The 72,089-nt window shown below is 34.3% G+C and overlaps 2 protein-coding genes and 1 non-coding gene across 5 annotated transcripts; 1 reads left to right on the top strand and 2 right to left on the bottom strand.

The window, feature by feature from the left end:
- Positions 1 to 656: 656 nt before the first annotated feature.
- On the bottom strand, positions 657 to 1,243 carry LOC136201273 (tetraspanin-3-like). The gene has a single exon (XM_065991898.1). The coding sequence runs from the start codon at positions 1,218 to 1,220 to the stop codon at positions 825 to 827; it is 396 nt and encodes a 131-aa protein (XP_065847970.1). The 5' UTR covers positions 1,221 to 1,243; the 3' UTR covers positions 657 to 824.
- A 13,427-nt stretch (positions 1,244 to 14,670) lies between these two features.
- Positions 14,671 to 28,022, top strand: LOC136235468 (uncharacterized). Of its 3 annotated transcripts, XM_066025160.1 has the most exons (12): positions 14,671 to 14,854; positions 15,203 to 15,392; positions 15,504 to 15,578; positions 16,472 to 16,578; positions 16,677 to 16,737; positions 23,040 to 23,099; positions 23,199 to 23,273; positions 23,537 to 23,686; positions 25,166 to 25,220; positions 26,174 to 26,296; positions 26,644 to 26,873; positions 27,555 to 28,022. In XM_066025160.1, exons 1-12 carry the CDS (start codon positions 14,823 to 14,825, stop codon positions 27,576 to 27,578), a joined length of 1,182 nt encoding a protein of 393 aa, XP_065881232.1. In that variant the 5' UTR covers positions 14,671 to 14,822; the 3' UTR covers positions 27,579 to 28,022. The 3 variants fall into 3 exon arrangements, with proteins under 3 accessions (XP_065881232.1, XP_065881233.1, XP_065881234.1); XM_066025161.1 differs by lacking the exon at positions 23,537 to 23,686; XM_066025162.1 differs by lacking the exon at positions 14,671 to 14,854 and having other exon boundaries at positions 15,211 to 15,392; positions 15,504 to 15,540.
- Positions 28,023 to 41,153: 13,131 nt separating this feature from the next.
- LOC136201836 (small nucleolar RNA R71) lies at positions 41,154 to 41,260 on the bottom strand. The gene has a single exon (XR_010674175.1). It is a non-coding gene; the product is annotated as a small nucleolar RNA R71 (small nucleolar RNA).
- Positions 41,261 to 72,089: the final 30,829 nt, after the last annotated feature.

Raw genomic sequence — 72,089 nt, 5'->3', positions numbered from 1 at the left:
TTCAAAATGGTCAAACTCTCGTTGATTGGTCACTAACCGATCAGATGTACTAAATTATCCAGTTACCTTCACTTGAATTATATCCCTATCCCCGTGTATTTATCCCCTCTAACAAACACCATGTGGCTGTCCTGAAAACTAAAATATGTTCGGTTAAAAATCTAAAAAAATAAACAAACGTATCAAAAGATTAATATTGACAAAAAAATATGAATATTATAATGTGTTTTTCAAAATAAGAGGACTAAACAATATATTAAGTAAAAATATGGGGACTAATAAATTATTTACCCTAATAGAAAAAAGCAAATAATATAATTAAACTTGTTGAGTTATATTCATTAATTTTTTGAATGAATTTTCTTTAAATTGGATTTTAATATTTTCTTGAAAGTGGATTTTAATTTTAGTATAATATAAAATCCAATAATTTTTAGGGAAAAGTACAAAACTAAACCTTGTGGTTTGGCCCATTTTCGAACTGCATCCCCGTGGTTTAAAAGTTTGCAAAGTGGTACCATGTACTTCATTCCGTTAGCAAACACATACCAAATTGACTAACGGTGTTAAAAGTTAAAGAGAAAAGAGTTAATTTGGTCCTTATATTTATTTATTTTTATAAATTGACCCCTTATTATCTAATTATCACAAACAAACCTTAAAATAAAAAATAAAAATCAAATATACCATCTTATCCATCTCTCTTTAATTTCTTTTATTTACTTCTTTCTCTCTCCTCTCTCTTAATTTCTCTCTCTCAAATAAAGTTACCATATATCCTTTTACAATTGAGTTTGGGGGCGAGTTAAACAGGATTTGAATTCTTAATTTTCGATTGAGCACGTGCTTTGGCAATTGTAAACGGAATAATCCTGCAGATAATAATCGGAATAAGATCTGTTGATGAGCCTCCGGCCGCCGCCTTTATCGGTGACCGCATAAGCAAATATGATAAATCCAATCAAAGCGGCGATGATGAAGAACATAACGAATAGATATAACCACAATAAGAAAGTGTTTCTATGACAGGCGCCGGCGAATCCAGCTAAAGAGACGACCATAATGGAAACTCCGATGACTATTAGTGGCCACTGTAAGAACTTCAAACAGTCAGTGTTGTTTGCTCTGCTGCTTAGCCATATTCCGCCGCCGAGGATTGGGATTGAAAGGAGGAAGGTTAAGAAGTTTAGTAGCCCTATCAAGTGATTGCTGCTTCTCATCTTCTTGTTAAGTTTTTACTTTTCTTTTTGTGAGGACAGAGAGGTACTATAAAATAAAGAGAGAGTGAGGGAGGGAGGGAGTAATAAATAAAGAGTTAAAAATGTGGTCCTGTGTCAAGTTTTGGAATTTGGCTCTAAACAGGGCTCTTACTTGAATTCAAATCCTGTTTAACTCGCCCCAAACTCAATTGTAAACGAATATGTGATAGCTTTATTTTAGAGAGAGAAATTAAGAGAGAGAGGAGAGAGAAAGAGGAAAAAAAATTAAAGAGAGATAGAGAAGATGGTATATTTGATTTTTATTTTTTATTTTGGGGTTTGTTTGTGATAATTAGATAATAAGGGGTCAATTTATAAAAATAAGTAAATATAAGGGCCAAATTAACTCTTTTTCCTTTGACTTTTAACACCGTTAGTCAATTTGGTATGTGTTTGCTAACGGAATGAAGTACATGGTACCACTTTGCAAACTTTTAAACCACGGGGATGCAGTTCGAAAATGGGCCAAACCACAAGGTTTATTTTTGTACTTTTCCCTAATTTTTATGTGATGAAATAAAATTTAAAACCTATAAAATTAAGTAGAATTATAGTCCAGAATTTGGATAAAAGACATAGGGCTAAAGAGCGAGCAAAAAAAATCTCAAAACGTAAAAGAGTCTACAAGTACAAAAACGTATAAGCATTTGCATGATCCTGAACCAAAGCTCGACCAGCTCCTCAAATAAAGATGTTAGGGTCGGCCGACTCATTCTCAGAATCCGAAAATAAAACAGAGATAAAAGAAATCAGAAAAATTGGGTGCTATCGTATAGCTTTGAACCGGCTAAGTTCACTTTATCCTAAAAACTTGGTGAAGAAGAGGATTAATACTCTTAGATGAGATAAGTCCTAATAAACATAATAGAGATAAAGTATATATATAAATGTAAAACAAATTACATGAAATATGGAATTGCCTGAAACTAGCAAAAATTACACGAAAGTAATTAAAATGAACTGAAACTAATTGAAATGAATAAACCTTTCACTTGAACGGACGCACGATGACGGGAATTTTGAGACTATTAGCAGTCTCTTTAAAACAGATTTCACTACTGTTGACGATCAGTCTCCCATGATACAACGAAAGCGTCAGTAAAATCTAACCATGTGCCTAGCTATCACCAGAAGCAAAAAGAAACTGAGTAGAATACACGAAGAACAATCTCATAGGAAGAAATTTTTTGAACGTGCAAGTCTCTCTACTGACCAGGAACAAAAACGTTATGGACAAATTAATTTGTGTAGTTAATATGTTAATTGAATGCAATTAAGCCTAGCTGTTACAACCGTTTCTAAATTTGAAACACAAAACATTTCAGAATTAAAACAAAAAAACATTGCAGGTTTTAGAGGAAAAATCGTTATAGGCCGAAATAAAAATGGGTCTACCCAAAGGCTCCCATTTCGATGCGGCATTCAAGTTGCCAATATCGCACCCCTACGCACCTAACAAGGTAGGATTTGATTTGCACCCCCTTCGTATGAGAGAGCATGACCTCTAGTAATTGGTTAAAATCTTGTAAAACCATATTCCTTATAAACTAGAGAAGTGCTTCACATTTTAGCAATGTTGAATGTTGGAAGCTCCATTTCCATTTTATGCTCTTAACAACCATTCCATTCCAAGTGGTTCACTTTGAGCTTTAATTTTCCATTCACCCCTTTTCCGTTTTGAGCTTATAATATACCATTGAAAAGATTTCATGATATAGAATCATTCATGTATTTCAAGTTTTTCTAAGCGTCATTTATCCATTGTATATTTAAGCCTCAAGTTGACAAAAAAATAACACTAAAAAGTGTAATATTACATATTTTTTCCCACAATCCCCATATGAATGGAGTTTGAAGCGAAAAGAATTCGACATGGTGATAAATAACTGCATCAGATATCAATATAGGTAGGCAACAATCCTTGAACCTTCCTTTGTGAAAGTATATTTACTTTTGGCTGACTAGTAGACTCAATGTCCTTTAACTATTCTGTTGTTTGTGTAAACGATGATATACTCCACATAGATACCAACACAATACGGATTTTTTATTCTTATGCTTATGTTCATTATGGTCATGAGCATTGCCTGGTTCTGCAAGAGTTTAAGAACACTAAGCTCCATTAGTCTCCTTTGAAGCAACCCCACTTCACTCTCACATATGTGATTTCTTTTGCTTAGACACACTAACACACAAAGAATAACTAAAAGCACAACTTAACATTTCCCATTTTATATCATAGGAATGGACTAGGTGTTGACCCCCACAATGATCTCACACAATTTATGCAATTAGGTTGTCCCATTAAACATAGATATTGGGATCTCTAATCGATAAGATTGGATTTTCCATCACATAAAGCCTTAAATATTAATGGGCTTTAGTCCTATTCCTTTCAATGCATTTTCAACTTGATCTCAGTTTAAACCTTTGGTTATCGGATTCGAAGTGTTTTATTTTGATCCTAAAAAATCAATAGAAATGACACCCAGTGAGACAAGTTGTCTAACGAAGTTATGTCGATGATGCATGTCTTTCTGTTATACATCATGTTATATGCTCTATTAATCGCTGCTAGATTTTATCAATAATGTATACATATTATGGGCACGGGTTTAAGCCATACAAGAATATCCTCTAAGAAATCGTGTAGCCACCCGACTTCTTCTCTAGTTTTATCTAAAGCAACAAACTCAAAATCCATAGTGGATCTAGTTATTATCGTTTGTCTTGAGGATTTCCAGGATACTGCTCCTCCTGTTAGAGTAAACATGTATCCGCTCATGCCTTTGGAATATTTTATATTAGATATCCAACTCACATAAGAGAAACCTTCCATCATAGAAGGTTCTCTCATATAATCCAATCTGTAATCATGAGTGCACCGTAAATACCTAAGTATTCTCATAGTGGCCTTCCAATAGGCTACCCGTGGATTACTCATGTATCTACTTAAACTGCTAATAGTAAAAGCAATATAATCTGGCCTCATACAACTCATGAGATACATTGGGTTGCTTATGATCCTTGCGTATCCCACTTGGTCAATGCTTTCACCTTTATTTTTAGACTAATGTCGGCTAATATCAATCAGAGTTTTGGCTAAACCGGAATCATCCTTACTAAATTTACCAAGTATCTTATCTACATAGTGTGACTGGGTCAAAATAAGACCTTTAGGTGAACGTTTGATTTGAATTCCCAATATCATATTTTCAAGTCTCATATCTTTCATGTCATGGTTTATAAGCATGATTTATAGCACACCTAACTAACTCATACCTGGCACCAAATCTCGGGTACGTTAGGCGAATAACCAAAACATAATGTGTCTTATCTAGGACCCATAATAAATTTGGGTCTAAAGACTCAATTATGGGTATTATATGAAAAACACACATGACACTACAACCATGTGGTGTTCTCATAGAGGATCGATCTAGTGCTTATTGTTTCATAAGCCCCTATGCCGTTAACTAGCATCTAATGTCAATGACTGGTGAAACACTATCAACAGCCAAAGCACATAGTAGTTTTTATTTTAATATCGTTCCTATGATAACAACATACCAGAGATATTTAGATTAGTATCTTATTGCTTAATGGTTTCACTAGTTTGGGTCTTGCACCTGTCAAATGCGAGCAGATCACTAATCTTGGATAGTCTATTAGGTTAATTCGCATAAGTGAACTAACAAAATAGATTATTGCCTTAGAATTAAGGGTACTATCATAATATAATGTATCGGGACTAGGGCATACACCACACTATATAACATCTTGGTACTATTAGAATGTAACGTTTTGGTACTAATTTTGAGAATTTTGATGTTGGTATTTGAGTGTTCTTTGATGCAATGCATGATGAGATGTTTGTTCTAAAGTGTTATATAATTATCATGTTTTTTTACTAAACGATTTACATGATGTGTAATTATTCTTGCTAATTTGAGTGAACATAATCGATTACAACCATTGTGTAAGAATTTAAGCCAAAGGATAGAAAATGTATAATCTGATTTGCTCTTGTTGTGAGTAGGCAAGTTGTTCATTGACATAGTCCAGGACTTGTATAAGAAGCCTTTTTAGGTAGCCTTATTGAGACTACATGATTGTTCAGAAGCATAAAATGATTAAAGCACTAAGCTTTACCCACACAACTTAAATGGAAACCCTCTTATATAAAGTAATATCCAAACTTTTTAGATAAGCCAAGCCAAGCTGAGCCTAGTCTGTTCTTTGTTTTCACCACTCAAATTATAAAACTTAACCCATCACTTATAAATATTTAAAAGTTCCATAAGAATTCCCAAGTATAGTTCATTTTTGTTTGGAAAAATTATTAGAACAATCAGAACAAATACAAGTCTGTTTCTAAAAATTCAAATTTAAACAAAAAATTCTTGATAAACTGCATGTCAAGTTGTTTTTCATTGAAAGTCAGTATTTTTTTTCTTTGTTAAAAAACAATAATAATAAATAAAATAAAATAAAATATGTCTACTGATTCTTTTCCATTTTCATAACAACAAAAAATTTCTTATTCTTGTTCTTCATTTTTGTGGAAAACATATTTGATTGTTCTTTATACCAACAATTGCTTAGCATTCAGTACTTGTGTAATTCTCCTTTCACTCATTATTATCCATTCCATGTCTGTTATTTTAAACCAGTTACAACCCTGAATAAAGACATTATGGTTATATGACTAATCAATCGAGAGTAGTGAATATTGGACCAAAATGCAAGCATATGATACTTGTTTAGAATTCTTGTGTTGAGGAGTGATTGAATCTTTACAGTGGAACACATTGAGTGATTTGAGAATTCCAATTGTAAGGCATTCTTGTTTGAAGTGTTGCTGAAATAAGTAGTAAGTATTGATTTTTTTTTTTGTATTGATCTGAGTTGAGAACAATGTTTGATACCATGTAACACTTTGTTCTTATCTTCATCCTTGTTTTTGACTGATTTTGGGGAACATCTCAAGTATTTATTAAGATTTTTCTCTTTTTTCCTACATGTTCTATTTTTCTGTCAAATTTTTTTTCTTAGTGTTGCTTGAGGATAAGCAAAATCTATTCGGGAGTATTTTGATAAGTACAGAATGTACATATATAACATGGGTAAGGTGATAATCAGTTCGGTTCGGTTACTAATGATCCGATCTTATGGGGGTAAATTACACCAAAGGTACCTGAATTATACATCAGTTCACACTTTGGTACCTGGATTACATTTTGTCACAAAAATATACTCCAAGTATGGATGACCGGACATTTAAATACGTTTCTTCGGTAAGTGACTGGTCAATGACTGTTTGACCACTTTTACACACATAATTGGGACCCATTATACCCTTAAATGAATTAAAAATAATATTTCCTTTAAATCTCTCTTCCTATCTCTCTTTCTTTCTCTCTCTTCAATTCTTTTTCTCTCTCTTTCTCATCTATTTCTTCAATAAAAAGATCGACCTTCAACACAAAATATCATCAACATACCCACTAATGCATCATATCTATAAATTGTCCCTCCTAAAATGATTATTCCAGAATAAATGGGCAATAGTTAGGAGAATTAATAAATATTAATGTTAATTTAATATTTTAATATAGAATCCTTTTTTAATCTTTATCCCTAGCGCTACTTTGTCCTGGCATATCCTTGGTCCCTACCGATCTTCTCACATGATGGTCAGAAGGCTTTTGGCCAAAGGAAACTGATAGTCGCATCCCGTTTCTCTCCTTTTAGTCGAGTAGCTCCACCAATATATACTGTGTATTTCTAATTTTGGGACTCTATTAATATACTGTGTTTTTTAATTTTGGGACTCCATTAATATACTGTGTGATCTTTCTATTATTGATGAAGAAGACGGTAAAGTAGCTCCGTTAAATGGCTATAAAAGAGGCATAGGTTGCTTTTCAGTTCTGATATTTCTTCCACCGATGTTTCATCTCCTTTTCCAAATGGAAGTTTTCGATCTTTCTAGGCATTTGACAATTCTCTATAGATAAGAGAATCTAACCGGCAAACGGACAACTGGAAGCGGAGATATAGAGAAGGGATCTACTTGTCGTCCGATTAGAGTCTATGCTCTATAGTTTATACCCTTATTTCCATTTACGGTTTAAGCTGCGGAAAAAGGGAAAGTGCAGAATTGTGTGTTTTACAGAAATTGGAAAGAGAGAGAGAGAATTGAGGAGTGAGAAACATATTTAAGGAGAGCGAAGGTGAGATAATCGTAGGAGGGAGAAAGAAGAGAGAGTGGTCAAACTGTTAAAAATAGTCAAATATATTTTAAAATTCAAACTAACTAGTTGTTGTCTGTAAAAATTATTAAATTGTCTGATCATCTATACTTGGGGTATATTTTTATGACAAAATGTAATCAAGGTACTAAAGTGTGAACTGAGGTATAATTCAGGTACCTATAGTGTAATTTACCCTTTGTTTAACCGAACTAGAATCTCCTTCAAAATTAAAATGAATCGAATAAGTTTAATAACCGGATCGAATTTTATCAATTCGATTCGGTTACTAACTGATGACCAACAAGAATTTATTATAATAAGCACTGTTAAAAAAAAAAACAAAGCCACCTAGGCTCTGTCTAAGCACTCAAAATCGTGAATCCACCGTAATTTTCTTTGATTAGTCCCTTTGGGTGTTTTTAGGAGATTTTTAGCCGCCTAGGCATCGGTTAGGAGCCGCCTAATCAACGATGAATAAAATATTTTTTTCATTATTAATTTTTTTCTTTATTATAATTTACTTTTGAACATTGTCGCATGGTTATTCGTGAATTGTGTTTATTATTTTTAAATAGTTTAGTTTAATTGTGTTCTCTACTTACTATCATGATATGGTTTAAGACCTTAAAGACATTGTTTGATAGCTTTTGGTGAATTAGGCTCTGTTCTTTATCGCTGAACTGAATTGAACTGAACTGAATTGAACTGAACTGAACTGAACTGAATTGAACTGAACTGAACTGAACTGAATACTGCTGAATACTGAACTGAATTTAACTGAATACTACTGAATACTGAACTTAACTGAATGCTACCGAACTTAACAATAATGATGATATTAGACTTTAAAATAATTTTCATGATGATATTGGACATTAATGAACTTATAATAATAATAATGGTTCTAATAAATTTAATAATATCAATAATAAATAAATATATTATTAAAGATAAAACTAAATTGAATATCAAATAAAAGCCCGGGGTGATAAAATCTTGGCTCGATAAAAGCCTATGAAATTAAATAAAAATAAGTTTAATTTAAATTAAAAATACAAATTACATATAAACACAAATTTATACATAATTTAAAGCCTATGAAATTAAATACAAATCTTCATATGAATACAAACTCTTAACTTTTTATTTTAATTAAGGGTTAAAGTGCAAAAATAACATTTTGGGTCAGAAGTAATTTTACCTGTAACGTCTAAAATGGTGGAATTTTATCCCTAACATTGATAAATTGGATAAATTTGAGAAATAATTCATAATATTGATGCAATTCCTAATTTTTAAATATAGATGCATACTTTAGTTTTATTTTTTTTATTAAACCATATATACTTTAATAAACTATAATTTCTTGACTTTTATTTAATTTATAGATAATGATAAACTATAAATAATAATAATAAATAACGATAAATTATAGATAAATAATAATAATAAATTATATATAAATAATTATAATATAATAAATAATGATAAATTACTGAATACTGAAACCGGATGCTGAAACTGGATGCTGAAACTGAATGCTGAACTGAACTGAACTGAACTGAACTGAACTGAACTGAACTGATTGTTACTGAAATTAATTAAGTGATAAAGAACATGGCCTTATACTACTTCTAAACATTGGGTAAATTACACCAATGGCCACTGAAGTTTATCCATTTTCATATTATGGTCACTGAACTTCATTTCTTCCCGGTATGGCCACTGAACTTTACACTTTTTAACAACGGTGGCTACTCAATTTTAACTAACTTTCCAAAATGACCGTTAACGACCTCAAAATAAAAATATTCAAGAATTAAAGTTGTTCAGAACGACATTCACCATGAAACCACATTTTTTATTTTCGAAAATCACATTTTTTGGAGCTTTATCTCTCTAAAAATTCACTTTCTCTCTCCTATCCAAACAACACCTAAATGATCTCAAAACGAAAATTTTCAAGAATTAAAGTTCCTTAGAATATCATTAACGCTTTGGATTTTTTATTTTTAGCTGTCAACGGTCGTTTTGAGACGTTAAGTGGCCACCGGTGTGAAAAAATGTAAAGTTCAGTGTCCATACTGGGAAGAAATTAAGTTCAGTGACCATAATGTGAAAATGGATAAAGTTCAGTCCCCATGGGTGTAATTTACCCTCTAAACATTGTATTTTATTTGTTTGAGTTGTTTCAATGATATTGTTGTTGAAATATTGATGTTTGCACATTTTTTAAAATATATGTTATAAGGGATATATTATATCAATGGTACTTGAACTATCGTCAGTTCATATTTTGGTGCTTAATTACATTTTATCCTAAAAATATACGTCAAGTAAGGGTAACTGAACATTTAAATACTAGTGACCGCGAAGTGACCGGTCAATGCTTGTTTGACCAAATATCTATATATAATATAAAACAGTAATGATGGAACTGAGGTGTCACTTCCTCCTTTTTTAGTGATAAAAAATTTAATATATTAATTTTAATTTTATTATATATATTTATCTATAAAAAGATTATTGTATCCGTACTATATCTAAGAGTTCTACAGAATTTAAATTAATCCCTAAAATCTCTCTAATTCTCTACACATCTATATATATAATATAAAATAGTAACGATAGAACTGAGGTGTAACTTCCTCCTTTTTTACTGATAAAAAATATAATATAATATATAATATATTAATTTTAATTCTATTATTATATTTATCTATAAAAAAGATTATTTTATCCATACTATATCTAAGAGTTCTACAGACTTTAAATTAATCCCTAAAATCTCTCTAATTCTCTATAAAAAGATTATTGTATCCATATAAAACAGTAACGATGGAACTGAGGTGTCACTTCCTCTTTTTTTAGTGATAAAAAATTTAATATATTAATTTTAATTTTATTATATATATTTATCTATAAAAAGATTATTGTATCCGTACTATATCTAAGAGTTCTACAGAATTTAAATTAATCCCTAAAATCTCTCTAATTCTCTACACATCTATCTATATATAATATAAAACATCAACGATGGAACTGAGGTGTCACTTTCTCCTTTTTTAGTGATAAAAAATTTAATATATGAATTTTAATTTTATTATGTATATTTATCTATAAAAAGATTATTTTATCCCATATATCTAAGAGTACTACAGAATTTAAATTAATCCCTAAAATCTCTCTAATTCTCTACACATCTATATCTATATATAATATAAAACAGTAACGATGGAACTGAGGTGTCATTTCCTCTTTTTTTAGTGATAAAAAATTTAATATATTAATTTTAATTTTATTATGTATATTTATCTATAAAAAGATTATTTTATCCCATATATCTAAGAGTACTGTAGAATTTAAATTAATCCCTAAAATCTCTCTAATTCTCTACATATCTATATATATATAATATAAAACAGTAACGATGGAACTGAGGTATCACTTCCTCCTTTTTTACTGATAAAAAATATAATATAATATATAATATATTAGTTTTTATTTTATTATTATATTTATCTATAAAAATATTATTTAAAGTAAATGTGAAAATCAAATAATAATATTTAATTTATATAACGCATTTATGTCATTAATTGTAATTATTAGATTGTATTTTTATTAATATTTATATATTAAGATGAATCCGTGCATCGCACGGGCCAAAAACTAGTTATGCTTAAAAATGGGTCCCACAACACAAATAAAATTTAATTTGATCAATGTTAATTTAAATACTCTCACTCTCTCTCTCCCCTTAATTCCATCCCTCTCTTCGATTTTTGTCAGATTATCAAATTTAAATCCGTCTTTCAGAAGTTGCAGTAGAGTATGGGTCTGTCATCATTGTTGTTTGCACTAGAGTATCCCTCTCTTTGATTTTCATCAGATTATCAACTCTAAATCTCATATCTGTCTGTTTTGATCGGTGAATTTCTCCCTCTCTCTACAATTTTCGTTCTCTCTCTTGGTAAAGCTGTGTGAAGATGGCTAAGAAAGTAAAGGACAGTGATACTCTTCATCTTTTTCTTTGTGTAATATCTACCAAAATCGGAGAGAGAAAGGAAAATCGTAGAAAGAGAGAGAAAGGACAGTGATACTCTTCATCTTCTTCTTTGTGTAATATCTACCAAAATCGTAGGGAGAGAAAGGAAAATCGTAGAAAGAGAGAGAGAAAGGACACTGATACTCTTCATCTTCTTCTTTGTGTAATATCTACCAAAATCGTAGAGAGAAAGGAAAATCGTAGAAAGAGAGAGAGAAAGGACATTAATACTCTTCATCTTCTTCTTTGTGTAATATCTACCAAAATCAGCAGAAAATCAAAGAAAGAGAGGAAAATCATAGAAAGAGAGAGAGGAAGGAAAATCGATGGAGAAGTTATCGCCTGAATCTAAGTTAGCAGCCAATTGTCTGATCTGTGATGCTAAGAAGAAACGATTTATGTGATTACAAATTGTTTATGGGTTTTTTTTTAGTTATAAAATATAGTTATAGATGAGAGGATATGAAAACATGATATACTGGATATGACTAAAGAATGAAGAACATTAGTCCCAAATTTTTATGTTTTTATCTTAATACTGTAAGAAGAGAAACTGAGAACATGAAGAAGGAGGAGAGATGACAATATTGTAATTTTTATGTTATTTGAGTGTTTATGGGTCTCAAATTTTAATTAGAACTGGTCAAATTTGCGTTGATAAGTAACTGACCTGTTAAACGTACTAAATTGTCCAGTTACCATTATTTAAGGTATATTTTTGAGATAAAATGTAGTTCAGGTACTAAAGTGTGAATTGAGGTATAATCCAAGCACCATTAATGTAATTTACTCATGTTATAAGTAGTCGTATTTTTCTATATTAAATAATTTTATATTATTATTTTTAGATAGTATAATACACATTTTATTTGAATGTATATAACGATTTGTTGATTAACAAATAAAAAATATAAAAATACAAATCTAATCAATTCCTGACTAATTTTCGATTAATCCTTGAGGATCATGTCCACCCGACTAACAGCTAGCGCTTTTAACAACCTTGATAATAAGTAAAAAAATTATATATATATATAATAATAATAGATACGAAACAAAAAATATTAATATATTAGTATTAAATATATTAAATAACTAGTAAAATAATAAAAATGTAGAACAAATACTCTATATATGCATATAAAAAAAATATTTATGTTATATTCATAAATAGTTTCAATTTTTCGGTTCTACCAATTTTTTTTTTGGAATAATCGATAACCAATTTTCAAAACCGAACCGAATGAAACTATAAATAACTGAACGCAATTATAATTTCTTTTGGTTATCAGTTAATTTTGCTCACCCCAAGACATGGGTGATATATAATGATTTAGAGTATATTTAGAAGTTGTTCAAACTTTCTTTGTTATTAAAATTAGCTTTCTTGTAGATTGTTCATTAGAGCAGTTTGTCTATGCTCAATTTGCTTGAAAATGTTCTCTAGCAACAGTTTTGGTTAGAATTTATGTAGCGATGAGAGAAAAAACGACGTTAGTTGGTCGAGTTGGTTCACCACCATGTTATGGTGGTTGTGGAGGTGGAGAAGTGATACTATATTATGATGAATCTTCAGTTAGTTAGAAGAGATAATTTGGATTATTTCTATAAACGTTAAAGAGCACAACACTGTTTTATTCTCGTTGGGTGGGAAGCATTATTTGCCGAACAAGGAGATCATAGTTTCGTGGTGCCCTCTTGAGCTGGGTTGGGTGAAGTGTAATTGTGTTGATGCTAGCAAAGGTAACTCGGGATACTCTCCGGTCGGGAGTGTGATTAGAAAAGAGAAAGGTGGTTGGATTTGTGGTTTCACTGCGAATTTGCGCATTTGCACGGATGTACTACTGAATTATAGGGCTTGTTTTTCGGCCTGGAATTGGATTAGAAGGAAGGTATGAGGAAAGTTATCTTCGAGTTGGATTCTCAGGTAGTTCTAGACTTGTGCTTCATATGATCGCTCTTTTCACAATTCGTTTTGGCTAATTGATAAATTTAAAGAATTGATTAATCAAGATTGGAAGTGAGACTACTTCACTCTCACAAAGAAGGTAAGAAAACAATTAACTAGATGACGAACTACGCAATATCTCTCTTTTTGTGTCTTTACATCACGTTTGTGTTGTACCAGGGGGAATCCAGTATGGGGGTACTGGGGGCAGTTGCCCCCACTGACATTTGTATTTTTTTAAAAATTCAGGTATTAATTTTGAAGTTTTAGAGCTTTGCCCCCCTTCATCTATGGAGATTTAAGGTTTACTTATTCTATAAATGAGGATGGATAATGATTTTAAATTTAATATTTTCTTTTTATTTTTTTAGTTTTGTTTTAGAGAAACTACGTCGTTTTGTTTACAACAACAAAAAAAAGTAAATATTTAAATGTAAAACTAAATAGGTCCTAAAACAAACCATCGATCTCTCTTACTCTCTTTAATCTCTTTAGTTCTTCTTCTTCAATTCCTCTTTCTTAAGCCTAAATTGAAATCCTTAATCCTAACTAAGATTAAGTCAAAATCGGCAGCCAATCCCTCTGTAGCCGGATCGTTGATCGTTGGTCCGGTACTCCATCTCCGATCTTTGTCTCTCTGCTTTGACATTTTTTTTGCTCATACTTGAATTTTGATTTTATATTTCTGCTACTACTTTACTTGAACTTGAACTTTGATCTCTGGTTTTCTATAATTATTATATTTTGGATAAAAATTATTTTAGTTGTATTATTTACCCACATGAGGAAGCAATCTTGAATTCGCCCCAATACCTCCCACAAACATTCGAGATATTCTTTTTACTGATTTCTGTGGTTCATGTCTTCCTCGGATTGTTTTTTTAGCTGAGTTTTTGTTCAGTTTGTTTTTTTTTTTTTATCTTTGTCATTTCTGTTTCGGTTTCTTAGCCCTTTTTGTAACAAAAAAAATTACAGCGTCTTCTAATGTAGGCCCACATAAGCCAATCAAATATGAAAGATTCCAATCCAATGGTGAAGACCCCTGCCTTGTTTTTGACGTATCTCTCATCGAAGGCATAAGCAAATTTATTATGATGTAATGAGATGTACGAGATAATTGCTCTGAACTACCGTTTCTCTCATTAAGAACCCGCAAAGGGAATCAGATGAGCAAAACGCTGGCGCCAGTTTTTTTCATCTAAACATTTCCATTACCAGAAATTTTGAAACCCTAAAGACTAAAATCGATTGTCACAGTAACGTGATTGGTATTCGATTATAGCAAGCCATTATTTAGTAATACACGGAAAATGCTAGGAGATGGAGAAGACACACCTTCCAGGTACGGATCCTGTTCCCCAATTTGGTTTTAGTATAATCATTTATCGTCTCTCTCTCTCTGTCTTGACTTCTAGTTTATTTGTGCACTGAATTGGTCGAATTTGATTTTATTTTTTATCTAGATTCCCAATCAATATAATTCACTTGCAAATTGCAATTGAACTTGCTTTTAGTTGTAATTTGACTAGGGGAACTTTCACTTTTATGTTTGAATTCATGCTTTGCATAGCTGCGTTCTTTCTATTTTATTTCAGCACTGGCGTGTAGTGCATGTTGAATCTTTCTTTAAATGAAGAGTAGCTCTGGGTTGTGTTTATCCTTTTTAATGCGAACATTTTAAGGCTGGCAGGTATGAATTGTTGAGTATGGTAAAAAAGCACTCGACTTTGCTCGGCAAAACTACCGTCAGTGAACAAGATGGTTCCGATGTTGAAATGGATGGCCAGTTTTGGCATGATGTGATGGATTTGTACTTCATTCGTGGTAAAGAGTCAAGAGGACGGCACGATGATGATCTCGTATTTTTTGTCAGGAAGATGGTGCTGCATTGTTTCAAAATATAAATTATATTATATTACATTACCTTATATTAATTGGTTTTTGTTGTTCCATTGATATTGGATTTCACTGGTTTTGTAATGGTATTGTAGGGCACGGAAGGATATGGCTTTAATGATAATGTGCAAGGTATCTCTCCTTACTTTGTACGCAGGTGGGCACCTAAGGTAAAACTAGCAAGGTATCAAGCTTTAGCTTGAAAAAAATGTTCCCAAGTTGGGTTTTTTCAAACGTTTCCTTGGCTTCATTTTGGAATTTTTACTTGTCCACGTTTCTCCTATGCTAGAGATAGTGAGACATGTTAAAGCCTATAATGTCATTTGGATCAATATGTTAAATAACAGTTTCTTGGAATTAGAATGTCTTTGCATAAAGGATATATTGAAGTCGTAAGTACCTGGATTCCATTATCTTTCTTTGACCAATATTGAGCATCAGGATAATATACCCGTTTTCCATGAAAATTAGTGAATTCAGAATATTGTTTTTTTTCCTAATAGTAGGTGTACACAAACAAATATGCTTGATATAGAATAATTGCATTTTTTTTGTTCATATGGAGTTCATGGCATGGCTCAGCTTACAGTAAGGTAAGGTAAAGTAAATTAAAGTGCAAACTAGGTTTCGAGTATATATGCGTGTATATATATATTATCTCCTTAAATATATCGTTGGTTGCACATCTGCTATAAAATTTTGTTTTTGCTGGTTAGCAAAAATGCTGCTTTTGTCATTCATTAGAGAAACAAAATTCATCTTCAAAATTGGATGTGCCAACTGACTGGAAAATTGATAAACTTGTACTCTGTCTGTCTACACAGATTTAGAGAACAGGACCCACAATTTCTCATATTTACGAAGTTCACTTATTCATGAAGATGAAACGAAAATAAAAAAGATAATTGATTTAGGATATACATCTTTATTTTAAATCAATATGAGTTTAGGCATAGTTGCTGTTGCTTCCATTTCTGTTTACAAATGTAGAAAGAAACTATAATCTCTCTAGTTAGGAAAATCGATTACTGTATTGCTCATGTGTCTCTGCTTTGTCAACCAGTTGGATAACTTGATCAGTGAGAATCCACAAGAGGTAGATTGGAGACGGTCATTTTACTTGAATTTGATTGCACACACTTCATTCTCAGTAACAGTTGCTATTTGCAGGTACTCTTCTCTTTTTATATGTCATGTATTTGATCTTTAAATTTCATTTGATTCTTCCTTTCCAGTTTCCACTTGAATATATTTGCACCAATTTTCAGTCATCAGGTTCTTCGCAATCATCATGCCGGACGAGATACACCATTGTCTGCCATATACAAGGTACTGGTAGTTTTTGTTTAGGATGATATTCTAATTGAGAAATATCATATGAACTAAATTTGTTCTCTAGGGTTATCTGCAATTTTTGCTAGGTTGTTGAGATGAACTCATTTTTTTGGGAAATAAGAATGTCAAATTTGAATGTCCATAAGCAGGAAGAACTGTATTTAGCATCACCATAATTGTATAAGAATTCGCTGAGAACTGGCACTTTTGCTGATAAATCCATTTGATTGAGTTTTGGGATGTTGGTTTTTTTTTTCTTTTTTTCTTTTTCTTTTTCTAGAGTTCGAGAAAACAATGCAGATTATGTCAAGGAAGAGGACTTATATGTTCAAGAACTTTTCATCCGTTTCCTTACATTTCCTTACATCAATGAAAGAGGCATCTATATTCTTCCACGTGCTTACTGTGGTCGTGCAAAAGAACATGTTCATTCCATTTTGGATGTCATTGTTGAAGATAACTGTGGAACTTAGTAATGTATTAATGAACACAGGTATTTATACAAGAGTGAGCCAAACCCTAACCCTAACCCTAGAGTGTATAGTTACAAATATAACCCTAATATATATAAACCTATCACCCTCCCTCAAGTTGAACATGGGTATTACACATCCTCAACTTGGAACATAATAAACGAAATCTATCTTTAGAACGGTTTGGTGAGCACATCAGCAAGTTAATCAAGAGTTGGAATGTATTGAACTTGTAATAATCGCTTGGACACACGATCTCGAACAAAGAAAATGTCGACCTCTATATGTTTACTGCAGTGATGAAAGATCGGATTTACCGTAAGATAAGTATCTGAAATATTGTCACACAACAAGTGAGGAGGCCGAGACATAGGAAATCCAAGTTCCTGGAGGACGATGTGAAGCCAGCCAATTTCAGACGCGCCAGTAGCGAGAGCTTTGTATTCAGCTTCAGTGGAGGAGCGTGCAACAGATTGCTGTTTCTTTGATGTCCAAGAGACAAGAGAACGACCCAAGTACAAAGCATAACCAGTGGTGGATTTGTGATCATCAAAACTCCCCGCCCAATCTACATCAGTGAAACTATGAAGAAATAACTATGACTTGCGATGAAAAAACATACCATGATCCCTAGAAAATTGTAAGTACCTGAGAATGAGAATACGTTTAACAGGCTGCCAATGAATAGTAGTAGGAGCATGCATGAACTGAGCAAGTTCGTTAACAGCAAAGGAAATGTTTGGCCTATTGAAGGATAAGTATTGGAGGCTACTCAATAAACCTCGGTATAGAGTAGGATCTAAGAATGGTTCGCCCAGACCAGTCTGAAATTTCTTTTTGGTGCATATTGGAGTAGAAATGCCTTTAGAGTCGGTTATCTTAGCCTTATGAAAAAGTTCAGTAATGTACTTAGCTTGATTCAACAATAAACCATTGGAGGACCAGTGAGCTTCAACACCTGAAAATTATTTCAATTTGCCAAGGTCACGGAGAGCAAAATGTTGCTTTAACTGATTATAAGAGTTTGTAGCGCTGTGTTATCAGAACCAATAAGAACAATGTCATCCACATAAATCAAACAAAATATAGTAACATTGACCAAAGAAGTGTCTGGTTTGGAGCCATGAAAACCAAGTGATTGTAATGCATCGGTTAGACATTTGTGCCATATACGCGGAGCCTGCTTGAGACCATATAATGATTTCTGGAGTTGGCAGACATGGTTAGGATATTTGAAATCAACAAAGCTATGAGGTTGTTCCATGTAAACTGTCTCCTCCAAATTACCATTAAGAAAGGCAGTAGAAACATCAAGCTGAAAAACGGCCCAATCAAGAGAGACAGCTCGAGCAAGAAGAAGACGCACGGTAGCAGGTTTTATCACAAGACAATTGTAACCCTTTGTTACAAGACTCGTCTTGTAGCGTTCAATAGATCCATTAGGGTGATGCTTAATTTTGAAAACCCAACGGCACCCAATGATGTTAGAACTGGAAGATCTGGGAACAAGAGTCCAAGTGTTATTGTTGAGTAAGGCCAAATATTCATCAAATATGGCCTTGCACCATTCAGGTGATTTGGAGGCTGCTGAATAGGTAGTAGGAGTGGGAGGTAAGGTAGTGCTCAATGCACGGGGTTTCGTGGACAAAAGCAGCCAGTTTTGGACCTAGTGAGCATTTCATGGGAATTGGTTGTAGGAGCAGGTAAGGAACAACCGATATCTTGGGGAATAGAGAGTGGAGGATCAGAATTAAATGGGGCGGGCTGATCAGCAAGGTGAGAAGTGGTTTGGTCCGCGGGACTCGTGGAGGGAGAGAGGTGCAAAATGGGACAACAGATAGGGGATGATGGTGGGGCTGCGGATACAGCAGGCAGTAACGGGGCAGAAGGCAGAGCCGCTGTATCAGCAGATGGTAATGAGGCAGGCGACGGCAGTGAAGCTGCAGCCGGTTGTAATGGAGCAGATGATGAAGTTGCAGCTGAGGATGTGAGAGATTGATCAGGACGGGGCATATATATTGGTAATTGCACAAAGAACCTCACAATTTGGGCATTGTCTTCCGAACACACCTCACCGGGTAACCTCTAACCCGGAAACATATGCTCATCAAACAAAACATGACATGACAAGAAGATTTTGGATGTTAATGGATCAAAACATTTATAACCGTTGTGGAGTTTGCTGTAACCAAGAAAGAGTCATGATTTTGAGGGAGTATCAAATTTTGATTTTGCATAAGGACGCATCCAAGGAAAGCCGAGAGAACCAAATACACGAAAAGACGAGTAATCGGTACTATCATCAAATAACAGTTGAAATGGATTAGCAAATTGTAAATTAACCATCGGTGTGCGATTGATGAGGTAGGTGGCAGTGTCGAAGGCATATGTCCAAAATTTTGGTGGGAGGTGAGCACGATTTAAAAGAGCTAGACCGTGCTCAACTATGTGTCTGTGTTTGCGTTCAGCAGTGCCATTTTGTTTTGGTGTATAAGGACATGAGATTCTATGACTAATACCATTTAGATGAAGATAACCAGTTATGTTCATGAATTCCCCACTCCATCAGATTGAAAGCATTTAATGGAACGACCAAAATATTTCTCAACAAATGACTCTGAACTGAATAAAAATATCATGAACATCAAACTTGCGTTGGAGAAAAAAATCCAATTGTATTTGTTATAGTGATCAACAAAGACAACATAATAACGATAACCATCCATAGAAGTAATGGATGCAGGACCCCACACATCAGAACATATTAAATCAAGTGGAGCACTAGATGATTGATCAGATAAAGCAAATGGTAATTTGTGACTTTTACTGAGACAACAAGTAGAACATAAGGAATGTGTATTATTAGAAGCAGAAATTTTATTGGAAGCAATCAAATGTTTAACAATGGAAAAAGACATGTACTATGCGATCATGCTAAAGAGATAAACTAGCTAACTGAGCGGAGCAAATATTTGAAGTAGATAAGTAGAGGGAATATAACCCGTTGTTACTCCGGCCTCAAAGCCGAATCTTTCCTGTTTCCAAATCCTTGAAAAATTCAACAGAAACAAAGTTAAGAGTTGGTTAGAGCATAAACGGATAATAAGTTATGAGCTGACTGAGGAACATAAAGGATATTACGTAATTGAAGACGAGAAGAATCAAGAGACATGACAGAATTACCAACACGAGCAATAGGGAGTTTAGAACCATTACCAATTTGCACTTCATCAGGACCCATATATTCAGAATGAAAATTGAGGTTGCCGAGATCAGAGGTGAGGTGGTGTGTGGCGCCGGAATCTAAAACCCAAGGTTGATTGGCTGCTGGACTTGTAGCAATATGAAATTGTGGAGAAAAATTGGTCTCACGATTGAATCGAGGTGAGGAACAGTTGCGAGCAATATGTCCAAGTCCTCTGCAATTATGACATGTAAGATGTTCCTGTGCTGTTGTCCAGTTGATGAACCAGATGACTGAGATGAACCCAAAGGGTGGCTGCCAAGCAAAACAGAATGTTGTCCAGTCGGGAAGAAATCCTGCCTATAGCTAGAATTAATTCGCCCACCTCGGTTGGTGCGGCCACAACCTCGACCACCACGGGAATATTGCTGTTGAAAAGAAGGTTGAATAGATTCATGGCTTAATACACAAATAACCCCTTGAACTTGTCCAAATGTTGCAACTGTCCCCCTCAACTTTCAATTGTAACAACTTACCCCTTAAACTTATCCAATTGTAAAACATAACCCCAAATTGGGATTTTTTTTACCCCGTATTTGAAGCAACCGTAAAAAAGTTTTTCCGGATTCCTATCACGCCAAAGATCTGATTATCATACTCCACGAGCGTTGCAGATTTTGTATTTCACGTGTTTCTTCAATTGCAGTCCATGTCAGCAATTTGGGGTTGTGTTTTACAATTGGACAAGTTTAAGGGGTAAGTTGTTACAATTGGACAAGTTTGAGGGGTAAGTTGTTACAATTGAAAGTTGGAGGGGGCAATTGCAACATTTGGACAAGTTCAAGGGGTTATTTGTGTATTAGGCCTAGATTCATTAGCTATGTCACGAGCAATCTGACGTTCCTTAGAAAGTAATAGGCCATAAAGATCATCAAATGTGATAAATTCCATTTTAGCTTCAATTGCAGGAACGAAAGGACGATACGAATTCCCAAGTCCCAGCACGAAGATTACGTATGTGAGATCTGGAGCCAGTAGAATAAGTTATAATCAATTTGGTCCATGCTTCACCGTAAGTTGACTGTGGAGGTTTGGTGTATGAATAAGGCGGTATGAAAGTAGGAGGTGGTTGTGTATGCGGTAGAGTTGACATGGTGGAGGTTGTCGAGAAAGGACTGACAAAGGTGTATGGTGTCGTAATGGACGAAAAAGAAGGCAGGCAGACGGACGTCATGAGCAGCAATCGGTAGACTGAAGATAATCGGCAGAACCAGGCCGGCGGAATACAGAAGACAGGCACAGACAGACGGCTGCGGAATCAGTAGGAGCAGCAGCGGTGGAATTAGGGTAGTGGAGGTGGCGTCCGGTTTTAGGGTTTATTTTTAATTTAATTTAATTTTTTTATTTTTATAGAGGCTCTGATACAGAGGGCGAGCTTTGGCGCAACGGTAAACGTTGTTGCCGTGTGACCAAGAGGTCACGGGTTCGAGTCTTAGGAGCGGCCTCTTGCCAAATAAATTGGTTGGGGAAGGCTTGCTCCCAGTACACCCTTGTGGTGGGACCCTTTCCCGGACCCTCGCTTAGCGGGGACGCGTAGTACACCGGGCCGCCCTAAGAATAGAGGCTCTGATACCATGAAGATATATGTGGAACTTAGTAATGTATTAATAAACACAAGTATTTATATAAGAGTGAACCAAACCCTAACCCTAACCTGAAGTGTATAATTACAAATATAACCCTAATATATATAAACCTGTCAATTGTACACAAACCATGCTCTTTATTCTGTGATTTGTTGCAGATTTGCATACAATGAGAAGTTAGACAAAGAAAGCTGAAAATCTATTAAGTTTAGGGATGTTGGTAGAAAAGGTTTGAGCATGTTTGGAACCTTGTCTACTATTTTATCTAGTCCAGACTATGTACAAACACAGATAAATCTTCTTTTTTTTTAGAGGTATGAATTAAAAGATCTTGGTACAACAGTGTCAGCAATAACTTTGACATATCTGAGTCCTGAGATACGGAAGACGTTTTTCTTTTTAATTTGGGATAAGGTACCAAAATGGCCTCAAGGTTTTTTGGGAAGTGTCAATTTAACCCCAACATACAAAATAGCACCATTTTAGCCTCAAATTTTGTGAAATGGAACCAATTTAAACCTGGTTAATGGAACTTGACGCCTCAATGTTAGTGAAATGGTACCAATTTAGCCCCAAGTTCCGTTACCTAGGGCTAAATTGGTATCATTTCACAAACTTGAGGCTAAAATGGTGCTATTTTGTACGTTGGGGTTAAATTTGCACTTTCCTGGAAATCTATAGGCCATTTTGGTAACTTATCTCTTTTAATTCAAATGTATTCTTTTTTTCATGGAACTGTTTGAGTGTGTACATGTTTTCCTCTTATAATGTGTTCTGTGACAATTAGAACCACCAGGTGGGTTACGTATATGTATTGTTTCCATGATCTATAGTATTCTTATAATTTAAATCATGAAGCTAAGTCAGCTACACCTAGAATCAGGGGAAGACAGATTGACTCCGGGCTAGTTTGATCAAGCTGGTAATTTGTAATTATTTTGATATATCTGTCTAAGCATGGTAGAATTAATATGACTTTTCGTCTTTTTGCAGGTTGTAAAGACTGTTTATGCATCGCCTAGTCGTGTAGATTTTCACTTGGACTCAAAAAAGGCAAGCTTGTACACTATAAAAAGAAAAAAAATGCTGTCATTTTTTTTGGGTTTTCTTATCTTCAATTTTTACCTGGCACTGTTGCTAATATATATCTAGGAAGCAGAGACAACTCCTGCCTATCCGGATATATGTTTTGCAGTTGATGATTTCGACACCACTTTTGATGCAGTGGTATGTTCTAATATTTTTATTGTGCGCCTCTTAATTCTTAATTCTTTGTTTTGCTCGATTGCTTTCTTTTAAGTGATTAAGTTGATTGTTTTGTGTTTTTCCAATTTGTAGTTTGATATTATCTGTGTTAAACTCCAGTGTCATACAAACTTTGATTTCTTTTTAATTCTAGATTTTCGTTCTAGGTAATACCAATCAACTGACTATTAAGTTTTTGTATCATTTGTGTTTCTGATATGAACAACTTTTCACCGCTCAATCAGGTCTTGACAGAAACAGACCATTGTTATTGTGTACTTCTTAATGCACAAGGTGGGGCGTCATTTCCGAGCGAAAAAGAGCCCCCATATAGCAGTTCTAGTAGTTCTGCGATGAAAGTTGATACAAACTCTGGGAGGACAGAGAATTCTAAGGTTTGAGCCGATTTTTAGAACACATGTACCAACTGCTTTTCTAGTTTATCATTTTCCATAACCTCAAACGATCAAGCTACCTCTTGTTTACAAAAGCTGTAATGTTATTCATCAAAACTCTGTGGTACTTCGATGTGTTTCCTAGTATGGCTTCTCATGCATGGTGTATCACTGATTACCTCAGCATTGTTTTTCCCCTCCTAATATGTGAACTTTCATCTGGTTGCAAGCTCGTTTATTTGTTTCTTTTTTCCATCAACTATATATTTAAACCAGCAACTGATAAGATAAAAGCACAAAGTCAAACAGAAATATCAAGCAACAGACAGAATAGCATGGAAATGAGGACACTGTTATTGAATGATTAGTGGAAACAAGGTTTGAAGTAAGGCTCGTTCCTTCCCAGGAAGAAACCTTCCCTCTCTCAAGAGTAGAGCCCTGTAATGGTGCAGCAGAGAAATCAAAACAGCCTACCTCTCCCCTTACAACTTATCCCATATATCAGTAACTAACTAGCCCTTGACAGCTCACCCCTAAGCCCCTAGCTATAACTAACTTTCTCCATCCATTTCTACTTTGCCCTGCTGTCTCATCTTCTTCTTTTGATTACACACACATTACCTTATGATCCAATTCCCTCACTAGAAGCCCATTCTCTATCATCAACAGTTTTTGCTAAGGAATATTGAGATTTGTTTTGTTATTCAAGTCTTTATCTTGAAGTTTCTTCAGATTAGAAGAATAAATTGATTGATGAGGGGTAGTAACTGATGAGTTTCATATTAGCAAGTTTGTGATGAGATGATGGAAAGGAACAGCAAATAGCATTATGTATGATTCTTAGATGATTGAAAGGAACAGAGACTAACATATTATGTATGATCCTTAGTTTTCAGCTAGCAGGACAAAACTTCTGCAGTACATTTTGTTAATTAGTGGCGGCTAATTATTGTTACGCCTTGAGTTCCAGAATTGATCATGAAACCCTACAACCACTTAAATCCTAACTACTAGGAATCAGCCATCACTGTGCCCATTGAATACAAAAGTAAAGTATAGGGAACTTGGTGCATTCATCTCACTTGCGTAAGGATGAGCAAGAAAACAAGGGTTGTAAAACAACAACAACCATAACAGCAGCAGCAGCAGCAACAACAACAACAACAACAACAATAATAATAATAATAATAATAATTTGCTATAGTTTCTCTTGAAGGTTGGTGCAGTTCATTAGGCATTCATTAAAATACAATAACAGGTTTTAAAAGCTTCCTTCTTAATTCTTCCTATTGTATGACAGGAGTATGCTGTAGGTAGCATCTCATGCTCAACTTGATACTTTAAGTTTCGTATTTAATATGGTAAAATGCTATTTCATGGACATAGAATGCTGTGGTACTAGGAAAATCATCTTGTACCTGCATTAACATGTTTTGTTCCCCATTACATGCCTGCATTAACTAGTTCCTTTTATTGCAGCTCACGCTGTTCTCTGGGTTCGTAAGCTATCAAATGGTTCGAGAAGCATATGATGGTATACCTTTGAACCCATAACAGTTCTCATTTCTGTCAGTCTATTCTGGAAAAATATCAGCTGGGACTTTTCCCTTTTCAGTTTCACATGTTGCTTGTGTGGAATATGCTAGAAATTTTTAAAACCATTGCTTTAATTGAAGTTGTATTCAAATTGTTTTGAAAACAAATAATATCTTTTTTTAACCTTTACACCATTGATTGATGCATAATAGTGAAGTTAATTTTCTTGAAGCTTAGTTCTTTTTGAAGATGCAAAGCATTACTTTGAAGGTGGCCTGATAATAAGCTTAAATGTTAAGCATTTCACTATTAGCTTACTCATTGTCCATTTGTGATCATAGTTGTTACTGTTTCATGCAAGGGTTTAGAATTAGATCATGATCTGTTAATCAATAGAGTGCACATCCAGTCAAACTACTGAAAAACAAAACATCAAGTCATTACTGTGACTGTGACTGACTCTTCCTTCAAGTCCCTAAGCATGTTCATATTTTAGTATATCTTTTTTCAAACTAGCATATTTGTCGATAGTTTAGTGACTTCTACTATTATCAAAACTTACTGGAGTAACTTTGGGGAAATTCCAACTGTACATATTTATAGGTTCATGGATCAGCCTGGACACTCTGAAACACTGGTCTTGAGCAAGTGCTGTTTAGCTTAGACATGAACCATATCTTATGCCTGGCCCTTCACAGCCCAACCCAATAAAATTGACATATATATATATATATATATATATATAAAAGATTCCAAGCCTGGCCTACCTTGGACAGATGTTGTCCTGATCTTCAGTTATTCATTGTGTAGTTAAATGGTCTTTTAAATTGTCCTTCCAAGAATGAAGTTGGTAAATGCTGCAGTGAATTTTCTTCTTCTCATTTTTGTTACTATTTTCATAGCTTGGAGAATGTCCATCATTTGCATATGTGATCTCTCCCTTTCCTGCAGCTGGGAAATCTCGATTTGGAAGTCTCCTTTCACTTGGTCACTCCCCTGGTAAAACAGATAAACTGTATATGAAGGGTCCAGGAGGAAGAGGGGAAGTTGAAGTTGCTGTTTCTGGTGTGGCAGGTAGGCATGAATGGAACAGTAATTTTATCTATCAGCAACTACCAAAGTTGATTCATTCATTAAATTACTTCAATCAGTAAGTTATCAAAGCTGCTGGCAACATTGAGCTGTCAGTTTAGAAGGCTGATAGCGATCTGGTCTTTCAGATCTATGTTAATGTGAGGAGACCCAGAGTGATCCATTGCCATTTGTGGTCTCCTCCACCCTTTTCTGGATTGGTTCTGGACTCCCAATTATTCCGTGAAGAGCATTTCACATGCATAATACATCAGCAAACTACATCATTGAACTGAGTATGTGCATATCTGTTTTATATGCTCATATTGAATCTGGTTTTACTGTGTCAGATCAAAGCCAGCAGGATTTTGGCCCCTTTTCACCAGTTTCATCAAAGAAAGGATTTGGAATAGGCACTATTGTTAGAAAAGCTGCATCTGTTGCATCTGTAGCAGCAAAGCACGCCTATGCAGCTGCTGCTGCTTCCTCAAATTCGGATGACGAAATGTTACCTCTCAAATGCTGTCTGATGTCTATATCATTGCCCTGGGACCACATTGCTTATGATCTTCTGTATAAGGTAAGTTCATTTCTGCAATATTAATGAACAGACAAAAGTTTCTGTTATGGCATTATATGTATTGCTTTTTGTTATCAAGTCAGGTTGCAAGGCTCAGGTAGTGCTTTCCAATTATTCTACAGCGGTTCTGCCACCCTGCATTCTATTTATTATTTTTCTTTCTTCGTGCTTGACAAGTGTGTGATATAGATAGATATTATGCCCTTTCACATGTATATATAATGGTTTCCAGGGCATCACCTTTTTGCTGGATTTGCTAATTGAGGATGACATAAAATTGATGTTGATTATATTTTCTTTTATGGAAGGGCTTTTGATTGGAGGATTAAAAGTCAAATTTTCCTGAACTTATTAGTAAAGTCCAGTTTAGCTGAAGATTAACTTCATGATCATTCTTACAACATAGAATTTATAGTTTTAATTAACTCTACTATGACGACTAATTTAGCCTAAATTCAACTATGCAGAGGATTAGAAAAGCTTGCTTTAAAGTCACTGCAAATATAGTTGTTATATCTTCAGTATTCTAATTTAGAATAACAGAAAAAATTTCTGTGAAGTTAACTTTGGGTTAGATTCAGAATAACAAGTTCGTGGAGTCCGTCTGCCTTTCGTTGTACCTACATGGACACATGGATTCTAATTACGTTGTTTGATTTGTTTTTCAACTGCCAAATCCAGGGAAGTGCTCCAGTGAAGTTGTAAACATGTTGGTTTTATGAGCCAAAATTACAAAAAGGGGTACGGACTGCAAGATGCAACTGAGGAAGAAAAGAATCAGCAGAAGTGAATTTGAGAGGGAAGTTGGCATCTTTCTTTCTTTCTTTCTTTCTTTCTCTCTGCATCTTTTGGCTTTAGAGTTGAGTCTTACAGATGTCTGTTGGAAATATATTGTATATTGTTGATGACAAAATGAGTGCACATAGGTAACAGTGGATTGGTGGTAGGCTCATGTTTCCTTAATTTTGGCTCTAGAAAGTCGTTTTTATACCAATTTAACTTATCAAGATTGAGTGCGTTATCTGCTTAGCTCATTGTTTAATAATTAGTAGATCTTTGTAGAACCCTTTGGAGTAAAGCCAGTGTCTACCACAGTAGTTTATGATTGTTGTGCTTAATATTACAATTAAATTGGGTTCTCTTTTCCCCTCCCCTGCTTTACAATTAGCTTATTGCTTTTACCATTTTTAGGGGTTCCCTTTAACTTTTTGTGGGATTGGAAGCTGAAAATGCTTGTTGCTATCAATGTTTCTTGTATGGGAAGAAGGGAAGGGAAAGGAAGGAATAGCAGAAAATGCTGTACGTGAATAGTTTGGAAATGAAAACGCATGGATGAATTTATAAATTCTTAAACTTTTAGGGTGTGTTTATGATTTTTTTTTTTTTTTTTTTTTTTTTTTTTTGAGGAAAGTACAAAAATAAACAATGTGGTTTGGCCAATTTGAAAAGGCAGTAATAGTAGTTTAAAAGTTTTCAAATAGGGGGTTGTGCGTTGTGAAATTTGCAACCAAAGGATTTGAGAGTCAATTTTTTAGTCAAATAATACATGCGGTTTATTTGAAGTTAAAGACTTCGTATTTTTAGTAATTTGCAAAGTCGGTTTTTTTAATTGCTCTAAATCGTTTTTTTTTTGTAAATAGTCATGACAACAATTTTTGAAGGAATCACTGAGTTTGTAAACTATACAAAGTACAAAAGTATATTTTTTACGTGCACGTGTAAAATTGGTTCCGAGTGTACCAATTCTATATTCGCTACTGAACGCAAGAATGATACAATAATGAAATACATTATTAAACACTATATAATGATATAATGACCACAATTCTCCATTACATATATGATTAGTCATCCATCACGGGTTTGGTGTAAGGGGATAAAAAAAAAAAAGGGCGGTCCGGTCGCATTACGCGTCCCCGCTGAGCGAGGGTCCGGGGAGGGGTCCCACCACAAGGGTGTATTGGGGGGCAAGCCTTCCCTTGCCAATTTAATTGGCAAGAGGCCGCTCTTAAGACTCGAACCCGTGACCTCTGGTCACACGACAACAACGTTTTTACCGTTGCGCCAAGGCTCGCCCTCTAATTTTTGGTGCAAGGGGATAATTGATAAAATTATGAGAGCATGTAATCATGCACAATATGAATGCGGAGGATGAAAGAGGCTTATATACTACTCCCTCCGGTCCATATTATTTGTCAGTGAGAGAAAAAATTTCTTGTTCCATATTATTTGTCAGTTTAGGTTTTCTATATGAATTTTTCCTATTTTACCCCTAATAATGGTTTAAGCACTAATTACTCCAACATAACTCATTCAGCTTTTTGGGTAGTATTTCAAGAACAATATCTTTAATTTTAGACATAGAAAAACGTAGGAATATGAAGGGTTAAAGTTATCAATTTCTATATAGGCATTTCGTGATTTTTTCTTGTGTCCATAATGATTTTTTTGGCTGGACTAGTTCTTATATAGGCACCAATATTTCATAATTTTAGAATAAAAATTTTGGTGGGAATGAAAATTTTGGTGGGAAACTTTGGCGGAAGAATGAACATTTTGTTGAAAATTTGAAAAATAAAAATGAATCTTCATGAATTTTTTTTGGAGTGATTGTATTTTGGCATACTTACTAAACAAGTAAACATACGTGTGAAAATGCTCTCCATAATTTGAGAATTCAGTTTTTAAATGACTCCTCTAAAAATGTGCAAACAAATGGCAGCATTTAATCATTTTTCATTGTTAAAGATAAAAATAGTCCAAGGGTCTCTCTTTATGGCAGGATATGGTTTCAATTTCAGATGCTTAATTAGTAAGGGTATTCTAGTCCATTTTACATAAATTTAATGCAAACTAATCATTTTCTTAATATGTGTGTTTTTGTCAAATGTGACAAATAATATGGACCGGAGGGAGTAATAATTTTGATTATAGTGATGATGAAGTAAGCTTCAATATAACCATAGTTGAAATTTTTGAAACTTGACATCATACATATGACATGCATATTCGAATTGTACGAATTCGTAATAAATCAATGAATAAAAATTTAGTTGAAGAGATCCGGAACCGCTATGAAAAAGATTAAAATGATGATTAATATGGTAAATTTTATTATAATGTTTTATATAATTTGTTTTTATAAATAAAAAATCGTGTTTCCTTTAATTTTCATAATTATTTTTTATAATAATTTTTTAATTTAGTTTTTTTAATTAAGCCAATAAATTATTAGATAATAAATTAAAAAATTAATTTCTTAAAATAATATTTGGTATTAAAATATTAACGAGTTTCATGATTAATTATTAAATAATTAAATAATTATATAAATAAAATGTTTAAAAATGAATTGAAAAATAAAAATAAAATTTACAAAGATGATATCATGTAAGTTGCTGAGATCCTGTTCTTTGTCACTTAATTTCAGTATTAGTAATTTCAGTTCAGTTTAGTAATCAGTTCATTCAGTAATTTTATCATTACTTATTATAATTATAATTATTTATAATAATAATAATAATAATAATTTATTATTATTACTTTTTTATTTTAGTTATTGATATTTTTAAAGGATTATATTATTATTTTAGTTTCAGTGGAATTTAATTTAGTTCGATTTAGTATCATTCAATTCAATTTACTTAATTTGAGTAAAGTCAAAATAACAGAACCTAAGATCATCTCACAGTATCAATTTACGTTTCATCTTATTTTGATAAATTCCCATGAAAAAAGACTTTAAAGGTTTGTGTTCCTATTGGTCAATTTAGGTGGAGCCCAAGTTACTTGTAGACTTTGATATTTTCTTGATAAAAAATGGATTTGCTTTGGTTGCCTTTCCGAAGATAAAATTGAATTGTGATGGACATTGTGTACCTTTCTAATAGTAGTAGTATCAGTGAAAATCAGAGTGCATTTTTAAAGCAGCGGAACATTGCAGATAATATCCTTATTGCTCATGAAGTTATGCACTATCTTAAAAACAAGAGACACGGTTCTTGGGAAGCTGCTATCAAGCTTGATATGAGCAAAGCCTATGATAGGCTCGAGTGGAGTTTTCTTAAACACATTCTAAGTAAATTTGGCTTTCATGAATTATGGATTGCTTGGATTATGGAATGTGTTTCAACTGTATCCTACTCCTTCAAAATCAATGGTGAAGTGGTTGGCTCGGTGTCTCCTAGTCGGGGTCTTAGACAGGGGGATCCCTTATCTCCATACTTATTTATTTTATGCTCTAAATGTCTAACTCAACTTCTTCTTCGGGCTGAATCTGAGGGTAAATTCACTGCTGCTAAGATTTGCAGACGTGCCCTCTCTATCTCACATTTGTTGTTTGCAGATGATGCCATTCTTTTCTGCAAAGCTACTGATAATGACATTAGGAGTATTAAAAATGCTCTTATTGCTTTTTGCGCAGGAAGTGGACAAAAGATCAATTTGGATAAATCATCTATTTTTTTTTAGCAGGAACACTCCTTCTAGTGAGCGTCACCGGTTAGCTGCTCTTTTTGGAGTTCCAAACTTGGGCGGACAAGACAAGTACCTGGGCCTTCCTGCTGTCTTCTCTCGCTCTAAGGTTCAGGTGTTTAGGGAACTCAAAGAGCGTGTGTCGAAACGACTAGCGGGCTGGAAAGGGAAGTTATTAAGCCTTGCGGGGAAAGAAGTTCTTGTCAAGGCCGTTGCAACTGCCATTCCTATCTTCTCTATGTCTTGCTTCAAACTGCCAGATTCTGTCTGTAAAGAAATTAACAAGATCATCACCAAATTCTGGTGGGGTGAGGATATGGATAAACGGAAAATCCATTGGTTTTCATGGAAGGATATGTGCAAAAATAAATTAGAAGGTGGTCTTGGCTTCAGAGACTTGAGAGCTTTTAATCTGTCCCTGCTTGCAAAGCAAGGTTGGCGAATCATTAAACATCCCAATTCTCTTTTGTCTTCTCTGCTCAGGGCCAAATATTTTCCTTTCAATGATTTTCTTGATGCTCAGCCGGGCTCTAATCCATCTTGGGGCTGGAGAAGCATACTTCATGGAATTCCAGTTCTGAAACTGGGTCTCAGATGGCAGGTTGGTAATGGTCATTCTATTTACTGTTTTCAGGATCCTTGGGTACCTTCTACCCCTGCCTTCAAAGTGAGAGCAAAAAGTGATGAGTCTCCTCCTCTCCTTCGAGTTCATGAGCTTATTAATGCTCAATCTGGCTGTTGGGATGAGTCCCTTGTGCGAAATTGGTGCCATCCTGATGATGTTAATGGTGTTTTGGGAATCCCTATTAGCCTCACCAATGCTGCTGGTTACCTTCTCTGGGATTTCTCAAAATCAGGTGAGTTTTTGGTTAAGTCGGGCTATCGTGCAGCTCAAATCTTCCTTCGAAGCGCCTCCAACAATTCTGGTTTTTCTACTGCTTCTCTTTCTGACTCACAATGGAAAAGGGTTTGGACTATTGATGTTCCAAATAAAGTTAAGATTTTCTTATGGCGTCTTATCTCTAATCGTTTACCTACTGTGGACAATCTTATCTCAAGAAGTATTGGTATGTCAAATGTTTGCTGTTTCTGCTCTTCAACTGAGGATGCAACCCATCTCTTCTTTAAATGTCCAATGGCTAAATCAGTTTGACTCATCTCTCCCTTAATGCTCAGGTCTGATGCTCTTCCCGGTAATTCATGCAATTTGCTTTGGATTAATCTCCTTCTTGGTTTGGATTCTTTTCCTCTTGTTGAGAATTCTACTTCCTTGGCATGTTTTATTTTGTGGGAAATTTGGAAAGCTAGAAATGACTTGGTTTTTAATCAAAAGCTTTGGAACACGACATAAATTGTTGAGAAGGCGCTCTTTTTGTGCTCGGAATGGGGGAATTATGCTTCTGCTTCCAAAGTAGTAGTATCACCCCCTTCGGGCCAAACTCGTCCTCAACAATTTCTTTCTTGGTCCAAACCTCGTTCTGGATGGGTTAAGATTAATGTTGATGGGAGTTTTGCTAGTCACACTTCTACTGGTGGTGGTGGGATTATTGCTAGAGATCATAATGGCTCGGTTCTTGGTTGTCGTTGTAAACGCTACTTTCCCTCACAGTCTAGTCTTGTCTCTGAAGCTCTGGCAATGAGAGATGGTGTTCTTTTTGGAATTGAAAAAGGGATCCCGTTTGCTGTTTTTGAAGGTGATTCCTTGGTTGTGATTAATGCTATCAACAATTCTGCATCAAACAACAATGCGGATATTAGAGTGATTATTGATGACATTTTGCTTCTTTCAAAATGCTTTCATTCTATTTCTTTTTCCTTTGCTGGAAGAGATTGTAATTGGGCAGCTCATAGTTTAGCTACAAAAGCCCTCGTTTCTGATGTTTTATGTTCTGATGATTTGGCTGCTACTACTTGGTTCCTAAGTAGTAGTATGTTTTCTGTGTAATTGTTTTTACTTGGGTTTTATATATGATGATCTTTGTTGAAAAAAAAAGAATGCGTCTTAAAATTGACACTTGTATTTAAGCTAATTACGAGTCCACCATAATACTAAATATCAAAGTTGCTCCTACCTTCAATTTTTTTTTAAGAAGAAAGGAAAATTCTCATCCCATCCGGATGTGATTCGAACCCATGATTATGTAAGCTAAACACATAATTAAACCCTTGATTTTTTTTTTTAGTTTTAAAGATCAAGTTGTTTATCATTTATTTTTTCAGATTAAACTCCCGAACTTTAGTTTCACATATTAAGCTTCTCACTAGCAGTTCCGTTAAGTAAACCGTTAGTGAATGACTAAATGTACGTGAAAATTATAAATTAAGGGTTTAATCAATAAAAATTATAAAGAGGAGTTTAATCAATAAAAGTTATAAAAATCTGAGGCTTAATATGATTTTTTTTCTATCATAATAATAAAAAAATGAACATGAATTAAATATACTTAATTTATTATAAGTTAGCTAATATAATGTGCTTATATAGGGTGTTAGTTAGTATAACCTATTTTATCGATATATATATATATATATGATAACATCCGCAATGTTATCTTTAGGACTTTGCTGGGAATATTCCCTGGAAAAAGGACTAAAAGGAGGAAAAGCCGCGAGAGATTCGCCAGCTCAGGATATCCGACGCCCGCCTGGCATAAGGGCGAATGAATGATACCCATAACAGTGATACACCCTTGGTTATCTTGGGTCCACCATATAGGAAGGTACGCCATTACCCGATCCGCCAAACATGACACTGAACCGTTAAACAACGGAACCACCATCATTAATAAGCATTAATGATTCCTTAAAGACAGTAACAGCCTGAGAGTAAAGTGATCAGAGTTAAATTGCATTAAAGCAGCATTACACTTCAATAAAGGGGAGCCATTACAGTTATTACTTAATTTTATATAAATACCCCTGTCTTAAGGTGTCAAAAGGTACACATTATTCTAGCTTTCCTTTGTGATTACAGATTATCCTCATTTAGGAAATTACTGACTTAAGCATCAGAGTGCCCCCAGTCGAGCACAACGGCATCCCACAGGGACATTATTCGGTGTAAAGAAATCGACGTGATATCAATATATTTTTTTGATGAGGTGCAAAAATACCTTTAATGTTTATAGCTAGGAACAATTTTGTCTTTATCATTTAAAATGGTGAAATTTCCTCTCTCTATATATATATATATATGAAGCGGGCTTCTCCTCTAAGAATCTAAGCCGAGACTGATGGAGGTCTCACACGGCGTGTAACATTAGCCATATGCCGTGTGAGTCCAGTACGGAATGAAGGAGGGCATATAAATTGATCCGCATGGCGTGTTAGAGGACCACACGGCATGTGGATGGCTTTTTGAAGCTCCTGAAACGACTTGTGACTTTCCTCACACGATGTGCGATCTATTTGGAGAGGCCATCGAAGATGACCTTTGCGGCCGTGCGAGCTGCCTGAGTTTTTCAGCCACACGACGTGTCAGAAAGACCACACACCGTGTGGGATTGCTTCCTTGCCAAGGAGAAAAATCTGCCATAATCCTGCTTTATTCTATTTATTGTTTTGCTACTCTATAATTAATGTTTTGCCATCAAAGCTTATTTACTTCTTTGCCATTTATCCTTTCTACCCTAGTTTACCTTTATTTAGTTAGTTATGAGTTGTAACCCTAGTGAGGGATTTCTTGTCTTTTGCCTTTGTTTTAGGGAAGACATTTAAACCCTAAACTTTGTAAGGATGATCCTCTTTTCATCAATCAAATACAAATTCTCTTTAAGAGCAAGGTTTTATACCACTATTTGGGATTAACTCCTTCTAGTTTAGTTAGTAAAGAAATTTTTTCGTTGATTTAAGATCAAAATCAACACTATCGTCTTTTATCTGTATTAGTTGGTATCAGAGTCAATCGTTTTCCTAACCCGAGACTTATTTTGTCAATGGTTCAACCTAGTCTACCTTAAGAAACCATGGAAGTGGTGGATAAAAAGTTAGAAGATTTCAAGAGTAAGATGTTAAAGATGCTATGAGAGCAAATCTGATTATCTGAGAGTAGAAGGCATTTGAAAGAACAAATGAAGAAGATGAGAGCCATAATGGAAAACTTCAAGCTAGAAGTGCAGGATATGATTCAACAACCCGCTAAAGGTCCTAACTGGAGGCAAGAGTATATTCCTATAATTCAACCCCAAAGGCAACCCACACCACCACTTTACCACCACCAAGGCGGAATATAGCACCACAACAACCACATCAAGTTGGCCCTAAAGCTTAGGAGATAAGGAGACCGAACTATGTTATTGTTCATACTGAAGATAGTGATAATGATGATTTTGATGATGTTGGGCATGTTAAACGTGGAAAGAATGTTGAAAATGTTGGTAATGTTGGTATAGTTGGTAATAGACATGTGGATATTGATGGGGGGAACCCGTATTTGATGATGAACATGTATGAGAGGATATGTTAGGACTTTCGATCGAGATGATTCCTTCAAGCTTAAAATTAACTTGCCTTTATTCGAGGGTGAGTTAGATATAGAGGGTTTCCTAGATTGGTTGTCTGAGGTGGAGAGGTTCTTTGAATATGTCGGTATGCCGGATGAGCGGAAAGTCCGATTAGTAGCATATTTATTAAATAAAGGAGCTTCGGTTTGGTGGGATCAAGTGAGGGAAGAAATAAGAAGAGGGGAATGGAGCCGATTAGATCCTGGCTTCAGATGAAGTTGATGTTGAAGGACTAGTTTCTACCGTTGAACTATGAGCAATATATTTACAATTCATATCGTGGGTGTTCACAAGGAACTAGGAGCATCCACCAATATACCTTGGAATTCTTGTGACTTTCCGCAAGGGCAAACTTGTCGAAAACTGAAAGTCAAAAGACTTCAAGGTATCTTGAAGGGTTGAGATATAACATCCAAGATAGGATTAGCATGCAAATGGTGATCTGAGTGCAAGATGCTTGGAACTTGGTATTAAAGGTGGAGTCCCTATCGAGCGTAAGGAGTCAAGAGCACTCTAGGAGGATGGGTGGGGACTTCGAAACCTCCACTCGGGAACACTTAGAGTAAATAGATAATGGGAATAAAAATGCAAGTACTAGTGGGACTAAAAGGCTTAATACTAAGAGGATTCCCGTTGGGGATGGAAAGCAAGGTAGGGGAGTACGATATCCACCTAGGAACAACAACCCATATGCCAAACAGACACTTTTCAAGTGTTTTCGATGTAACGAGTCGGGTCATAGGTCCAATGAATTCCCAAAGTAAAGGATTGCCAACATGATAGTACATAGAGGTGAAGAGGAAGATGATGATGGGGTGTATTATGAACCCATTGAGAGTTGTTCCTCCGAGGATGAACGAGTCGTTCATGTGGTGAAGAGAGTGCTAATGTCGAGTGAGCAAGAGCATAACCTGAGACACGAATTGTTTAGAACTTGATGTTTAATCCTTGGGATGAAATGTGAAGTAATCATTGATAGGGGAATTCAAGAGAACATCCTTAGTAGAGCCGTCTTAAGCAAGTTCGGCTTGATACCCGAACCACACCTGCACCTGTATCGAGTTGGTTGGATTAAAGATGGGGAGAAACTTAATGTCACTGACTAGTGTAACGTTCCTATCTCCCTTGGAGCTTACTGATAGGGGTCAAAAAACCCTATCTTTACGTATGGTTTTTAGGACGGTTTAGTTGAATTTTCCTTCAATAAGCGAGCAATTCTCGTATTTTTATGCATGTATGCGTATTAGTTAGGTTTTGTATATGTTTTATTTACTTTTGTAGTTTGAGGTTGTTTTCTGATTGTTTTTGGGCAAATACTGCCAAAATAGCACGTATGATAACTTTCAATTATTTATTATGGCTAAATGATCCACCAATAGTCGCACCAAATGGAGTTTTTACTCAAATCTAGTGATCGGTGGGTCAATTTAGCCTTTAAACTAACGTCGTTTGGAGTTTCAGTGTGTGTGCAAGTCAAAACATGAACAATTTCGGGAAAAAATCGCGTCTCGGGGTCCCCCGGCAGTCGCTCGGTGCGTTTGGGCGTTTGTTGCTCATCGAACTGGCCATTATAGGCCAACTCGGTGAGCTGGCACTGCCAGTGCGATGAGCTGACCCTCAGGGGCCAGCTCGGCGAGCTGGCTGCGCCTTGGGAATCAGTCTTTTGACTGATTCCCGGCCCCACGACTCCACGTTTTGCCCCCGACTTCTCCACCTGTAACAGGAAACAAATCCAATTAGGTTTAGGCTTCGAACTACAACTATAAATAGAACTTTGTAACATTTGTAAATTATCTTTTATCCTTTGTGAAAACCCTAGCCTCCACCCTTGAAAAATCCTCTCTCTCTCCTTCCATCCACCATTAAAGAAGCTTCAAGCTCCGCTTCCCTCGAGGATTATTTAAGGATCCAACCTTCAAGTCCTAAGAAGACGACTGCACTGGTCGACAGGTTCCCTGAAAGGGATTTCTTCTCTTTTACATTCTGTTTATCTCTGATCCAGTCTAGGAATCTTAGGCTAATTGTATCGTCGTGACAAACAATTTCTCCATCTTTAATGTTAATTCAATTTTCTGTTTTGTTCAATTGATTGTTCTATCTTTTAATCTTTGTCTTACGCTTTGCTTAATTGGTTTAACTCATTCATAAATCTAAACAAACACTTGGCACACATTGCAAGCTGAATCTGACCTAGTCAGAGCCTATAGGATTGACAACCCTATAGAAGATTAAGCCCAAATTTTTGAGCTTTAGAGCTAGTATCGACCTTACAAGGGAATCGCGTGCTTGGAACCACAGAAGGAAAAGTAGGGTCAATCGCCTTAGGCAAAAACGACTAAGATTAGGTTATCAATTGATTAGAAAATTAGGTTGAATTATATATTATCGTATCATCATGCTTTCTCAGGGTAGTTGCATTGGTAAAAGATCACTGAGGACTAGAATAACTTAATTAGGAGTAGATTAATCTAAAAACAAACTCAATCTCAAACCCCCCAAAGCCTAGATAACACTAGAAACCGAGTAGCTCGATACTTACAGGAGTAAATCCTGTGGATTCGATACCTGGACTTGTCCAGATGATTACTTGATAACGACAGGGTACACTTATCCCTTAGTGAGTCTCAATCGAGCGCTGCTCTGAGGCGCATCACTTACCAAGATAAGGGTATGTGTGATATGGTTGAGATGGACATGTACCATTTGCTCATAGGGAGGCTTTGGCAATTCGATCTAAGTGCCATGTATGCAGGAAGAATTAACACTCACACCATATTCAAGGATGGAGTCAAGTATGTTCTTACACCTTTGAGGAGTTCTTTTAGTAGGGGGAACAAAGCCACATTGATTGTTTGTCCAACCAAGAACCGGTACCAAAAGGGAGTGTAATGACTTGTCAAGCCCTCGACTCGGTGGTAAAGAGTAGTTCATTTCAAAATGAAGCTAGTTTTGGTAGAGTGAACAAGACATGCCACACTCCATTGACTCTGGGGGATGGATTAGCTAGTTCTCTATTAATGTGTCCTAGACCGGACATTGACCCTAATGTTAAGCCCAAAATATACCTAAAATATCATTAACATTTACATCATTTTTATTACGAATTTGTGTTATTTATATCTGTTTAGATTACTTTTACTTTCGAATATCTTTCTTTCTTGCAAGGTACTTGAATATTTGGTAAAATCCAAATAGGAACGAAAAAGGATCTAAAACAGAAGAAAAACCCTACAAAAGGAGTCAAAGACGACGTAAATCGAAAGCGCCAAGTCGAGGACACGAACGAAAGCATGAAGTAAGAAAACCTGCCGGGCCGCGACAGTGGATCCCAGACCCGCGGCCGCGACACGCGTGGTATAACCTTTTCTCCCCTTCGTCCGTCGCTCAGCTCAGTGCCACGTCATTCACGGCCGCGGATTACTATCCTCGGTAAGTGCAGAAATTCACCAAGAGCATTTAACACATGCTGAAAATCTAAGAAACGCGTTCGTTCAAGTGGATAAAGACGTCCTTTCACAACGGACACGACTCTTAACCAACGGATACATCACTTCAAACACAACCCTTCAACATCTATAAATAAAGAGTTGATGTTGAGAAAAAGTGTAATGAAATGCTATAATATAGATATAGAAATCAGAGCGTAGAACTTATGTCGAAGTTCTAAGTAAAAACATTTCGAGAGTTAGAAATTAGATTCTGTACAAAACAAGATGAGGTACACATATTGTTTATAGTTTAATTACAACTCAGTAGCGTTTAGACATTGTTCCAGTTTTAGTTTGCATCATGGTAGTGGCCGACCGAATCCCTATTACGAAGTTACAACGAGAAGATTGAGTAAAGTGTTCGCCCCCGAGCCTGACAACCTCCTAGGAAACCCAAGGAAGCGGAACCGATCAAGCCCTTCACTTGCACGCCCTCGAAGAACTCGATGCTCCTTATTCTCTGTAAACTTGTATCAATTTATATTTCATCTAATAAAGTCCGTTCTATTCGACAAATCGTTATGCAGCACTTATGGTAACCAATCCAATATAAGTGAGGCTGGTGTTTTCATTAATATGCACTTGAATTCAAAATCATTACAAGGAAACTTTGTTGAACACTTAGGCAAATTATCATCTCGAAAGAGTTTTAATTTGAGTAAGGGCAACTATCCCGAAAGAGTTTTGTCGCGTTCAAAGCCAATTAATTAGAGGTTCCGTCATTTATTTCATCATCATAATCGATACAAAGTTTAAGTTGTTTTCTTTGCTTAATGCAAATGAACAAATTCATTCATTTTTCTAATAAGTTCTAAATGTTCCTGTTTTGTAAAATTCATCCTTAAAATCAGATGATCTTTCTAACAATCGATTTATTCTAAATACATAATCTTATTCCAGCATTTTCAAATACTCAAAGTTCACAAATTCAATCAAATAAATTTCCTAAATTCAATTAATCCAATTTTCACTTTTCATTTACATTTAATAATAAATCCAACAAGTTCGAAATTAATAATTCAAAAATAAGTTTTTTCGTTAAAAAACGTATCCCTGTGGGATCGATATTTTTATTACTACAAGCGAAACCGTGCACTTGCGGAAATCGCTCAACAAGTTTTTGGCGCCGTTGCCGGGGATACGCCAAAATTTTTGACAAATTTTTATTTTTTGTATTTTATTTTCGAATATAGGTTTATACATTATTTTTATACAATTTTTATATTTTATTTATTTTTCAGTTTATATAACACATTTTGTTTTCAATTTTGTTTTGAAGGTAGTTTGGCTCGTGTAACAATTTCAAGTTCATGCGCAGTTCGCGAAATTCGGGCACGCCACCAGATCCTTTTGATCCAGAAATTGAAAGAACACTTAAGAAAAACAACAAAAATAAAGACAAAACACCCTTAAAAACCAAAGTACTCCAGCCAGAAATCATGGCCGATCCACCGACACTTATGGATTATGCTAGGCTAGGAATGGCCGGTGTAACTAATAGTGTAGTTAGACCCCGTATAAACGCAAATCAATTTGAAATTGAGCCTGCTTTGCTTAATATGTTGCAAAACAACGTAACGTTTTACGGATTGCCTAACGAAAACCCTAATGCACATTTGACAAATTTCTTAGAAATTTGTGACACTTTTAAAATTACCGATGTAACAGCCGAAGCAATCAAACTTCGCCTCTTTCCTTTCACTTTGAAGGATAAGGCAAAAATTTGGTTAACTTCTATGCCTGCTGCAACATTTGAAACTTGGGACCAATTAGCCCAAGCATTTTTACAAAAATATTTTCCCTTAGCAAAAACCGCAAGAGTCATCAAAGAGTTGACATCTTTTACACAAAATGATAATGAAACTCTTTATGAAGCTTGGGAACGTTTTAAAGAACTTCAACGTTTATGCCCACACCACCAATTGCCAGATGCACTTTTAATGCAGACATTCTATAATGGATTAAATCCTACGACTAGAGGTTCATTAGATGCTATGTCTGGAGGGTTATTTATGAAGAAGACGTCCGCCCAAGCAAGAGAACTTTTGGAGGAAATGGCAATCAACAGCAGTATGTGGCCCGCAGAGCGTGGACATATACCAACGGCGAAAACATCATCCTCATGTACATCATCGGTTAAAGGTATAATGAATCTTGATCCTGTAGCAATGTTACAAGCCTAATTTTCTGCCTTATCGCACAAAATTGATAAATTTATGGCACCATGCGATCCTAATGATCCGATCCAGAGAGACATTGACTACGAAGGTATGAATGAGATAGAACAGGTAAATTTTGTCCAAGGACAAAACCAAACTACTAATCCTTATTCTAATACTTATAATCCTGGATGGAGAAATCATCCTAACTTTAACTAGAAAGATGGTAATAATAATAATAATGCAAATGCTAATCATATCGTATAAATAATTATCAAAATCAATCAAGAGATACGATTAGCACTTTATCTTCAAAAATCGACAAATTTATAGATGCTATGAATGGAAAGGTAAGTAATCAAGACGATGGTTTTAAACGGATCGAAAATAAATTCGATCAGCTTATCAAAAACCAATCATCTAGCATCCATAATTTGGAGGTTCAAATTGGACAACTTGCTAAATCAATTCCATCCCGCAAAGAGGGAAGTCTTCCCAGCCAAACGGAAGAAAATCCGAAAGAGCATGTTAAGGCTATCACTCTTCGTTCGGGGAAAAACTACTTAGGTCCGAAAATGCCCGGAAATTCAACTTTACCTGGAAATGATTTACCAAAATCCAAAGAAGATACGTTAAAACAAAAAGATACGCCAGGTGACTCTAATCCAAAACCTTTTGTACCAAAGCCACCTTTTCCACACAGGGTCCGAAATAAGCACCATGATAAACAACTTTTATCATTTTTAGACAAACTTAAAAATTTGCATATAAATTTAACATTCATGGATGCAATTACGCAAATTCCTAATTATGGAAAATTCTTGAAAGATTTAATTTCAAAAAAGATTAGTTGGGAAGGAATTTCATCCATTTCACTTTCTGAAGATTGTAGTTCGATAGTATCAAGCAAATTACCTACTAAACTCAAAGATCCCGGATGCTTTACCATTCCGTGTACTTTGGAAAATATGGAATTCCCAAGTTGTCTTTGCGATTTAGGAGCTAGTATAAACTTGATGCCATTGTCTATTTTTGAGAAATTAGGATTAGAAGAAGACATCAAACATACCAATATGGTTTTGCAATTAGCGGATCAATCCACTAAAAGACCATATGGTATAATTGAAGACGTTTTAGTAAAAGTTGACAAATTTATTTTTCCTACTGATTTTGTTATCTTAGATTTTGCTTATGATGCTAATTGTCCGCTAATATTTGGTAGACCATTCATGAACACGGGACGTGCTCTAGTTGATGTGTCGGAAGGAAAAGTAGTTTTACGAATAGGTGACGATAAGATCGAGTTCGATATGAATCAAGCGATGAAATATCCTATGGAGGATTTCGCTTGTATGAAGCTTGATTTAATTGAAGAATGTGTTAATGACATTGTTCAAAGAGAAGAAATAATAGAACCTGTAATGGGCGAAGAATTAGAAGATAAGGACCCAGAGCCTTTGATTCGAGAAGATGGACCAGTTCCGCCTTCAGTAATAGTTCCACCTAAATTAGAACTTAAAGAACTACCAAACCATCTGAGATACACTTTCCTAGGCGGAAGTGACACTCTACCTATAATCATCTCTAACAAATTAACAGAAAATCAAGAAGAAAAATTGAAAGAAGTTGTTAGAAATAGAATAGGAAGTATGGGATGGCAGATTTCAGATTTAAAAGGAATTAATCCTAGTATTGTAATGCATAGGATTCACTTAGAAGAAGATAAGCCACCTAAAGCGGATAGACAAAGACGTTTAAATCCGAACATGAAAGAAGTAGTCAAAAATGAGATTACTAAACTTTTAGACAATGGAATCATTTATCCTATTTCGGATAGTGAATGGGTTAGTCCAATCCATTGTGTACCCAAAAAGGGAGGTATAACTGTAGTAAGGAATGATGAAGGTGAATTAATACCTACGCGAACCACCACCGGTTGGAGGGTTTGTATAGATTATAGGAACCTAAATAAGGCAACTAGGAAAGATCATTTTCCTTTACCTTTCATCGATCAAATGATCGAAAGGATAGCCGGTCATGCATTTTATTGTTTTCTTGATGGTTATTCCGGATTCTTTCAAATATATATTTACCCGGATGACCAAGATAAAACAACCTTCACATGTCCTTATGGAACATTTGCATATAGAAGAATGCCTTTTGGTTTATGTAATGCACCAGCAAATTTTCAACGTTGCATGACTGCAATTTTTAATGATTTCATCGAAGATATCATGGAAGTATTTATGGATGATTTTTCAGTTTATGGAGATTCTTTTGATGCATGTTTAAAAAACTTAGATAGAGTTCTTTCTAGATGCGAAGAAACGAATTTGGTATTAAATTGGGAAAAATGTCATTTCATGGTCGACGAAGGAATTGTTTTAGGTCATAAAATATCTGAAAAAGGATTAGAAGTGGATAGAGCAAAGACTTCAATAATAGAAAAATTACCCCCACCAACAACTGTCAAGGGAGTAAGATCATTTCTAGGACATGCAGGTTTTTACAGACGATTTATAAAAAACTTTTCTGTGATTTCCAAACCACTTACTAATTTACTTATGAAGGATTCAACCTTCGACTTTAATGAAGATTGTATTAAAGCTTTTGAAACATTGAAAACAGCCTTAGTCAGTGCGCCCATAATTGCTAAACCCGATTGGGATTTGCCTTTTGAAATCATGTGTGATGCAAGTGACCTAGCAGTAGGATGTGTTTTAGGTCAAAGAAAGGATAAAAAATTACATGTTATTTATTATGCAAGTCATACATTGTCCGGTGCACAATTAAATTACACAACAACAGAAAAAGAGATGTTAGCCGTAGTATTTGCATGTGATAAGTTTAGGTCATACTTGTTAGGATCTAAAGTTATTGTTTATACAGATCACGCAGCTTTACATTATCTGTTTGCTAAGAAAGATGCAAAACCGCGTCTGATTAGATGGGTTTTGTTGTTACAAGAATTTGATATAGAAATTAGAGATAAAAATGGAGTAGAAAACCTTGTCGCCGATCATCTATCGAGACTAGAAGATGAAAACGGTCCTACAGGTGAAACTGTCGGTATACGAGATGATTTCCCCGATGAACATCTCTATCAAGTAGAAAGTATCATGTCACCATGGTATGCAGATTTTGCTAATTATCTTGCAACCGATATCGTTCCGGAAGGATTATCTCCCCAACAGAGGAAGACATTTTTCTTCGATATTAAACAATATTTTTGGGAAGATCCCTTTCTATTCAAATCATGTGGTGACGGGATAATTAGGAGATGTATTGGAGAAAATGAATATGAATCTATAATAACAGAATGTCATTCCAGCTTGTATGGAGGACATAATGGAGTTAATAAAACGGTAGCTAAAATATTAGAATGTGGTTTCTTTTGGCCTACAATGTTTAAGGACGTTGGTTCATTTATTACTCGTTGTGATAAATGCCAAAGAACGGGAAATTTAGGAAGGAAAGATGAGATGCCCCTCACAAACGTGTTGGAAGTTGAAATCTTCGACATGTGGGGAATTGATTTCATGGGACCTTTTCCGCCTTCCAATGGTAAAACTTACATATTAGTAGCCGTTGATTATGTTTCGAAGTGGGTTGAAGCAATTGCAACCCCTACGAATGATTCTAAAGTAGTTATTACTTTTCTTGACGATATATTTTGTAGATTCGGTTGTCCTAGATACGTTGTTAGTGATGGCGGTACCCATTTCATAAATCGAAATTTCGATATGCTTATGAAAAAATATGGAGTACGCCACCGCGTGTCAACACCATACCATCCTCAGTCGAATGGTCAAGCGGAGATCTCAAATAGAGAACTCAAATGGATTCTAGAGAAAACTGTTTCGTCATCAAGAAAAGATTGGTCACAAAAACTCAATCATGCGCTATGTGTTGGAAATAGGGCTAAGGTATAGCAGCGGAAATATAAAAATTTTAGCCTACTTCCTTTTAACCATAGGATCCGTTAATCGTTATTTCATATAAAGAGGGATAAGAAGATATACCTTTCGATGATCAATCTACCGTTGCAAACGAAGTGCCCACAACTTCAAAGGAGATGTAAATTGTTTACCAATCTGCCCCTATTCGAAATAGCCCTTCCAGACCTCCGAACGACGATCCCTTCGGTGGAAACGTGGAAGAATGTGTCTAGAAGCTACTGTCCAAATATCGCGACGATCCGACGGTTCAATCTCCGGAAATCCTCGAAATAGTGAACTGACCTGATGTAGGCGAAGAAAAACGAATTTCTCCCTTTTGATTGTTTTTCTTCTTTCGTGAACACGGTGAGGTTAAATTAGAATCAACCCTTATGAGATGTAACCAAAATAGATTACCTCTAATTAACCAACACAAGATCAAGGAGAAAGAGGGATGAATTAGATTAATCAATCGATGGAATGCCGAATGAATTCTTGTCCACGAACTTAGGGATGGAATTCACTTTCTCTCTCTAGCTAGTAGATTTCGAAAATCACAAGGGGTGGGGCTAGAGTGTGTGTCGAAATTCACTAGGTAAGGGGTATATATATTATCTTGTCTCTAAACCCTAGTTAGATAGGATTAGGTTACTTAATAGCAATCCAATTCGGAATATGATTTCTAATTATTATCTTACTATATATCTAATATAATTAGGATAATAATAAGTAACCTAGTTAGATAATAATAGGAGGACATTAATCCAATTAATAACCCCTAACTTGATTATCTCTTAATTAATTTAATTTCACAATCCTAATCCAATTAGGAAGAGTGGAATAAATTAATTCCCTTCCTTTAATACATATAATTTCGACCCCCCTTATCCATGGGCCTTACTGGGCTCAACTGGGCTTCCATCTATTAATCAGATCCATCTCTCTTTTGTTTCCAAGTCTTATGTGTGATCCATTAGGTCCTTACTACTTCTGGCCGTATGCAACTATTAAATTAATTTCTCCAAGAATTATATTTAATCCTTGCATAACGGAATGATGAACAGAGCATGTTATCGGCATGTCCGTAATCATTCCCCCAGAGTCCGTTAAGAAGACAGGTTGATTCTGCCGTTAACCCTTCCGTATTAGTTACAGTATAATTCGATCCTTTATCAACTACATCCTTGAACTGAATCTTATGACTATGGATGATGTCAAGTCATATATAGCGAGACGTTCGTTTTACTTGTACATGCCGAGTCAACTCAAATAGATAGGTTAAGTGAAATCTGTATTTCTACTCTTAAGCTATCACCTTGTAAGGATTTAGAGTCGAGTCTTCCACAAGCGATCCTTGGACGTATCTCCCATTCGTCGGGAGTGATAAATGCTCAATCCAATGTATAACTACCCTGACATTACCTCCTGTGACACCCAACCTTTGCAGTTCACACCCCAGAGTCATCTCTGTTAAGGATCGTGGGACCACGCGATCAAAGTCTCACATTCAGTAATTCAGGATGACCAATTAACATTCCTTTGAGTCTGAGGATTATTTATACCTATTAATACCAATGAGATGAACAGGTGACAAGGACGAATCTACCCATCCTGTTATCTCAAATCGGATCCCCAATCCTAATGAACGACGTTTCATCGGATCTATGTAACTGTCCAGATATCTATATATGTGAAGCTTGTGAGATCAGCTTTCTGTCGGACAGAAGACATTGTTACATACAAGTCTCAACAGTGATATGTCAATCCTAAACATCTCACTTGACTTGGGGTGGTTTTAAGTTTATTAGTTTATTATAAAGTCTTGTCTCACTTCATGCTTGTATGAACACTTTATAATCACTTTAAACAAACTTACGGATTTCCTTTTATTAGACTTTATTTAGTGCTGTAAAAGGGTTTGCCTTTATATAGTTATCAAACATATATCTTATTAAAACAAATGATATAAAGAACAATTCATTTACAATAAGTTTGCATCCTACAACTATTGTCTTTAGGACACTAAACCCCAACACTATGGGCATACCGTACTGCATTTAAGTCACCAATAGGAATGACTCCATATCGTTTAGTATATGGAAAAGCATGTCATTTACCAGTTGAATTAGAACATAAAGCCTATTGGGCTATTAGAAAACTTAATTTTGATTTACAACAAGCAGGAAAGAAACGTTTGCTCAATTTGAATGAGTTAGATGAGTTACGTCATTTATCATATGAGAATGCAAGGATTTATAAAGAAAAAGTGAAAAAATGGCACGATGCCAAGATCAAAGTTAAACACTTTAATGTTGGAGATAAGGTGCTGTTATTTAATTCACGGCTTCGTATATTTCCAGAAAAACTTAAGTCCAGATGGGCCGGACCGTATTTAGTCGTCAAAACATTCGACTATGGTTCTTTGGAACTTGAGGAAACTAACGGCAATCGTTTTAAAGTTAATGGTAATCGATGTAAAATCTATTACGAAAATATCTCCGAAATAGGAACTAATTTTGTAACAAGATTTCCTGACATATAAATCATTTTATTTTTCTAATAGTTAGTTTTTATTTATTTTTATTTTTTTATTTTTATTTTTATTTATTTTTTTATATTTTATTTTGTTTTAGATTATATCATTTTATTAGAATTTCAGATATAGAAAAATATATTCGAGTCATGATTTTAATTAATTTTTTGGAATTTCATGAGAATTAGAAAATTCAGTGATTCTCAGTTGAGAATTTGAAATTCTCAGTTGAGAATTCACATATATAGAATTCTTAAGGAGGTAAGAAATTTCTGAACTTATAGAGAATTTAAAATTCTCAGTTGAGAATTTGGGTATAACTAGCAGCCAGGAAAATTTCTGGACTTGTAGAGGATTTCATATTCTCAGTTGAGAATTCTGATTAAAAATTGAAAGGAAAATTTCTGAACTTACCGAGGATGAGGATTCTCGGTAGAGGATCAGAAATTTGGTTTTTGACAACTGAATTCCGCAGGGAAATCAGCGTGTCGCGACCGCGGGTCAGCATCCTCGGTCGCGACACGAGGAAATTATGCCCAAATTAACCATTTTTCCAGCAGATGCAACTCTTCAGAAACGAAAAATTGAGTTTTTTCATTTTTAAGAGGTTTGTTTCATGCCTTTTCATTTCAAAAACAACACCTCTTTTTATCCTAGGATTTTATAAATAGGTTCTAGAGGTTCAGTTTTCTGTCACTTTCTTTTCATCTTTATCAGAACTATCTCTGATTTTCTTACCATTTCTAGACACTAAGTTCAGATTTTTTTTTTCCAAACATCATGGCTTCCTCAAGCACTTCATCTAAGAAAGTTATTGCTTCACGCAATAAACGTGTTGATATATCAGAGCGTTATGGATGTAACTTTCCCATCTTCAATCATGAAGAGGGAAGGCGCTTCTTGAGGCTCCGATACACATTCTTTGTCGGAATGCTATACATGGATGACTTTCTTAACGATCAGTTGGGAATTAAAGATGATATGAGTCGCTACATGGAGCGATTAGGATGGACCAGATTTGTTGATATGAAGTTTCCTATAATTGGAGACTAGATATTAGAGTTCTTCTGTACAGTGCGTTTTGTTAACAAACGTCGGGTGCGTCTCAGTTTTCGTCGGGATGGCAAAACTTTCACTTTTGGATATCCTGAATTGCATGCTTGGTTTGGTTTTCCCTTGAAGGATACTACCAAACGTCATCATGGAAGAGATATGACGTCCACTGATATTTGGCGAATGCTCACCGGTATCTGGCCTTTCCACCCAAAACTTGCCTATAATAAGTCTTTCTATTCCAACTCTATACTATATTTGCATAAGTTTCTGAGTCACAGCCTGTTCGGTCGCACGTTCAGTAGTGTCATCCAAGAATCTGATCTTTATGTCTTTGGCGATATATTTCAAGGCAACGTGGTTGATTCTTCAAAAATTCTGATGGAGGGTCTTGTTGCCGCATCCAGATCAAAGGCTAAGAAGGTTGGGTTCGGGAATATTATATGTGGAATAATACTAGGGACCAATGGCAGTATTTCTGTTCCTTGGAGTGATGCTGAATCTTTCCCGATGCTAGACTATGAATTTTTAGAATTTGAAGGTCTAGTGAAGCGAGTTTTTCGATCAGGACCAAATTTTCTTTCTGCACCAGAACGTCAAGCCTTCGTGCAGTTGAAAATAGAACGATATAGGGCTAAGAAAATCCCGATTGAAGGGGACGAATTTTTAGCATAGCTTGTGTCTTGTTTGTTTGTAAATATATGTTAATAAATAAAAATTTCCCTTTTGCATTATACTTTGTTTTTTATTGTATGGTTACATTTTAATTTCATAAATCTAGACCAATGAATCGATTAAATGCAAACTTAATCCATTCATTAACTAATTAATTGAATAATAATTAAATTTCAAGTTCCTAAAATAAGATTCATTTAACTTAAATTAATAAATGCACATAAATGCTTCAATTAATTTTAGTTACAAACCTTTCATATTCATAATTTTAACATTTATTACTTAATGCATTTTTCATTTTAATTTTCCATTAATAAGGATAAACCTTTGGTTTTCCTTATCATTTAATGTTTTACATTAATGTTTTTAAGTACAGATCACATTTTAAAGGAGTACAGGTTCCAAACTATCAAGAAATTACATGAATTGAAGTTATTATGCAGAATTGGGTGACCACCGTGTGATCCGCGGCCGAGAATTGATAGATTCTCGGTAACTTCAGCAAATTTACTCCAAATTCAGACAAAAAATTTTGCTGCCCAACGCGATTCGCGGCCGCGAATTCTGGATTCTCGGTAACTTCAGAAATTTCTTCAAAAATTTCAAAGACAACATTGGTTTAAAAACGCGATCCGCGACCGCGGATACACATCCACGACCGCGACACGCGTATTTAAGGCACTCCAAGTCCGATTTTGGCCTATATTTTCCGCCTCTTCACATTTCAACCTATACCTATTCCTTTTCCTATTCTCCCTCTACCTAATTACTTTTCCTATTTCAACTCTACCTATTCCAATTCCTATTCCTACTCTAACTATTTAACTTCCTACTCAAACCCTATATATACCTATTACTTACACAAACCTTACATCACCTCCAATTTTAACCAATCCCCTACTCTTACCTCTTCCCAATACCTTACTTTTACTCTTCCCAATTTCATCATTACCCTTTTCAATCACCTACACCTTTCAACTTCAAGTCTCCACAACACCTCTACTTCATCTTCAACCTCAAGCTTTTCTCTCTTTTCTTTCAAACTAAACCCTAAACACCATAACCATGCCTAGAGCAAAGCGTGTTGGACACAAGCCGGCTGTCACTGAGGCTAATCGCCTTAGGATTAGTTGCGGGGCTTATTTCGACATTCATTCTGAAGAAGAAGTTGGACGTTTCAAGCACTTTTCAAACGCCAATCGTAAGTTCGTGGATATGCAGTTTCTTGACTTTGATTCGGTAAGAAAGTTGAACTTCACTACACAAATTACTGCTTTTATTGAAACTTTGGGATGGGAAACTTTTGCTTCTATGCGTTTTCCACAAATTCAAGAGTATGTGGTTGAATTTTTGGTTACTTTGACGATGAACAAAAAGAGGACTGAAATTTCTTTTCGGAATAATGGAGTCACCTATACCGTTGATTATGAGGCTATGGGTAACATGTTTGGTTTCCCTACTAGTGTTTTTTATGATAAGCCTCGGGATTTTGATAATAACTCTTTTTGGCAAACTCTGTCTGACCAAACTTCTTTTGACTCCAAAAACACTTCGAGCAAGTTGATTAAGGACAATTGTGTGTTCTTCTTTCACAAGTATTTGAGTTTTTCACTTTTTGATCGTGTTGAGAGTTCGAAGATTCAAGTCCGGGATTTGTTTGTTTGGGATTGTTTGTTCAAAGGTTTACGGGTTGATAGCATTGGAATGCTTTTTGACAATTTATATCGTGCTTCGAGGGCTCACACCACTCAAGTCCCTCTAGGTAATTTAATCACCGCTATTGTTTTGGGGGCACGGGATGAATTGGCTACTTTTGATATGTCCACCTACCATGGATATGTTCCGGTTTTGGACATTGCGGCACTTGAGCGGGCTCATTTATTGGTTTCTGCGGCTCCTCCTGTTTTTATTTCGTATGCTACCCGTATTGCACATCTTCGTGGCACTATGGGTGGAGGTGCTTCTAGTTCTCATAATGTAGGTACCGACGAAGAAGGAGCGGAGGAAGGTGGAGAAGCTGCACCACAAGCCCAAGCAACCCAAGACAATGATCCGGTGGATTTAAGGCGGATTTTGAACCAAATCAATGCAAATAATCGACAAATGAATTTGAGAATTGATGATTTGGTGGAGAACAATATGGTGATGAATGACAACCTCAATACTTTGAGGCGTGCGCATCGTTCAACTCGGCATCGGATGCTTTCATTTTTCCGCCGCCGAAATGTGGAAACTTCACCAACACCTCCGGATTCCCCGCCACATGCTTAGGTTTTATCTTTTATTTTTATCTTATCTTATTTCAATTTCAGTTTCGTACATTTTTATTTTTATGTTTCGTACAATTTCAGTTTTAATTAATTTTCTGATGAATGTTTTTGCTATATCTTTCGTTTATTTCCGTTTGTTTTATCTTTAGTGTTTTATCTCCATTTTTGCACCCATGAGGACATGGTACAATTTAAGTGTGGGAGGAGATATATACATATATCATTTTATGCAAACGAATGAATGAATGAATGTATGCATCGCTTGTTTTTCAAAATACAAATGCAACGTATATTGCAACACTTTTAAATATATTGCAACAAATGAAAAAACTTAACATTTTTTTTTATGAAATATCATTTTTACATTTATAAATATCATAAGTTAAAATTTTTTTTTTGATTATTTTTAGGTTATCATTATCGATAGAAATAAATATTTCTATACGGGTAATATTTTTCAAAATATTTTTCACAAATCTTCGACACGATTTTAAGTAAAATTGTCTCGAGTGAATGTATTTAAGTAAAAAACAATTTCTTAATTTTCAATCTCTATTTCATATCATGAAATTCATGATACAATAAATCTTATTTTAAATTTTTATTAGGTTTATAGGCATTAAATTAAACTAACAATTTTTAGCTCGGTTTTGATTTTGTCTTACATTAACATCAATTGAAGTTTTTAAGGAAACTATAGCCATAATACATGTTGAATTTTAAGTCAATATAGGATGAATGTGCTAATTTTCTTTTTCCCAAGTTATAATCAATAAATCGTATTCTTAACTTTTGGCCACGATTGAGACCAACCTTATCACAGTCGAGGTATGAAAGGAACGTTTAAATAAGAAAAATTAAGCGTGTTTAAAGTTTAAAGTAACGATTGCGTCCACCCATGGCATGGTCGGTACCTCTTAAGCGAACACAAAACAATTGCATATAAAGTTACGATCGAGACCACCCTTATCACGGGCGTAACTAAGCAAATAAATTAAACTTAATACTCAAATATAATAATTCAAGTTTGGGAAAGGAAATTTGGTGCTTTGAAATGCCTTGAGATGAAAAACTCAATAACATGCGTGCTTACATCGTCCCGAATACTTCAATTTAAAAATTGAAATACAAGACGAATGATATATCGTATTTATACTAAGTTAGTTTGATATTTTGCGTATAAATTTGCCATGTGAAGTTAGTCTTTTCGGCTTAACTAATTTAAAAGGTAAACACAAAGATATATGTTTTATTTTTATAAAGAGATTAGTTAAGGAATAAATTCAGTGAAATTTTGCTCGGGACTAGCAAAAGATTAAGTGTGGAGATTTGTTAAGCCCAAAATATACCTAAAATATCATTAACATTTACATCATTTTTATTACGAATTTGTGTTATTTATATCTGTTTAGATTACTTTTACTTTCGAATATCTTTCTTTCTTGCAAGGTACTTGAATATTTGGTAAAATCCAAATAGGAACGAAAAAGGATCTAAAACAGAAGAAAAACCCTACAAAAGGAGTCAAAGACGACGTAAATCGAAAGCGCCAAGTCGAGGACACGAACGAAAGCAAGAAGTAAGAAAACCTGCCGGGCCGCGACAGTGGATCCCAGACCCGTGGCCGCGACACGCGTGGTATAACCTTTTCTCCCTTTCGTCCGTCGCTCAGCTCAGTGCTACGTCATTCACGGCCGCGGATTACTATCCTCGGTAAGTGCAGAAATTCACCAAGAGCATTTAACACATGCTGAAAATCCAAGAAACGCGTTCGTTCAAGTGGATAAAGACGTCCTTTCACAACGGACACGACTCTTAACCAACGGATACATCACTTCAAACACAACCCTTCAACATCTATAAATAAAGAGTTGATGTTGAGAAAAAGTGTAATGAAATGCTATAATATAGATATAGAAATCAGAGCGTAGAACTTATGTCGAAGTTCTAAGTAAAAACATTTCGAGAGTTAGAAATTAGATTCTGTACAAAACAAGATGAGGTACACATATTGTTTATAGTTTAATTACAACTCAGTAGCATTTAGACATTGTTCCAGTTTTAGTTTGCATCATGGTAGTGGCCGACCGAATCCCTATTACGAAGTTACAACGAGAAGATTGAGTAAAGTGTTCGCCCCCGAGCCTGACAACCTCCTAGGAAACCCAAGGAAGCGGAACCGATCAAGCCCTTCACTTGCACGCCCTCGAAGAACTCGATGCTCCTTATTCTCTGTAAACTTGTATCAATTTATATTTCATCTAATAAAGTCCGTTCTATTCGACAAATCGTTATGCAGCACTTATGGTAACCAATCCAATATAAGTGAGGCTGGTGTTTTCATTAATATGCACTTGAATTCAAAATCATTACAAGGAAACTTTGTTGAACACTTAGGCAAATTATCATCTCGAAAGAGTTTTAATTTGAGTAAGGGCAACTATCCCGAAAGGGTTTTGTCGCGTTCAAAGCCAATTAATTAGAGGTTCCGTCATTTATTTCATCATCATAATCGATACAAAGTTTAAGTTGTTTTCTTTGCTTAATGCAAATGAACAAATTCATTCATTTTTCTAATAAGTTCTAAATGTTCCTGTTTTGTAAAATTCATCCTTAAAATCAGATGATCTTTCTAACAATCGATTTATTCTAAATACATAATCTTATTCCAGCATTTTCAAATACTCAAAGTTCACAAATTCAATCAAATAAATTTCCTAAATTCAATTAATCCAATTTTCACTTTTCATTTACATTTAATAATAAATCCAACAAGTTCGAAATTAATAATTCAAAAATAAGTTTTTTCGTTAAAAAACGTATCCCTGTGGGATCGATATTTTTATTACTACAAGCGAAACCGTGCACTTGCGGAAATCGCTCAACACCTAACATGAGAAAGAAATTGTTGACTCAAGTCCTTTATTGGGTAATTTCCAAACTCATTGTTATATATTTTGTTAACTCACTTAAATTGAGAGCTATGACTGCCTTTTTGGGAAGACATCCATTCTATATTCCTATCATAAAGTATCACCTCATGAGGAGGAGCTTGAGGTTTGGTAAGTGTACCAAGAAAGACAATGATACACGGAGCAAAGATGGGGATCATCAGGAAGCCCGGGATCAGTTGACCCCAAACCATGGTGGAATTATGAGGGATTTTGAAGCAATATGCACCCTCTATAAGCTTATGGTATAACAGTTGGGCAATGATGGAGAACATAAGTGGAGAATTGAGCATGAAGTTCCCGTAACACGAGTCCACGAGATAGCGTATTCGGCGATCGCCTTGGGCCTTGACAAGTTGTTGATGGTCAAAAGTGGTTCCATCAAGCTTAAGGTTGGCAATGGAGTTTTTAGACGTGCGAAGTGGACAACACATATAGGGAAGCGCATTATATCTTACCCTATGCTAGACTTGGGGTCTAAATCTTTTCAAGAAGGGGAGAATGATGCGGGCATCTCCTCCTAGAGTCCAAGCCAAGGTTGATGGAGGTCTCACATGGCGTGTAAAATCAGCCACAGACCGTGTAAGTCGGGTACTGAATGAAGGGTGGCATGGAGATTGTACCATACAGCGTGTCAAATGTGGTGTATGGATGGCTTGACGAAGCTCCTAGAACTTTTATGCAAATTCACATGGCATGTGGCTTTCCTCACACATCGTGCGACCTGTTTGGAGAGAGATGACCCATACGGCTATGCAAGCTGCCGAGCTTTTCAGCCACACAACGTGTCAGATAGACCACACACCATGTGGGATTGCTTCCTTGCCAAGGAGATAAATCTTCCATAATCCTGCTTCATTCTATTTACTATTTTTTCACTCTGTAATTACTGTTTTACCATCAAAGCTTATTTACTGCTTTTCCATTTATCCTTTCTACCTCACTTTACCCCTATTTAGTTAGTTATGAGTTGTAACTTTAGTGAGAGCTTTCTTGTCTTTTGCCTTTGTTTTAGGGGGATACATTTAAACCCCAAACTTTGTAAGGATGATCATCTTTTCATCAATCAAATACAAATTCTCTTTGAGAGTAAGGTCTTATACATCTATTTTGGATTAACTCTTTCTAGTTTAGTTAGTAAAAAAAATTATTTCGTTGATTTAAGATCAAAATCAAAACTGTCGTCTTTTATTTTGGATCAATATATAGCATAATCATACACTCTAAGTCTCTTCACAAAATCACCCCATGTTTCTTTAGATATAAAGTCATAAATTTCAGAGGGCATTCTTTCTTTAGGGAAAATTTTCTTGTACATGTGATCCAAACGCTGACCAATTTTGGTTTGAAATCCCTGAATCCTTTATCACAAGGGGATAAGACTTTTTCTTTCTTGAAAACATCTTCTTCAATTTGAAATTCTCTCTTAAGAATATAAGATAACATAATAATCGACTTCACTAACTAATACTTTCAACAATATCATAATTAATCAAGAAAATAGAACTTTTTTTTATTAGACTTACCCAAACAGCTTTCCATAATGTATCCTTCGTTACCTATGGAACGCCATCCCAATCTTCAATCAATGTTGGGATTTTTGCCCGACTTATTTCGCCAAGATGAACCTTAAATTCCTTTAACCATACACTAATTGGGCAGTTCAATTGCTCTTACAACTCCAGACTTCGATTTATCCATTTTCATGGCTTATTTTTCTTTTTCTTTTTTCTAGTGGATCATTTTGTGGCTGGTCAGAGTTTAGCTCACCATGCATATGTGATCCATCTCGGTCATACATAACATCTTCCTCCATAATTATAAGACTTCAATTTAAATGAAAGCACAATTAGTTAAATTAGAAGATTTTGTATACTTAATGAAAGAAAATAATTACTTACACATATGATACTTGATTATTAAGAAACTGTTGACAAAAAAAAAAATTAGTTATATTACTTTTTTGGTTAATTACAAATAACTACCATGTGGTTTGGCCGATTTGCGATGTGGTACCTGTGGTTTTTTTTTTTTTTGCAAACACCTCCCTGTGGTTGTCGCCGTTATACAAATCAAGGAGACGGCAGAAAATCTGTTAAATCACAGGGGCAATTTTGGAAAGAAAAATTTTGACTTTTTTTCTTAATTTTTAAGTTGACTTCATCTTCTTCTTCTCGTTCTTCGTTCTCGTTCTTCTTTCTTCTTCTTCTTCCTCCATTTCATCTTCGTCTTCTTCCATTTTATGTTCTTGTTCTTCCATTTTCTCCTCTTCTTCCTTTCTTTTCTTCCTTATTTCTTCTCTTCATCTTCCCCTTTTTTTCTTTTTTTAATTCTGGAAATTCCAGCTTTCTGGAAATTCCAGAATTAAAAAAAATTAGAAAAAAATAGGAAGAAGAAGAGAAGAGAGGAGGAAGAAGAAGAAGAAGAAAAGATTCTAGGTGAAGAAGAAGAAAACGCAATCAACGATGAAGGAGAGAGGAGGAGAGAGAAAAAAAATTAAAAAAACGAATTTCCTAAATTGCCCTTGTGCCACGTCATCTTTTTAACAGATTTTCTGCCGTCTCCTTGATTTGTATAACAGCGACAACCACAGGGAGATGTTTGCAAAAAAAAAATATCACAGGTACCACATCGCAAATCGGCCAAAGCACATGGTAGTTATTTGTAATTAACCCTACTTTTTTTCTCTGTTGTAACATAAAATCATTTATCAAGATATTATCGTGTAAAATTTATGTCGACTTCAATAACAACTACTGTGGGATATCAAATGAGGAAGATGGAGTCATTAAATTGCTCATCACATTCTTTTTTGTTAACCACATCATCAATTACAATCAACAGGATCAACCATGTAAACAGGTCAAGAGACCACGTTTATCCATTTTGACACTACAATTATTATTAACCCACCTATATTATAAGAGATCAATCTTGAAATCAACATAGTCTAGATTCGATAATCCTTCTGTTAGATATTAGTCTTTAATATTGGTGTTGTGGAAATTCCACATGGAAAGAATAAGAAGGAAATCTGTATTTTATTTTGTCTAAGAGACATCTGTATTGTCTAGAGACATCTGTATGTCTAGAGACATCTGTATGTCTAGAGACATCTGAATGTCTGGAGACATCTGTATTTTGACAACCAATTTTTTGGCTATAAATATCTTCAATCCTTCATACCTTTTCACTTACTGTTTTAATTATTCAAATACGTTCATAGGGAAATTAGTGAAATTGCTATCATTAATTTTATGTTAGGGAAATCCTAGAGGAAACTTAGTCAGAAACCCAATAGCAATTGATAGTGGGGGCTAATATTTCCTTAAGGACAGTGATTAATCACGTCCCTATTTTATGTTTGTGATCCCATATTCCTAACAATCTTAAGGAAATATTATGGAGAACGTGCTGAAGAATGTTGGTGATGCTGGTAAACTTGATCGGTTTGATGGGACGAATTTCACTCGTTGGAAGGAGACTATGAAATTTTTTCTGATCACTCTGAAATTTTTTTACATTCTGGACATTGATTTGCAATCTATTCCAGAACCGAGTGACAAAGATACTGATGGAATTGTGGTTGAACGTAAGAAGCGAGAAGAAGACGAGGCGCTATGTAGAGGATATATTCTGAACCATCTCTCTGATCGTCTTTATGATTTGTACATTCCTGTACAAAAGGCAAAGGATATATGGATATCACTGGAGACAAAGTATAATTCAGAAAAGCAAGGGGCAGATAAGTTTATCACTATGAAATTTTTTGAATTTACTATGAATGATTCTGCATCTGTACTTGACCAAGTCCATGAATTTCTTATCTTGGCTTCTAAATTTAAGGATCTTACTATAGACATTCCAGAGAAATTACTTGTGGGGGCAATCATAGCCAAATTACCTCCAAGTTGGAATAACTATAGAAAGAAACTGTTGCACACTTCTGAGGATTTTAATTTGGAACAAATTCATAAGCATTTACGAATTGAAGAGGAAACTCGAATTCGTGATAAGAAACATGATGTTGCTTCTAGTTCTAAAGTTAATTATGTCAGTAATAATCAGAAGGGGGGCAAAAAGAGGAAAGGAAATTATTAGAATAATCCCAACAACAACAAAAAGTTTAAGAAGAATTTGTCTGATGTTGTTTGTTATAATTGTGGTGAAAAAGGACACATCAAAAGATTCTGTAAGAACCCCAAGAAGAAGGATAGCAAAAATCAGAATAAGAAGGAGAGTGAGGACAAAGCAAATGTTGTTGAACATGTTGACAATAATGAAATTATTGCCATGGTTTCTGAGTTGCAAATTGGTATGATCCAAGAATTGCATATGGCATCTCTTACCATAAGCAATGATTGATGGTATGATTCTGGTGCAACTACTCATGTTTGCAACAACAAAGGACTCTTCAAGACTTATATTGATTCTTCTCCAGACCATGAAGTTTTGTTGGGTGATCATCACTCTTCCAAGGTTCAAGGAACCGGGACTGTTGAAATTCAGTTTACTTCTGGAAAGAAAGTTATTCTCACAAATGTTCTTCATGTTCCTCAAATTAGGAAGAATTTAGTTTCTGGTTTTATGTTATGTAAAAAGGGGTTAAAGGCTGTAATAGAATCTGATAAAATAATTTTGTCTAAGGCTGGAGCATTTGTTGGGAAAGGTTATGTCTGTGATGGAATGTTCAAATTGTCTATTAATAAAGATGAGAATTCTGCTTATTTTCTTGTGCATGCAATTGAATGTACTTCTTTTCATTTGTGGCATAATCGTTTAGCACATACCAATTATAGAACCATGAAATATATGTCTAAAAATGGAATGATATCTTATGGTAATGATCATGAAGATAAATGTGAGGTATGTGTTCAAGCAAAAATGAAAAGGAAACCATTTCCTAAAATTGAAAGAAGTACAGAAATGTTAGAACTTATTCATTCTGATATTTGTGAATTTAATGGAAATTTAACTAGAGGAGGTAATAGGTATTTCATAACTTTCATTGATGATAGTTCTCGTTTTACCTATGTTTATTTGTTAAAAACAAAAGACCAAACATTTGAAATGTTTAAATGTTATAAAGCCATGGTAGAGACACAAAAGAATAAGAAAATTAAAATTCTACGCAGTGATAGAGGTGGGGAGTATTTTCCTACAGAATTTTCTTCTTTTTGTGAATCTAGTGGAATTATACATCAGGTTAGTGCTCCTTATAGACCTCAACAAAATGGAGTTGCTGAAAGAAAAAATGGTGTTTTAGGGGATATGCTAAATGCAATGCTTGTTAATGCAAATTTGCCACTTAATTTATGGGGAGAAGCTTTGCTAACCGCATGTCATATACACAACAGAGTACCTTCTAAGAAATTTAAGGTTTCACCTTATGAAATTTGGAAAGGAAGGAAACCTAATATAAGTTACTTTAAGGTGTGGGGTTGTGTTGCATATTACAAGGTCCCAGATCCTAAGAAAACTAAATTAGGACCAAGGGCTTTGAAAAGTGTTTTTGTGGGCTATTCTGAAAATTCAAAAGCATATAGGTTTTTGGATTTGGATTCTAATGTTATAGTGGAATCACGAGATGCTGAATTCTTTGAAAATAAATTTCGTGGCGATTCCACAGGAACAGAAACCTCTATAGCACCACAAATTTCTTTAAACTCAAATGGGAAAAGAGTTGTGCCTGATTCTTCTAATGAACCAAGAAGAAGTGAAAGAACTAGAAAAGAGAAGAATTTAGGTCCAGATTTTATTAATTCTCAAGCTATTCTCTTTCTGGTGGAAGGAAATAGAAATGGGGTTACTAATAAAATCCCAATTATACTTACTGTAGAAGATGATCCCAAAACTTTTCAAGAAGCAATGACTTCTAGAAATTCAGCTTTTTGGAAAGAGGCAATCAATGATGAAATGGATTCATTGATATCAAACAATACTTGGTATATTACGGACTTGCCTCCAGGGTCCAAAACTGTTGGATGCAAATGGGTATTCAGGATTAAGTATAATACAGATGGATCTATAAATTCTTTCAAAGCTAGATTGGTTGCACAAGGCTTTACTCAAAAAGAAGGGGTAGATTATTTTGACACTTATGCACCTGTGGCTAGAATTTCATCCATTAGAGTACTTATGGCTTTAGCTTCTATTTTTGGTCTATGTGTACATCAAATGGATGTGAAGACGACTTTTCTAAATGGGGATTTAGAAGAAGAAGTGTACATGAAACAACCTGAGTGTTTTGTTCTCCCTGGAAATGAAAATAAAGTTTGCAAATTGGTTAAATCCTTGTATGGATTAAAACAAGCGCCTAAACAATGGCACGAAAAATTTGATTCTGTTATTTTATCAAATGGTTTTACTTATAACTCAGCAGATAGGTGCATTTACTCTAAGTTTACAAAAGATTATGGTGTCATCATATGTTTATATGTTAATGACATGTTAATCTTTGGAACCAATATGAAAGGAATTGATGAGACAAAGAACTATTTGAGTTCATATTTTAAAATGAAAGATTTAAATGAAGTTGATACTATCTTAGGTATCAAGGCTATAAAACATAGTGGGGGTTTTGCGTTGAGTCAATCTCATTATATTGAAAAAGTGCTTAATAAATTTGAGCACTTAAAGTTTAAAGAGGCTAATTCCCCTTATGATTCATCTTGTAAACTTAGTAAAAATGAGGGAAGAGGTGTTGCTCAACTTGAGTATGCTAGTGCAATAGGAAGTATGATGTATGCATCACATAGTACTAGACCAGATATTGCATTTGCTGTCTATAAACTTTCTAGATTTACGAGTAATCCGAGTCGTGAACATTGGAAAGCGATTGGTAGGGTTTTAGGTTACTTAAAAAGAATCAAAAACTTTGGATTATATTATAATAAATTTCCAGCAGTTCTTGAGGGTTATTCAGATGCTAGTTGGATAAATACTATCGGTGATAGTAAGTCCACAAGTGGTTGGATTTTTATGCTTGGTGGAGGAGCTGTTTCTTGGGCTTCAAAGAAACAAACTTGTATTACTCATTCCACAATGGAGGCTGAATTTTTGGCCTTAGCAGCAGCAGGAAAAGAAGCTGAATGGCTGAGGAATATGTTATTAGATATTAAGTTGTGGCCACAACCGATGTCAGCCATTTCTTTGAACTGCGATAGTGAAGCTACTTTGTCTAAAGCTTATAACAAGATATATAATGGAAAGTATAGACATATTAGCTTAAGACATTCATATGTACGACAGTTAATATCAGACGGGATTATAACTGTTGTATATGTTAAGTCTTGTAATAATTTGGCAGATCCTTTCACAAAAGGACTTCCAAGGGACATAGTATATAAAATGTCCAAAGAGATTGGTTTAAGACCTATATGATTACATCAGCAACAACAGAAACCCAACCTACGTATAGTATTATCACTACGTAAAGGTTCAATGTGGTAAAAACAAGTTGTTGATAACTGATTGATATACTAACTATAATAATAAATTATATAGTATATGATTATTAGGGTGAGTCTTAGACTCTTAATGAAGCTTCATATGTTGTATTTGAACTTCACCTATATGGACAAAAGGAGTGGTGCCGCTCCTAATGAAAGTGTGGTCTACTTTTATAATTGTCCATGAAGTCTAGGATGAGCGCATGGCCATAATAGTGCTACCATTTCTATGAACGTACGTTTATATAGAAGTTATGTGTGTGATACTTCCGGTATAACAAAAGGGATTATGGCTCAAAAGCGGCAAGCCGCCATTAATTTCGTTTTTCCTTGAAGTGTTACACTAAGTGGAGGTCCAAATCGCAAGATACCGACATTTATGCATAACTCTAATGAGATTTATTTAAACACCAATACATAAAGCCTAAGTGGGGGATTGTTAGATATTAGTCTTTAATATTGGTGTTGTGGAAATTCCACATGGAAAGAATAAGAAGGAAATCTGTATTTTATTTTGTCTAAGAGACATCTGTATTGTCTAGAGACATCTGTATGTCTAGAGACATCTGAATGTCTGGAGACATCTGTATTTTGACAACCAGTTTTTTGGCTATAAATATCTTCAATCCTTCATACCTTTTCACTTACTGTTTTAATTATTCAAATACGTTCATAGGGAAATTAGTGAAATTGCTATCATTAATTTTATGTTAGGGAAATCCTAGAGGAAACTTAGTCAGAAACCTAATAGCAATTGATAGTGGGGGCTAATATTTCCTTAAGGACAGTGATTAATCACGTCCCTATTTTATGTTTGTGATCCCATATTCCTAACACCTTCAATGACTCCATAGTAGGACTTTCTCTTTTCAAGTAATGTTTTATCATTTGAACTAGCATATTTTGATGATAGAGCTACCATTATAACATCACTATTTTGCATTGTCGATCATCTTGCCACTTTATGTAAAAAGAATTCCATTGATGTTGTATCCTTCATATGAGCTGACTTAACTTTTACAACTATATGCCAACCATCTCAACGTGTCAAATACATCATTAAGCATGTTGAATAGTTGAGATATCACTTGTTCCTTCAACCACCTTACGAATAAGAGATTATACATATCTATTAACTCAATATCCTCTTTGAAGGACACTTACTTCTAAGAAATGTCATATACTCATCCAAGTATCAACTTGTGTAAGATTTTGCAACACAAAATGGCCCCCTTTTCATTTCTCATCATTTTAGCACTAGTTGATATCATTTTCTTACTAATAGTATCCTTAACTTGAAGCATACCATACATCATGTCGAGATTTTGACAATCCAATTTCTCGTGCACATGCTAAACATCAAACACACCATGACTCAATGTGTCGAATAAATTTTGCCAGTACCAAGTAGGTGATTCCAATCACTCACCAAATTTTACCAATCTCCAACGAATTTTCGATTGTGATTGAGCTTCTCTTATGTGTGTGGGGGTTGTCTTTTCAACTCTCTCTTATCTCTCTCTTGTCTTAACTACTTGTTTCACTTTAGAATTGTTTAGGTATTTGTAAATATAACACAAGGCCCAAACTATATATATGTTAGAAATTTTATATGTTTATTCATGGTCTAGAAACAAAAGCTAATATGAGTGTTTGATTTTTCCCCTATCGACAATTTGATCAATATATAAAATACGAAATCATTGTTTTTTTCAAGTTTATATTGTGGATAAGGGTTAAAAAAAACAGTTCAACTGAAAACTTAAACGGATAGTTAAAGTTAAAAAAAATAGTTTAATACCTCATTTGTCTCTTCAATTTGTCCAAAAAGGTTGATTGACTCCTTGAACTTTCAAAGTATCCCGATAGCCCATCAACTTGCATAAAATGTTCAGTTAAAATGTAATCAATTGATCACTCGGCTGCAAAAAAAAAGTAAGTTAAATACGGAAGTTGTATTGCACGAGGCTTAGAAGTAAAACGACCAAAATCAGGGTATAAGATTCTAATATTAGAGAAGACAAGTTGTATAGTTGAGCAAGCAATAATTTCCTTTTTTAATCTATTTTTGAATTATGTAATAACATTCGAAGACTCGTGCAATACAACTTCCGCATTTAACTTACTTTTTTTGCGACTGAATGATCAATTGATTATATTTTATGTAAGTTCAGGGAAAGTTAAAGATGATAAATGAATGTGTAGTGTAACCCCTAACCCCTATAATTTCCTTAGGCAAAAGTGATAAAGATATAGGTGGTGCAAAATTCAAATGATGGTTGAAATTCAATATTTGGTGCTACATATTGTGAGAACAAAAGAACAAGTGTGGGAAAGTTACTTTGGTGAGCATATGGAGAGCAGAAAGTAGCACATGAATGAAAAAAAGAAAGTAGCTACTTGGGAATTGAAACAACAGTATATAGCAGAATTATAAGACAAGAAAAGATGCTTAGCTTAGCTTAGATTCTCTTTTAACACCTGAACTTAATTGCCTAATTAATGAGAGAACGTGTGACTGCATGTTCTACTCCACTATATATACTTAATTAAATCAACTTCCAACTACCAACAAAACTACTTGAGAATATTCCTCATTAATCATAGTATTTTATTCACGTAATTCGATTAATAGATTAGATTAGATTGTGCCTGCCATGTTATTCAGTAAACCTTTTCCTCATTATTTCTTCATTTTAGCAGACCAATCTCTCTGCATTCACGCTTTTCTTCTGCCCATTCAAAGGAAACTTGTTTGTTTTTTAAAATTTATTTTAAATAGGATCAAAAACATATGAAGGAAATGATTTAGGATTTTTTTTTATGTGGTTTCTCCAACAATTCATTTGATTCAAAAATTTAAATTGATAGCTATGTTATTATATCTTTCTTTACACTCGAATATCCCTTAGTTTAAGAAAAAGTTCTACTTAATGATCCTAACTAATGGAAAAGGAAAACATACAAATTCATTAGAAAATGATTGGTGCCAATCAAAAGAGAAATGAATATCAATTCATAGGAGATGATTGGTATTAAGAAATAAACATTTATAAGTGACATTATTTGATTTGACATATATATTTCATCGAGAGTGAAGTAAAATTTCTCATACAATTGTTATAGTTTTATTAGTAAGGTCTAGTGAACCAGGACTATACTATAATATCACTAATCTAAGATGTTTTGATATCATGTCAATAAATAATTCGATTTAAAAATCTAGGTTAATAGATAAAGTTACTAGGTTAATAGATAAAGTTACTACTAATGTCAGTCAATATGTGTCGTCGTCTAGTAACCTCCTAACCTCCTGAATGACTTGAAAGCGAGGAACAACAAGTCAAAAGGGCTAGAGTCCGGCTAACCTGCTTCGATACTTATGTTGGCAAAGGTTGAAAAAGGCTTAAGACAATGTGAATATTGGTGACTGTGAGCACGCAGATTCAAAGCCAGATCGACTACTCCAAGAGCGCTCATCCATAAACCAATTACTGGTACAAATAACATAAAGAAATGTAACCAACGTTTAATGGAAAAAGCAATCCCAAAGATTTGAGACTAAAAATGGTTAGCAGTGACCTTTGAATAAGTTTCTTCAACTTGAGTTGGATAAAAAGCACGGAATGTATTGGCACCATCACCATCTTCAAATAAAGTATTTTCCATAGTAGCACCATGAATATCTCTTTACGGTACTTACCTTTTATTTATATATATATATATATATATATATATATATATATATATATATATATATATATATATATATATAGTAGTTTCAATGGTGGTTGTTGTAATCTTAAAAAATGTATGTTCTAATGACTCGTAAGAAAGTGTCATCATCTAATTACTTCTAAGACCCTCAAACTATTATGATGTCGGGAAACTGTTTCAATGGTGGATATTCTTTAACTTGAATGGTACCGTCTTTATGAATTATTCAAATCATAAAGAGAGTATCAATCCATGTGCTAAAAACGCTCTCTTTCCATAGTATCACTTACTATTCAAAAATTGTAGTGATAAATTTGGCACATAATTGATGAATTATGAAGGAATGGGGCTAAGAGTAAGTAAGAGCAAGACACATGTTAGATTTCGCACGTTCCTTAATTTAGGAGCACAATTGGATCACTTTTTGGAGTGAAATACTTTTTGAAGTGAACCACAACTTTAATTACCATAAAAGATAGTAAGTAATACCAAGATTATTGCCTTTCAGAAGAAAAAAAATACCAAGATTATTGCAATTGTGGTCCGGTCGAAATAGGGCCTGGTTGGGCTAAACCATCATCATTAGATTAGATGTGTTGAAAGTTGAAACCATAGTTTCCTCTATTGATTTTTATTATATTTCGGAAAAACACCTTCTGTACTTATCTCACTTACTACATCTATGCTTGGTGTTTTGAGTTAAATACTAGCTCATGCATTAGAATTAGGGCTGGTGCTGGCCTTAGGCAATAGAGGCAGCAGTTTAGGCCCCTCAAAAAACAAGCATCCATATAATAATTTTTTTTTAATATATCATTAATATTTTATAGAATAATTATAAAAAAAATAAAAGGATATTAAATATAAATTTTAATTAGTGATTTTACGTTAAAAAGGTTAGAACAATTTTTAGATAATAATATTTTTATATTTATATGAATATATTTTTTTCTTTTTTTACAAATTCTAAAGTTATAAGGTATTTTTTCATTATTTTTTTTTATGGAAATGCTTATTTTATTCTATTAGATGAAAAAGTACTACTCCGACAAGAAAACAGCAAGTTATAAAACATCACATAAATGTAGACTAAGTGGGTGTTTGTTTCAGCTTTTCGGAAGAGTGTTTAGCGTTTCATTCCAAACCGCAGAAAATATAGCGTTTGGTTAGGTTTATATAACCGCAGCGTTTAGCATTTTCTCTGGAAACTACATCGTTTTGGAGCGTTTCACGAAAAGCTCCTATTTGGAGCTTTTCATAAACAGCTGTTTGTAGTTAGTTGTTATTGACAGAATTATCCTTCTTATTTCCACAAAATATGTTTGTTCTTTAACATTATTTATATTTCTACAACATAATTACCAGAAAAACAAGGTTTTGTTGCGTTCAATAAATTTTTTATTTTTTTATATAGATTATTTTTATTAATGTGTGTAACACATTTTTTATTTTATAATAGAATAAGATGCAAAAATACTCTCAACATTTATAGCTAGGAACAATTTTACCCTTAATGTCTAAAATGGTGCAATTATATTTATACCCCTAATTTTGGCAGCCAAAAGCAATTTTACCCATAACATTGACAAGTTGGGTCAATTTGAGAAATAATCTATCAAACTGTCTTCTTGGTCATGAATATTGTCATCTACACTTCACATGTGCACGATTTTATCATTGTTAGTAACAGATCACAAACATATGATTAGACGTGAATTTTTTTTTAAGAAAATAATTTTTTTTTGTCTTTTGTACGAGTTGGACAAAAAAGTTTCCAATATTTCATCGATTTAATAAATATTAATTTTCAATTTTATTATTAAATCACACAAAATATGAAATCTCTTTTTTAGAACCATTGGTATGTGCAATTGGTGTATAATAAGAAATAAAATATCTATGTTTTCTAATAATTTTTGAAATCGACTCAACTTGCCAATGTTAAGGGTAAAATTGCTCTTAGCTGCCAACGTTATAGGTAAAATTGCATAATTTTAGACATTAAGAGTAAAATTATTCCTAGTTGTAAACGTTATGAACATTTTTTCACATTTTTCCTTTTATAATTTCATCGTTGATTAATTTAAAATATGTCCATTTTATACATTTTAAATCCGAACAGCAACAGTTCAATATAATTTTACCAAACACTAGTAATTAAACAACTAACAACAACCGCAACAGCTATTAGCTAACAGCTGAACCAAACAGGCCCTAAAGCTAATACAAAATTCACAAATGAATAAAAAGATCATAAATAACAAACAAAAAATTATAAAAAATATATTTTTTTTATCAAATTAAAAATTATATAAGTATATGAAGTTTTAAAATTTATATCTCGTCTAGAGCCTCAAACGATTATGAGCCGGCCCTGACTAGAATATTATCATATCCGACAGAAACATATTTAGGATTGACTGATAATGAGTGTTTGTGATGATATTTGTAAAATCATGATAGTCTATCATGATTTATAAGTGTTAAATTTATATTATTTTAAATATTCTTTTACATATGCGTGGTGAAACTCTTAGCCTAGTGGTTGAGAGCTTACATATGACTAAGGAGGTCATGGGTTTGAATCACATCCGGATAGGATGGGGATTTTTCTTTCTTCTTTAAATGTAAGCGTATTGTGCGTAAATTTTTTTTTAAAAGAATATTCTTTTACATATGCAGTTTCCATGAAATTTTTAATATTTTACACGAGTAAGCCTCCTAACTCACTTCTAATTCTGTCTCTATTAACATATAAGACCTTTGAGTAATATTAGATTAAGAAAATACCGAATTTTACAATGTTAGATTCATGAGTGGATCTAACAATTTTGTAGTGTATATAATTTATCCAATAATAACCTCCTGCATTATTATACTTAAATTTGTTCACACAATTTTTCCTTACATAATAAAAATATAGACTGACAATTCAGCACTTTATACATATATAAAAAAAAAAAAGGTAAAGTTCAAATAAAACCCATGTGGTTTCACTAATTTTCAGATAAAGGACTGTGGTTTACTTTTTGTCAAAATGAGGATTGAGGTTTTCAACTTTAGCAAAATAAGGACTTTTTCGATTGATACTATTAAAATCACCCTTAACAACTTCAAAAATGACATATTTTAAGAACTACTAATATTCTAAGCAACTTTAATTCTTCAACTTTTTTATTTCGAGATTATTTAGATGATGTTTGGTAAAGAGAGAGAAAGTTAATGTTTAGAGAGAGAAAGTTCCAAAAAAGATGATTTTCTAAAATCGAAAATGTAGTTCCATAGAAAATATGACATTGAACAACTTTAATTCTTGAAAATTTTCATTTTCAGGTCGTTAAAGATAGTTTTAATAGCATTATTAAAAGTGTGAAACCTCAGTCCTCGTTTTGACAAAAAGTAAACCACAGTCCTTTATCTGAAAATTAGTGAAACCATAGGGGGTTTTATTAAACTTTCCCCCAACAAAAATTATGAATGAAATTCCAAAACTTAGAGAAGAGAAAAAGTGTTGAAAAAATAAATATTTAGCATAATGGAGGCAAGTAAAACTTTATTTTTTTATAAAGCAGTTAGCTCGTGCATGTTCTTTCTTCTTACTAACAACTACCTATCCCTACATTAAGGATTCTATTTCATGTTCTCTCTTTACGTCTCACAATTCCAAGTGTCCTTCTAAATCATTATTTCTACACTTCTTTTCCTGTGATTAATGACTAATAACTTTATGCATTTTTAGTAAAATAAAAATTAATTATTAAATAGTACCAAAAACTTTTGAACTTAAGAGATGATGTCCACTAAATCAATTAGGAAATTAATCTGATCATTTTATTTTATGTAATTCCACTACTTTCAACTTTCTGGACCAAACAAAGACCACGTATGCTCAATTTAAATATATTAAAATTAATTACTACTACTTTCCTCAGCAATTAATTTGTAATCTATCTGTTTTTGTTTGATTCTTCGTGATTAAGCTAACCTCCTCTCCTCTTCTGACCCACTAATTAACTACAATACAATAAAGTGAATACTATAATATCAAATATAAAATAAAGGAAAGGTAGAAAAAGAGAGTAAAAAAGCATACCCTGGTAGGATGAAAGATATATATATATATATATATATATATTTATAGAGTTGCTTACATTTCCAATATCACAACACGATTTATAGAGATAATCTGTTTATAGGGATGTATTATATATTTACTGGCATGAAGTGTTTAAAGTGTTTTTTTTTTTTGTAATCCGTAAGTACGTAATTGATACTAAAATCACGTGTATAATTCTCGATAAATAATAGGTGCTCAAACCCCTCCGACCTTTTCTTATATTTATCTTTCCGGTTTGAAACACGATAATAAATTTTATTGTATTTATATCATATAGGATTATATGAAATGAATATATCACATAATTATAATATGTTATGACACCCAAACATATTTGTGACAAAAATATCCCTACAGTTCCAAAATCTTTTGTTAAAGTGGGTCCCATGGATTAACTTTCTTTGTCCATAAATACCCAACTAATTCACTTCCTCCCTCCCTTTTCTCCTTCTTTCATTCTACAGGTTAGGTTCATTTTCAAAGAAATAATGTTTTTTAGTCATGAAGAAGCGGTCCAACTGGAGTATCCGGTTTTTGAAACCGGGTTAACCGCCAGTGATATTGAGGAACTTTCATCCTTATTTGAACCAGCCCAGCTGGACAGCCCAAACTCAGGTTCAGAAGGGTCGAACCGAGCAGTTTACTCGACGGAGGAGAGAAAGAAACGGAGGATGATGTCAAACCGGGAGTCAGCCCGAAGGTCACGCTGGAGAAAGAAGAGGCATCTAGAGAACCTTACGGTCCAACTAAACCGGTTAGAAACACAAAACCAGGATCTGAAGAACCGGATGGGTTTAGTTTTGGACCAATGTCGACGATTATGGAGAGAAAATAACCGGTTAACAGCCGATTACGTGTCTCTCCGTTCCAGACTTTCAGATCTATGCAATGTTATAGTTGCCATGCAAAAATATAATTAACCTAAATAATTAGCTCTAATATAACCATCAATTTATATATTAGAGCCCCTTTTAATTAAGTAGTTAATTAATCTCTCCTAATATACGGGTAGAGCGGGTAAACTGGTTTAATTAGCTTATCGTGAAAATCTCTGGTAGCTTTTTGGACCAAAACCCACGGTTATTATACTATGTAAAGATTCTAGCTTTCTGCTAATGTCTTATAATTTTTTAGCACCTTTTTTCTCTTTTATATGTGAATATTAATATATTTTCTTTCTATGGTTTTTTTTATATGATTTTATAGAGCTACTGAGGACAAATTTTACAAAATTTTTATTTTTCTAGTTATCATTTCTCACTCTCTTCATTGATTGATAGAGTTTATAATTCTAAAAGTTTGGTAAAAATTCTCCAATTTAAATTGAAGCCACAAGATTAAATCAAAGGTTTATAGATGCACTAGTTGAGGATGGGATTTTTTTACATTTGAGGGCCCACAAATACTGAATAAAGTTACACCTAAAAAAGATTGATCTGTGACAGGAGTCTTACTATATTTCCGATCCATTTATCTAAAGAACATGCTCTTGTTTCAACCTTTATATTCCCCAATTAATAGATAATAAAAAGCCCAAGACAATGGAAATATAATTCTTTTATTTATTACCCTTATTATATGCTTTTTATATTTCTTTTTCTTCTTTTTCATTTTAAATATGCAATATATATTAAAAAAATATATAATACACACACGATGTCTTCCAATCTGCAATATGATTTGATCTTCATAGACGACTTCCAAAATACTTAAGATGAATCAACAAACTGTTAGAGAAGGACCAGAGTACGACGTCCCTTCTCCGATGCTTAACCTAGTGATGATACTAAGATTGGATATGATGACTAGAAAGCAGAGTGAAGTAGAAGTGATTGTGTATCTTACGCTCTTTGAGATGACTATTTATAGAGATAAGTGTACCTACATTT

Source organism: Euphorbia lathyris, chromosome 7 (assembly GCF_963576675.1).
Source record: "Euphorbia lathyris chromosome 7, ddEupLath1.1, whole genome shotgun sequence".
In the NCBI taxonomy this organism is placed as follows: domain Eukaryota; kingdom Viridiplantae; phylum Streptophyta; class Magnoliopsida; order Malpighiales; family Euphorbiaceae; genus Euphorbia; species Euphorbia lathyris.
This window is presented reverse-complemented; position numbering and strand designations above follow the sequence as displayed.

Bases quoted from the DNA above. Each gene is read 5' to 3' on its own strand.
- LOC136235468 (XM_066025160.1), top strand. From the start codon at position 14,823: ATGCTAGGAGATGGAGAAGACACACCTTCCAG. The intron at 14,855-15,202 runs GTACGGATCCTG...TAAGGCTGGCAG, and splicing joins GGAGAAGACACACCTTCCAG to GTATGAATTGTTGAGTATGG. The intron at 23,687-25,165 runs GTTTGAGCCGAT...CTTTTATTGCAG, and splicing joins GGAGGACAGAGAATTCTAAG to CTCACGCTGTTCTCTGGGTT.
- LOC136201273 (XM_065991898.1), bottom strand. From the start codon at position 1,220: ATGAGAAGCAGCAATCACTTGATAGGGCTACTAAACTTCTTAACCTTC.